Here is a 72089-nt window from a genome sequence, read left to right as displayed (position 1 = left end):
GATGATTATAGAACATGCTAATAATGATCATATTAAATATACTATTAATGAGAACTTTAAAGTGTACTATTAATGACAAGTTTAGAATATACTAATAATGAAATTTTAGAATATTTTATTAATGATAACTTTAAAGTGTACCAATAGTGGCAACCTTAGAATATGCAAGTACATGTTGAGAAAGTACTATTAATGATAACTCTAATATGTACTCATAATCACATGTTTAGAATATACTAATATCGATAAGTTTAGAAGGTACTATTAATGATAACTTTAATATGCACTAATAATGGCAATTGTAGAGGATACTGATAATAACAAATATTAGAAAATATTATGAAAGTTGAAAATATACTATTATGGGTAAGTTTATAATATACTAATAATGACAAGTTTAGAAATTACTATTAATGGTAAGTTTAATGAATAGTAATAATGATACGTTAAGAATATACTTATAAGAACAAGTTGAGAAAATACTAATAATGAGAAGTTTACAATATAAATAATGATCAGATTAAAGATTAATGATACCTTTAATGTGTACTATTCATGAAAATTTCAGAATATACTAATAAAGAAATTTTAGAACATTCTACTAATGATAACTTTAAAGTGTACCAATAGCTTATAATATTAAAGATAATTATATGTTTAGAAAGCACTATTAATGATAATTCTAATATGTACTCAAGTGTACTAATAATAACATAATTTGTACTAATAAGGGCAAGTTTAGAAGGTACTATTAATGATAACTTAAATATGCACTAATAATGGCAATTGTAGAGGATATTCTTAGTATATTCTAAACTTACTATCAGTGCATATTAAAGTTATCATTAAAAGTATATTCTAAACATGCCATTACTAGTAAGTTGTAAATTTTTCACTATTAGTACTCATTAAAGTACCTGCTAAACGCTATACGTTTTCTTTCTAAATTTCCCATTTTATTATAAATTAAATTATATTTTGTCATATTCTAAACTTTTCATTATCATTTCGCATAGATTTTATCTTTAATAGTGCTTTCCAAACTTGTCATTATTAGTATATTCTAAACTTCTCATTAATAGTATATACTAAACTTATCACTATTAATAGACATTAAAGTTATCCTTAATAGTACCTTCTAAACTTGGCATTATTAGTATATTCCAAGCTTCTCTTTATTAGTACAAGTTAACGTTATCAATTGTAGTACCTTCTAAACTTACCCTTATTAGTATATAGTGCTTTGTTTATATTAGTACACATTAAAGTTATCGTACCTTCTAAAAGTTGTCATTAAAACTTATCTTTACTTGTATATTACAAAAATACTACTTTTAATGTATTTTAAACTTGTCAATATTACCACATTACCACATATTAGCACCTTCTAAAATCGCCATTATTATTATATTAAACTTGTCATTATCAGTATATTCTAAATTTATCTTTTAAAGTTTTCTTCTAAATATGCCATTTATATATATATATATATATATATATATATATATATATATATATATTTATATATATATATATATATTTTTTACTGTACCTTTCAAATTTGTGATTATTAGCATTATTACTACACATTGAAGTTAGCATTAATAGTAGTTTCTTAAGCTTTCATTAGTATGTTCTAAATTTATCGTCATTTACCATTTGCCATGTAAGTTTTCATTAATAGTACCTTCTAAACATCTCATTTTTAGTATAATTTAAACTTCTCATCATTAGTGTTTTCTAGATTTGTCAATATTGGATTTTATTAAAGTTTACAGTAATAGAACTTTCTGAACTTGTCATTGTTACTGCATTTTAAACTTGTCATTATTAGTACACATTAAAGTTATCATTAATAGTACCTTATGAACTTGTCTTTGTAACTACACATTAAAATTATCATTAATAGTATCATTAGTATCATTGGTATAATTAGTATCATTAGTATCATTAGTATCATTAGTATCATTAGTATCATTAAATTATCATTAGTATCATTAGTATCATTAAAGTTATCATTAATAGTATCTTTCTAAATTTGTCATTTTAGTACACATTCAATTCATTATCAATAGTACCCTCTACACTTGTCAAAATTTGTATATTATAAACTTGTTATTATTAACACATATCTAAGTTATTATTAAAAGCTTCTCTTTATTAGTACACGTTAAAGTTATCATTAACAATACTTTCTAAAGTGTCATTGTTCGTATATTCGAAAAATATAAGTATTAGTAAATACTAACATATCTTCTTTATTATTCTAAACTTGTCATTATTAGTACACATTAAAGCTATCATTATTAGGACCATTATGAGTATATTCTAAACTTGGCAATACTAATATATTCCAAAGTTTATAATTATTTAAAACTTGTCATTATTAGTATATTCTAAAATTGTGAGTATTAGTACATGTTAAAGTTACCATTATTACTGGCTTTTTAATATGACATTGTTAGCTTTTTTCAAAACTAATCATTATTAGTACGTATTATAGTTGTCATTAATAGCAACTTATAAAATTATGTTATTATTAGTATTTACTAAACTTTACATTATCAATATAATTAAAACGTGTTATTATTGCTACACATTAACATTATTATTAATATAACCTTTTAAACTTTATTACAATATTGTAAACATGCGATTATGTGTACATAATACAGTACATATATTATAATAACGTGAATAATAACATATAATAACATGTGAATATGTGTACATCTTCAAGTTATCATTAATAGTGCCTTTAAAATTGTCATTATTAGTATATACCAAACATTAATTATCAGAAGACTTTAAAGTTTTTATCTATAATACATTCTAAGTTTGTCATTATTAGTACGTTCTAAACTTGTCATTATTAGTACAAATTATAGTTATCATATAGAACCTTTTAAAGTTGTCATTTTTAGTCATTTCTATACTTTCCATTATCAACTTATTCTAAACTTTTCCACATTAAAGTTATCAAGAATATTCTAAACTTATCATTAGTATACTCTAATTATGTCATTATTCTAAACTTGTGATTCTTAGTATATCTAAGCTCGTTATTATTGGTACATACTAAATTATTCATTAACAATACCTTCTAAATTTGTTAGTATTATTAGTGTATTCTAAACTTGTCATTACAAGTGTATTACCTGACATTATTAGCATATTCTAAAATTGTCATTATTGGTATATTCAACACTTGTCATTGTTAGTAAACATTAAAGCTTGTCAATTGTATATTCTAAACCCTCATTATTAGTACACATTAGTTATCACTAACAATACTTTCTCAAGTTGTCATTGTTCGTAAATTCGAAACATCACTATTAGTAAATACTAAACATATCTTCTTTGGTATTCTAAACTTTAGTATACATTGAAGTTATCATTACTAGGACCTTGTATCTTTACTATTATTAGCATACCCTACACTTTGTAATAATATATTCCGAGTTTATCATGATCCTAAACTTGTCATTATTACTATATTCTAAACTTTTGAGTATCAATACATATTAAAGTTATCATTAGTAGTGTCTTCTAAACATGTCATTGTCATATTCAAAACTAATGAAAAATTAAATTAATGATAATATGGAAAATTTATAAAAAAAAAAAAAGTATAGCGTTTAGCAGGTACTATGATCAAAATCTTTAATGTGTACTAATAATTTCTTTAATGAGTACCAATAGTAAAAAATTGACAAAATTCTTGTAATGACATTTTTAGAATATACTTTTAATGATAACTTTAATATGCACTGATAGCAACTATTGATGATAACTTTAATATCAAAAGTTGAGAATATATTAATAACGAATATTGTCGATATATACAACAATAATCAATAATCAAATTTTTAGAAAATGATATTTATAATAACTTTAATGTTTTAATAATGACAATTTTAGAAGATTCTATTAAATATCTTTGATATGTACTAATATTGAATAATTTGATCTGTATTAATGATGAAAAGGATATTCTAAATATAAGGTATATAAAAGTATATTCTAAATATAAATATATATATAAAGTATATTCTAAATATACTAACAATGACAACCATAGAATATCAGCATAATGTATATTAATAGGGACAAATTTATGATATTCTAATTATGACAAGTTTAGAAGGTATTATTAATGATAACTTTAATGTGTACTAGTAATAACAAGTTTAGAATATACTAATGACAAGTTTAGAAGGTACTATTGCATGATAACTTTAATGTGCACTAACAATGACAAATTTATAAATAGCAATTTTGTAATATACAAATAATGTCAAGGTATAGCTTTAATGTGAAAAGTTTACAATATACTTATAATGCAAGGTACAATTAATGATAACTTTTATGTGTACTAATAATGGAAAGACTAGAATATACCAATGTGTACCAATAATGAAAAATTAAGATATACTAATAATGGCAAGTTTGTAATATACTAATAATAACTAGTTTAAAAGATATATTAATAATGCATTTAACTTTCACAAGTTTAGAAGGTATTATTAATAACTTTCATGTTTACTAATAATCAGAAGTTTACAATACACAAATAAAAAGAGGTTTAGAAGGAACATGTATGAGTACTAATAATGGAAAGATATGCCAAAAATTACAAGTTTAAATTGTACTGTAATTATTAACTATATGTAATAATAATGACAAGTTTAGAAATTAGAATATACTAGTAATAATAAGTTTAGAAGGTACTAATAATGATAACGTTGATAAATATTAGAATATACTAATATTGACAAGTTTAGAATATAACAATAAAAACAAGATTAGAAGGTATTTTTAAAGATAACATTAATGTGTAGTAATCATGAGAATTTTAGAATATACTAATAATGAAGTGTGAAAATACAATTAATATATTTATTGTGTACTAACAATGACAAATAAGTAACGACAGGTTGAAAAGGAACTATTAATGATAACTTTAATGTGTACTAATAAAAACAAGTTTAGAATATATATTCTAAGCTTGTTTTTATTAGTACACATTAAAGTTTAGTAGTGATAAGTTTTTAACGATATTGATGGCATTAATGTGTAATAATATTGACAAGTTTAGAATATACCAATAATTACAAGTTACTATTAATAACTTTAATTTTCACTAATGATAAGTTTAGAACACACTAATAATGCCAGGTTTAGAAAATACTAATAAAAAAAGGATTAGTAAGTACTATTAATGATAGATTTAATGTGTACTAATAATGTCAAACTTGGAATATAGTAATAATGAAAAAAATAGATATTATTAATGATAAGTTTACTGATAATGACGAGTTTTGAATATACTAATAACGACATCTTTAGAATATACTAGTTTAAACTTTAATAATAATGACAAGGTTTAATGACAACTTTAACATATACTAATATTGCCAAGTTTAGAATATACTAATAATGATAGATTTATATGAGCTATTAATGACAAGTTTAGAACATACTAATAATGACAAGTTTAGAATATTCCAATGAGAAATTTGGAAAGTACAATTAATGATTAATTTAATGTGTACTAATAATGAAAAGTATAGAACATTCTAATGATGACAAGTTTAATTAATGATATCTTTGATGGGTACTAATAATGAAAAGTTTAGAATATTCCGATAATGAATATTAAAATATACTAATAATTACAAATTTATAGGGTACTGTTAATGATGAATTTTGAAGGTACTATTAATGACTTTATTAGTATGTTCTAAACTTATCATTAGTTTAGAATGTTTAGAATATTCTAGTTTAAATGGTAAAAATAAAGACATTTTTAACATTAAATTGTCAAGTTAAGAATATACAAATAAAGATAACGTCCTATTTATGATAAATTTAATATGAAGTATTAATGACAAGTTTAGATCATACTAATGGTGACAAGTTTAGAATATACCAATGAAGACATGTTTAGAATATACATGTTTAGAATATACTAGTAATGAAAAGTATAAAACATTCTAATGATGACAAGTTTAAGAAGTTTGATGTGTACTTATAATGACAAGTTTAGAATATTATAATAATGACAGGTTTAGAAGATACTATTTACTATACTATACTATTTAAATGGTACTGTTAATGACAAGTTATGAAGGTACTATTAATTACTTTAATTTTTACTAATGATAAGTTTAGAACATACTAATAATGCCAAGTTAGAATGTACTAATAAAACAAGATTATAAGGTACTTTTAATGATAAATTTAATGTGTACTAATTATGGCAAATTTGGAATATACCAAATATATAAAGAAATATAAGTGCTCGGGTGCATCTAATGACTATGAAAGTTATGTTTCAATACAGAGAGATTTAAAAAAGACAATAAGAAAAAGAAAACGACAATACGAAATGAACATCGCTGATAAATCCAAAGAGAATCCCAAAGAATTCTATAGTTACATTAGAGATAAAAAGGTTGTTAGGAATCACATTGGTCCACTATTATCTGCTGACGGTCAACTTGAATATTCAAATGAAGGAATGTGTAATATCTTAAACAATTATTTTAGTTCGGTATTCGTAAACGAAACACCTCAAAGTGAATTCCAAACTGAAACCTGTGAAAAGTCTGGGGTAAACTTACTCACTACGGTAAATATAACAAAAGAAAAAATTAAAAGGTGTATAGACAAACTCAAAGTTAATAAAACACCAGGGCCTGACGGTTGGCATCCAAGAATCTTAAAGGAAATGAAAAATGAGATTGTTGTTCCATTAGAAATTGTTTTCAAGAAATCCATCATATCCGGAGATGTCCCAAGAGAATGGAAGCTAGCTAACGTTACTCCCATATTCAAAAAAGGTGACAAAAAGAAACCAAATAACTATAGGCCTATAAGTTTGACTTCGATCGTAGGAAAAATAATGGAAACTATCATCAGAGATGCTATCGAATATCATTTAGAAAGTAACCGTTTGATAAATGATAGCCAGCATGTTTTCAGACGGAAACGTTCGTGCGTGACTAACTTACTCGAATTCTACAACACAGTTATCTCGAATTATGACAAAAGAAACAATATAGATTTAATATATCTAGACTTTGCAAAAGCTTTTGATACCGTCCCACACGAAAGACTACTTACTAAATTAGCTTTGCATGGAATAAGTGGTAGCCTATTAGGTTGGACTAGTAATTGGTTGAAAGGTCGAAAACAGAGAGTTGTTTTAAATGGAAAAACTTCTGGATGGAAAAGTGTTGCAAGTGGAGTTCCTCAGGGTTCCGTTCTTGGGCCACTTCTATTCATATAAATGATATAGACCATGGACTAAAATCTACTGTTTCCAAATTTGCTGATGATAATGATCACTCAAACCAATTAGATATTCAAGAAGATTTAGATCAATTACAGCAATGGTCTGAAAAGTGGCTAATGAAATTTAACACAAGTAAATGCAAGGTAATGCACATAGGTAAAATTACAGTAAGTACGATTACAAGTTATTTGGAAATTCGTTAACAAAAGTGGATAGTGAAAAAGATATCGGCGTAATTATCAGTAACGACCTCAAATCATCCAAGCAGTGTATTTCAGCCTCTGAGAAAGCAAATAAGATTCTGGGATTGATTGCGCGATCTTTTGATTTCAAAAGTCCATCACTCATTAACAAGCTATATAAATCGTTAGTTCGTCCACATTTGGAATATGCTGTTTCCGTATGGTCACCGAATCTCATTAAAGACATTGACAGACTGGAAAAAGTACAACGGCGAGCCACAAAACTGATTCCAAATATCAAAAATAAATCATACGAAAATCGACTTAAGCACATGAATCTGTTTTCCCTAAAAAAAGCGTAGACTCAGAGGTGACTTGATACATGTCTTTAAGATTTTAAAGGGAATTGACAACATCAAAAGTGACAAAATTTTCACATTGAATGAGAATCAGACAAGAAACAATGGTCTCAAACTGTCCGGAAATAGATTCAATTTGGAAGTAGGTAGAAACAAATTTGCCAACCGTGTAGTTAATTAATGGAATAAACTTCCTGCACAGGTAGTGCAATGTAGTTCAGTTCAAAGCTTTAAGAATCATTTAGATAAATACCTAAGTAAGATGCTGTAATGATTATAATTTATGTTATATTATTTGTTTTTGTTTTTGTCTGTCTGATTTTCATTTATTATTAGTTATATGTCAATTTATAATCATTTACTATTTACCTGTTTGTTTGTTTATTTATGTATTTTATTTGTTATTTTTACATTATTATAGTTTTAATCTATTATTAATACGATATATATATGTATGTATGTATATGTATATGTATATATATATATATGTGTGTGTGTGTGTGTGTGTGTGTGTGTGTGTGTGTGTGTGTGTGTGTGTGTGTGTGTGTGTGTGTGTGTGTGTGTGTGTGTGTGTGTGTGTGTGTGTGTGTGTGTGTGTGTGTGTATTTTTTTTTTTTTTTTTTGCATCCGACCTAGATATGGATCAAAAGGTCTCCTGTCGGCATGCTCCGCCTTTGTAATCCTTTGTAATAAAGATTAGAATATACTATTAATGATAAGTTAACTAATAATTACGAGTTTTGAATATACTAGTAATGACATGTTTAGTATATACTAGTTTAAATTATGATAATGAAAAAAGTTAGAATAATGACAACTTTAGCATATTGCCAGGCTTAGAATATACTAATGATAACGTCCTATTAATGATAAATTTCATATGCATTATGACAAGTTTAGAGCATACTAATAATGAAGATATATTTAGATATGAAGTTATATTTAGAATATACCAATATTGACATGTTTATAATATACGTATAATGAGAACTCTAGAAAGTACTATTGATGATAACTAATAATGGAAAGTATGGAACACTCTAATGGTGACAGGTTTAAAAGGTACTATTAATGATATCTTTGATGTGTACTAACAATGAAAAAATTAAAATATTCTAGTAATGACAGGTTTAGAAGATACTATTAATGATAACTAATATTGACGAATATACTAATATACTAAGAATTATTAGAATATACTAATAATGGCATGTTTAGATGACAAGTTTAGAAGGTAATATTTATGATAACTTCAATGTTTACTAATAATAACAAATTTAGAATATACTAATTGTAAGAAGTGTGCGATTAATGATAATTTTTATTTGCACAAATAATGACAAATTTAGAATGCGGTAATAATCGGTACTTTTAATAACTTTATTGTGTTGTCAAGATTAGAATATAATAGTAACAATAATTTTGATGTATATTGATATTGACAAGATTAGAAGATTCTCTTAGCAATATCTTTAACATGTACAATTAAAGACATTATGACAATTTTCATGTGTCATAATGTCATATTCAAAGGTACAACTAATTGAAACTTTAATGTGTACTAATAATGAAAAGGTTAGAGTTTTTGAATAGTGACTAACAATAACAGGTTTAGAATACACTAATAATGATTACTAATTAATGTTTGAATTATACAAATAATGACAAGTTGAAAAGAAATTATCAATGATAACTTTAATATGTTCTAGTAATGACAAGTTTAGAATATACGATTAATGACACTTTTTAGGTACAACTAATAAAAACTTTAATGTTAAACATGATATTGTTAGGCTATTCAAAACTAGTCATTATTAGTACGTATTATATTGATCATTAATAGTAACTTCTGATTTTGCTATTACTAATATATTCCAAAGTTTATCATTATTCTAAACTTGTCATTATTGATTACCATTAGTAGTGTCTTCTAAACATGATATTGTTAGGTTATTCAAAACTAATCATTATTAGTACGTATTATATTTATTATTAATAGCAACTTTTGATATTGCTATTACAAGAATTTTCTAAACTTTGCATTATTAATATGATTCAAACGTGTCATTATTACTACACATTAACGTTATCATTAATATAACCTCCAAAACTTGTCATTATTACAAAATTGTAAACTTGTGATTATTGGTACATATTAAAGTTATCATTAACAGTGCCTTTAAACTTTTCAATATTAGTATTTTTCAAACATTAATTATTAGAAGACATTAAAGTTTTCATTTATAGTACATTCTAAATTTGTCATTAGTACGTTGTGGTCATTATTAGTACAAATTAAAGTTATGATATTTATTACCTTCTAAAGTTGTCATTATTAGTAATTTCTAAACTATGTTCGAAACTTATATTTATTAATACACATTAAAGTTATCATTAATAGTACCTTGTAAACTTATATGCTAAACTTGTCATTATTAGTACAAAAAAGCTTTTATGCTCAACTTGTCATTATTAGTACAAAATAAAGTTATCCTTCTAAACTTATCATTATTAGTATATTCCACACTTGTCATTATTTCTACACATCAAAGTTATCTTGAGGAGTATATTCTGAACCTGTCAATCTTAGTAGACTCTAAACTTTTAATTGTATATACATTCTAAACCTGTGGTTATTAGTGCATTTCTTCTATACATGTCGTTATTAGTATATTCTAATTTTTTCATTATTAGAACACCTTAAAGTTATAGCTAATAGCACCTTGATTCGTTATTGTTGGTATATTATAAACTTTTCATTATTAGTACACATTAAACTTATCAATCATAACACCTTCCAAACTTGTCAGTATTAGTGTATTCTAAACTTTTCTTTATTTTCATATTATAAACTTGTCGTTATTGATACATATTAAAACTATTAGTATCTCCTAAACTTGTATTATTAGTACACGTTAACAGTACCTTCTAAACATCATTATTATTATAATCTAAACTTGTCATTATCAGTACACATTAATACAGATATTACCTTCTTAACTTGACATCATTAGTATAGTATAAACTTAACTTGACATCATTGGTATAGTATAAACTTGCCATATTTGTACACATTAGATTAATCATCAATAGTATATTCTAAAGTTGTTATTATTAGTATATTCTTAACTTGTCATTATTAGTACACATTAAAGTTGGCAAAACTTATATATTCCAAAGTTTATATTTTTTCTAAACTTGTCATTAATATGACTTGTGAGTATTGGTACATGTCAAAGTAGTAGTGTCTTCTAAACATGACATTGTTAGTTTATTCAAAACAAATCATTGATAGTATTAGTATTTTCTAAACTTTGCATTATTAATATAATTCAAACGTGTCATTACACATTAACGTTATCATTAATATAACCTTCTAAACATGTCATTATTGCTTTTTTTAAATTTTCTTTATTAGTATTCCATAAACTTGTCATTATTTGTATTTTCCAGTATTATTAGTACACGTTAACAGTACCTTCTACCTTAACAGTAACTTGACACCAATAGTATATTATACACATGTAAGTAATCATTAATAGTATATTCTAAATTTGTCATTATTACTATATACTAAACTTGTCATTGTGAGTAGACATTAAAGTTATTAAAAATACCTTCCTAATTTTTCATTGTTTGGATATTATAAACCTCTTCTTATTAGAACACATTAAAATGATCGTTCTTAAAATATTCTAACCTTGTCATCAATAGTACATTTTAAATTTGTGATTTGTGATTAAATTTGTGATTTGTACAAATTAAATATATCATTAGTAGATCCGTCTAAGCCTGTCATTTAGTACATTCTAAACTTCTCCTTATTAGTACATTAAAGTTATAATTGATCGCACCTTATCATTATTAATAGTAACTTCTCATTATTAGTATATTCTAAACATGTTATCCTTATTAGTACATTAAAGTTATAATTGATCGTACCTTATCATTATTAATAGTAACTTCTCATTATTAGTATATTCTAAACATGTTATCATCATTAATAGTGACTTCTAAACATGACATTATTTATTCATAGAACGGTCTAAATTTGTCATTATTAGTATGTTCTAAACTTGTCCTTATTTGTTCAAATTAAAGTTATATCTGATAGCACCTTCTAAATTTATAATTGTGAGTATATTCTTAATACACATTAAAGTTACTATTAGTAGTACCTTTTAAATTTGTCATTATTAGGACACATTAAAAATTTCCTTAAATTTCTCATTTTAATATTAGCAGTACTTGCCATTGTTAGTATATTCTAAACTTTTCATTATTATTACACATTAAAGTTTTCATTAATAGTACCTTCTAAATTTCTCAATGTAGGTATATTCTAAACATGCCATTATTAGAATATTATAACTTGTCATTTTTAGAATACCTTATAGCTATCAGTAATAGTTCCTTCTAAACCTGTTACTATTTGTATATTCTAAACTTATAATTAGTAGACAGGAAACTTTCATTTTTAAAAAGTTGCTATTATCGTTATATGATAAAGTTTTCATTAATAATACAAATTAAATATTTTTTTATTAGTACCTTCTAAACTCATCACTATTGGCATATTCTAAAATTCTCATTATTAGCACTCATTAACAGTGCCTTCAGAACCTATATATTAGTATATTCTAAGCTTGTCATTTTTAGAACACATTAGATTTATCACTAATAGTACCTTCTAAACTTGTCATTATTATATTATAGTTAACAGTTATAGTAACTTCTCAACTTGTTATTATTAGCATATTCTAAAATTGTCTTAGTTAGTATATTGTAAACTTTCATTATTAGTACACATGAAAGTTTTCATTAACAGTACTTTCTAAACTTCTCATTATTGGCATATTTAAGTTATCATTAATAGGATCCTTTAAATTTATCATTATTGCTATATCTTAAACATGTGAGTATTACATTCTTCTAAACTTGTCATTATCTTTTATTCTAAACGTTTTAATACTTATATTTCATTAACAGTACCTTCTAAACTTCCCATTAATAGTTATCATTAATAGTTATCATTAATAGGATCTTTTCAATTTATGATTATTGCTATATAATTCTCATGATTACTACACATTAATGTTATCTTAAAAATACCTTCTAATCTTGTTTTTATTGTGATATTCTAAACTTGTCAGTATTAGTATATTCTAATTTTTTTGTCAACGTTATCATTATTAGTACCTTCTAAACTTATTATTACTAGTATATTCTAAATTCTAAACTTGTCATTATTATTACATATAGTTAATAATTGCAGTACCCTTTAAACTTGTTATTATTGGCATATCTTTCCATTATTAGTATATTGTAAACTTCTGATTATTAGTAAACATTAAAGTTATTATTAATAATACCTTCTAAACTTGTGAAAGTTAAATGCATTATTAATATATCTTTTAAACTAGTTATTATTAGTATATTACAAACTTGCCATTATTAGTATATTTTAATTTTTCATTATTGGTACACATTGGTATATTCTAGCCTTTCCATTATTAGTACACATAAAAGTTATCATTAATTGTAACTTGCATTATATGTATATTGTAAACTTTTCACATTAAAGCTATACCTTCTAAACTTGACATTATTTGTATATTACAAAATTGCCATTACTAGCATATTCTAAATATTCATTATTAGTGCACATTAAAGTTATCATGCAATAGTACCTTCTAAACTTACTAGTACACATTAAAGTTATTATTAATAATACCTTCTAAACTTGTCATAATTAGAATATCATAAATTTGTTCCTATTAATATACATTATGCTGATATTCTATGGCTGTCATTGTTAGTATATTTAGAATATACTTTATATTTATATTTATATTTAGAATATACTTTTATATACCTTATATTTAGAATATACTTTTCATCATTAATACAGATCAAATTATTCAATATTAGTACATATCAAAGATATTTAATAGAACCTTCTAAAATTGTCATTATTAAAACATTAAAGTTATTATAAATATCATTTTCTAAAATTTTGATTATTGTATATATCATTAATAGTACCATCGACAATATTCATTATTAATATATTCTAAACTTTTGATATTAAAGTTATCATCAATAGTCACTATCAGTGCATATTAAAGTTATCATTAAAAGTACATTCTAAAAATGTCATTACAAGAATTTTGTCAATTTTTCACTATTAGTACTCATTAAAGAAATTATTAGTACACATTAAAGATTTTGATCATAGTACCTGCTAAACGCTATACTTTTTTTTATATAATTTTTCCATATCATTAATTTAATTTTTTATTAGTTTTGAATATACTAACAATGACATGTTTAGAAGACACTACTAATGATAACTCTAATATGTATTGATACTCAAAAGTTTAGAATATAGTAATAATGACAAGTTTAGGATAATGATTAACTCGGAATATATTATTACAAAGTGTAGGGTATGCTAATAATGGTAAGGATACAAGGTCCTAGTAATGATAACTTCAATGTATACTAAAGTTTAGAATACCAAAGAAGATATGTTTAGTATTTACTAATAGTGATGTTTCGAATTTACGAACAATGACAACTTGAGAAAGTATTGTTAGTGATAACTAATGTGTACTAATAATGAGGGTTTAGAATATACAATTGACAAGCAATTTTTACTAACAATGACAAGTGTTGAATATACCAATAATGACCATTATAGAATATGCTAATAATGTCAGGTTTAGAATACACTTGTAATGACAAGTTTAGAATACACTAATACTAACAAATTTAGAAGGTATTATTATAATGACATAATTAGAGTATACTAATGATAAGTTTAGAATATTCTTGATAACTTTAATGTGGAAAAGTTTAGAATAAGTTGATAATGGAAAGTATAGAAATAACTAAAAATGACAACTTTAAAAGGTTCTATATGATAACTATAATTTGTACTAATAATGACAAGTTAAGAACGTACTAATAATGACAAACTTAGAATGTATTATAAATAAAAACTTTAAAGTCTTCTGATAATTATCAGAAGACTTTAAAGTTTATAATTAATGTTTGGTATATACTAATAATGACAATTTTAGACACTATTAATGATAACTTGAATATGTACACATATTCACATGTTATTATATGTTATTATTCACGTTATTATAATATATGTACTGTATTATGTACACATAGTCGCATGTTTACAATATTGTAATAAAGTTTAAAAGGTTATATTAATAATAATGTTAATGTGTAGCAATAATAACACGTTTTAATTATATTGATAATGTAAAGTTTAGTAAATACTAATAATAACATAATTTTATAAGTTGCTATTAATGACAACTATAATACGTACTAATAATGATTAGTTTTGAAAAAAGCTAACAATGTCTTATGTAAAAGCCAGTAATAATGGTAACTTTAACAGCAACTAATACTCACAATTTTAGAATATACTAATAATGACAACTTTTAAATAATTATAAACTTTGGAATATATTAGTATTGCCAAGTTTAGAATATACTAATAATGGTCCTAATAATGATAGCTTTAATGTGTAAAAATAATGACAAGTTTAGAATAATAAAGAAGATATGTTAGTATTTACTAATACTTATATTTTTCGAATATACGAACAATGACAACTTTAGTAAGTATTGTTAATGATAACTTTAACGTGTACTAATAAAGAGAAGAACTTAGATATGTGTTTAATAATAACATGTTTATAATATACAAATTTTGACAAGTGTACTAAAATTACAAATTTAGAAAGATACTATTAATGATAACTTTAATGATACTAATGATAATTTAATGATACTAATGATACTAATGATACCAATGATACTAATGATAATATTAATGATAATTTTAATGTGTAGTTACAAAGACAAGCTCATAAGGTACTATTAATGATAACTTTAATGTGTACTAATAATAACAAGTTTAAAATGCAGTAACAATGACAAGTTCAGAAAGTTCTATTACTGTAAACTTTAATAAAATCCAATATTGACAAATCTAGAAAACACTAATGATGAGAAGTTTAAATTATACTAAAAATGAGATGTTTAGAAGGTACTATTAATGAAAACTTACATGGCAAATGGCAAATGACGATAAATTTAGAACATACTAATGAAAACTTAAGAAACTACTATTAATGATAACTTCAATGTGTAGTAATAATGCTAATAATCACAAATTTGAAAGGTACAGTAAAAATATATATATATAAAAAATGGCATGTTTAGAAGAAAACTTTAGAAGATAAATTTAGAATATACTGATAATGACAAGTTTAATATAATAATAATGGCGATTTTAGGTGCTAATATGTGGTAATGTGGTAATATTGACAAGTTTAGAATACATTAAAAGTAGCATTTTTGTAATATACAAGTAAAGATAAGTTTTAATGACAACTTTTGGAAGGTACGATAACTTTAATGTGTACTAATATAAACAAAGCACTATATACTAATAAGGGTAAGTTTAGAAGGTACTACAATTGATAACGTTAACTTGTACTAATAAAGAGAAGCTTGGAATATACTAATAATGCCAAGTTTAGGTACTATTAAGGATAACTTTAATGTCTATTAATAGTGATAAGTTTAGTATATACTATTAATGAGAAATTTAGAATATACTAATAATGACAAGTTTGGAAAGCACTATTAAAGATAACTATGCGAAATGATAATGAAAAGTTTAGAATATGACAAAGTATAATTAAATTTATAATAAAATGGGAAATTTAGAAAGAAAACGTATAGCGTTTAGCAGGTACTTTAATGACTACTAATAGTGAAATATTTACAAAATACTAGTAATGGCATGTTTAGAATATACTTTTAATGATAACTTTAATATGCACTGATAGTAACAAGTTTAGAATATACTAAGAATATCCTCTACAATTGCCATTATTAGTGCATATTAAAGTTATCATTAATAGTACCTTCTAAACTTGCCCTTATTAGTACAAATTATGTGATTATTAGTACACTTGAGTACATATTAGAATTATCATTAATAGTGCTTTCTAAACATATAATTATCTTTCATATTATAAGCTATTGGTACACTTTAAAGTTATCATTAGTAGAATGTTCTAAAATTTCTTTATTAGTATATTCTGAAATTGTCATTAATAGTACACATTAAAGGTATCATTAATAGTATCTTTAATCTGATCATTATTTATATTGTAAACTTCTCATTATTAGTATGTTCTCAACTTGTTCTTATAAGTATCATTATTACTATTCATAAAACTTACCATTAATAGTACTTTCTAAACTTGTCATTATTAGTATATCATAAACTTACCCATAATGGTATATTTTCAACTTTCATAATATTTCTAATATTTGTTATTATCAGTATCCTCTACAATTGCCAGTATTAGTGCATATCAAAGTTATCATTAATAGCACCTTCTAAACTTGTCGATATTAGTATATTCTAAACATGTGATTATGAGTACATATTAGAGTTATAATTAATAGTACTTTCTCAATATGTACTTGCATATTCTAAGGTTGCCACTATTGGTACACTTTAAAGTTATCATTAATAGAATATTCTAAAATTTCATTATTAGTTTATTCTAAACTTGTCATTAATAGTACACTTTAAAGTTCTCATTAATAGTATCTTTAATATGATCATTAGTAGCATGTTCTATAATCATCATTATTAGTATTAGTTATTATTAAGAGTATCTTGTAAAATTGTCATTATTAGTATCTTATATACTTGTCATTATAGGTATATTCTTAACGTATCATAATCACTATACATTAAACTTACCATTAATAGTACTTTCTAAACTTGTCATTGTTCTCAACTTTTATAATTAGTACACATTAATGTTATCATTAATAGGAGATTCCAAACTTGTATAACCTTGTATATTCTAAAGTTGTCATTCTTAGTACATATTTGAGTTATTATCAAAAGAATCTTCTGATTTTGTCGTTATTGGTATATCTTAAACTTGCACTCGTTAAAATTATTATTAATACCATAATCTTAATTTGTCATTATTAGTACACATTAAAGTTTGTTATTAGAAGTACCTAAAAATGTCATTAATCGTATATTCTAAACTTGTCATTACTAGGACATATTAAAGCTATCGATAATTCCTTTTCAACTTGTCATTATTAGTATAATTCAAACTTGTTATTATTAGTCATTATTCAAAAACTCTAAACTTTTCTTTATTAGTACACATTAAAGTTTCAATTAATTGTACCTTTTAAATATGACATTATGACACATTAAACTTGTCATTATTAGTATATTTTAAACTTTCTTTAATAGTACTTGTTAAAGATATTGCTAAGAGAATCTTAATCTTGTCAGTATCAATATACATTAGGTATCATTACTATTATATTCTAATCTTGACATTATTACAACACAACAAAATGATCAAAAGTACCGATTATTACTACATTATAAATTTGACATTTTTGTGCAAATAAAATTTATCATTAATCGCACACTTCTTATTATCAGTATATTCTAAATTTGTTATTATTAGTAAACATTGAAGTTATCTTCTAAACTTGTCATTATTAGTATATTCTAAACATGGCATTATTAGTATATTCTAATAATTATTCTAAATATTATCTATTTAGTAGCATTATTAGTATAGTAGCATTATTAGTATATTCTAATAATTATTCTAAATAGTATCTTCTAAATCTGTCATTATTAGAATGTTCTTAACTTGTCATTGTAAGATATCATTAATAGTACCTTTTAAACCTGTCACCATTAGAGTGTTCTATACTTTTCATTATTAGTACACATTAAAGTTATTAATAGTACTTTCTAGACTTCTCATTATACGTATATTCTAAACATGTTAATATTGGTATGTTCCAAATGTGTCTTCAACTTGTCATTATTAGTATGTTCTAAACTTGTCATTAAATTTATCATTAATAGGACGTTATCATTAGTATATTCTAAGTCTGGCAATTTTAGTATACGTTAAAGTTGTCATTATTCTAACCTTGTCATTATTATTATAATTCAAACTAGTGTATTCTGAACATATCATTATTAGTATATTCAAAATTCGTTATTATTAGTAAACTTATCATTAATAGTATATCCTAATTATTATTATTAGTATATTCCAAGTTTGACATTAATAGTAATAGAATTTATCATTAGTACCTTCTAATCTTGTTTTTTAGTACATTCTAAAATTGACATTATTAGTATGTTCTAAACTTATCATTAGTAAAAAATAAAGTAATTAATAGTACCTTCTAAACTTATCATTAACAGCACCCTTTAAACTTGTAATGATTAGTATATTCTAAACTCCTCATCATTAGTTATTTTTGTAGTATCTTCTAAACCTCTCATTATTGGAATATTGTAAACTTGTCATTGTAAGTACACATCAAAGATATCATTAATAGTACCTTTTAAACTTGTCATCATTAGAATGTTTTATACTTTTCATTATTAGTACACATTAAAGTTATCATTAATAGTACTTTCTAAACTTCTGTATATACTAAACATGTCTTCATTGGTATATTCTAAACTTGTCATTAATACTTCATATCAATTTTATCATTATTAGTATGTTCTAAACTTATCACTGGTAAAAATTAAAGTCATTAATAGTACCTTCAAAACATCATTAACAGTACCCTTTGTCATATTCTAAACTTTCATTATCATTTTGCATAGATTTTATCTTTAATAGTGCTTTCCAAACTTGTTATTATTATAAGATTCTAAACTTCTCATTAATAGTCACTATTAATAGACATTAATTTTATCCTTAATAGTACCTTCTAAACTTGGCATTATTAGTATATTCCAAGCTTGTCGTTATTAGTACAAGTTAACGTTATCAATTATAGTACCTTCTAAACTTACCCTTATTAGTATATAGTGCTTTGTTTATATTAGTACACATTAAAGTTATCATTAATAGTACCTTCTAAAAGTTGTCATTAAGATACAGTCTGAACTTATCTTTACTTGTATATTACAAAAATGCTATTTTCAATGTATTCTAAACTTGTCAATATTACCACATTACCACATATTAGCACCTAAAATCGCCTTTATCATTATATTAAACTTGTTATTATCAGTATATTCTAAATTTATCTTCTAAAGTTTTCTTCTAAACATGCCATTTTTTATATATTTTTACTGTATTTTTCAAATTTGTGATTACTAGCATCTTGACAGTGTTAGTACACATTGAAGTTATCATTAACTTTTTTAACTTTTCATTAGTATGTTCTAAACTTGTCGTCATTTGCCATTTGCCATATAAGTTATCATTAATAGTACCTTCTAAACATCTCATTCTCATTATTGGTGTTTTTTAAATTTGTCAGTAATGGAATTTATTAAAGTTTATATTAATAGAACTTTCTGAACTTGTCATTGTTCCTGCATTTAAACTTGTCATTATTAGTACACATTAAAGTTATCATTAATAGTACCTTATAAACTTGTCTTTGTAACTACACATTAAAGTTATCATTAATAGTATATTTCTGAATTTGTCATTTTAGTACACATTCAATTCATTATCAATAGTCACAATAGTCACAATAGTCACTTGTCAATTTTTGTATATTATAAACTTGTTATTATTAACATATATCTGAGTTATCATTAAAAGCTTCTCTTTATTAGTACACGTTAAAGTTATCATTAACAATACTTTCTAAAGTTGTCATTGTTCGTATATTCGAAAAATATAAGTATTATTACTGGCTTTTTAATATGACATTGTTAGCTTTTTTCAAAACTAATCATTATTAGTACGTATTATAGTTGTCATTAATAGTAACTTATAAAATTGTTATTATTAGTATTTACTAAACTTTACATTATCAATATAATTAAAACGTGTTATTATTGCTACACATTAACATTATTATTAACATAACCTTTATTACAATATTGTAAACATGCGACTGTGTGTACATAATACAGTACATATATTATAATAACGTGAATAATAACATATAATAACATGTGAATATGTGTACGTATTCAAGTTATCATTAATAGTGCCTTTAAAATTTTCATTATTAGTATATACCAAACATTAATTATCAGAAGACTAGTTTTTATTTATAATACATTCTAAGTTTGTCATTATTAGTACATTCTAAACTTGTCATTATTAGTACAAATTATAGTTATCATATAGAACCTTTTAAAGTTGTCATTTTTAGTCATTCTATACTTTCCATTATCAACTTATTCTAAACTTTTCCACATTAAAGTTATCAAGAATATTCTAAACTTATTAGTATACTCTAATTATGTCATTATTGTTATTGTTATTGTGATTTTTAGTATATTCTAAGCTCGTTATTATTGGTACATAATAATAATAATACCTTCTAAATGTGTTAGTATTAGTGTATTCTAAACTTGTCATTACAAGTATATTCTAAACCTGACATTATTAGCATATTCTAAAATGGTCATTATTGGTATATTCAACACTTGTCATTGTTAGTAAACATTGCTTGTCAATTGTATATTCTAAACCCTCATTATTAGTACACATTAGTTATCACTAACAATACTTTCTCAAGTTGTCATTGTTCGTAAATTCGAAACATCACTATTAGTAAATACTAAACATATCGTCTTTGGTATTCTAAACTTTAGTATACATTGAAGTTATCATTACTAGGACCTTGTATCCTTACCATTATTAGCATACCCTACACTTTGTAATAATATATTCCGAGTTAATCATTATCCTAAACTTGTCATTATTACTATATTCTAAACTTTTGAGTATCAATACATATTAAAGTTATCATTAGTAGTGTTATTGTTAGTATATTCAAAACTAATGAAAAATTAAATTAATGATAATATGGAAAATTTATAAAAAAAAAAAGTATAGTGTTTAGCAGGTACTATGATCAAAATCTTTAATGTGTACTAATAATTTCTTTAATGAGTACTAATAGTGAAAAATTGACAAAATTCTTGTAATGACATTTTTAGAATATACTTTTAATGATAAGTTTAATATGCACTGATAGTAACTATTGATGATAACTTTAATATCAAAAGTTTAGAATATATTAATAATGAATATTGTCGATAGTACTATTAATGATATATACAATAATCAATAATCAAAATTTTAGAAAATGATATTTATTATAACTTTAATGTTTAATAATGACAATTTTAGAAGGTTCTATTAAATATCTTTGATATATTGAATAATTTGATCTGTATTAATGATGAAAAGTATATTCTAAATATAAGGTATATAAAAGTATGTTCTAAATATAAATATAAATATAAAGTATATTCTAAATATACTAACAATGACAACCATAGAATATCAGCATAATGTATATTAATAGGGACAAATTTATGATATTCTAATTATGACAAGTTTAGAATATACTAATGACAAGTTTAGAAGCAATTTTGTAATATACAAATAATGTCAAGTTTAGAAGGTATAGCTTTAATTTGACAAGATTTACAATATACTATAATGCAAGGTACACGTAATGATAACTTTTATGTGTACTAATAACAGAAAGACTAGAATATACCAACAATAATGAAAAAAATTAAAATATACTAATAATGGCAAGTTTGTAATATACTATTAATAACTAGTTTAAAAGATATATTAATAATGCATTTAACTTTCACAAGTTTAGAAGGTATTATTAATAATAACTTTAATGTTTACTAATAATCACAAGTTTACAATATACAAATAAAAAGAGGTTTAGAAGGAACATGTATGAGTACTAATAATGGAAAGATATGCCAATAATTACAAGTTTAAAGGGTACTGTAATTATTAACTATATGTAAAAATGACAAGTTTAGAATTTAGAATATACTAGTAATAATAAGTTTAGATGGTACTAATTATAACGTTGATAAAAAAATTAGAATATACTAATACTGACAAGTTTAGAATATAATAAAAACAAGATTAGAAGATATTTTTAAAGATAACATTAATATGTAGTAATCATGAGAATTTTAGAATATACTAATAATGAAGAGTCTGAAAATACAATTAATATATTTATTGTGTACTAACAATGACATATAGAATATTTGTAACGACATGTTGAAAAGGAACTATTAAGGATAACTTTTATGTGTACTAATAAACCAAGTTTAGAATATATATTCTAAGCTTGTTTTTATTAGTACACATTAAAGTTTAGTAGTGATAAATTTCTAACGATAATGACAACTTTAATGTGTAATAATATTGACAAGTTTAGAATATACTAATAATTAATTAGTGTATAAGGTACTATTAATAAATTTATTTTTCACTCATGATAAGTTTAGGACACACTAATAATGCCAAGTTTAGAAAATACTAATAAAAACAGGATTAGTAGGTACTATTAATGATAGATTTAATGTGTACTAATAATGTCAAACTTGGAATATAGTAATAATGAAAATATTAGAAGATACTATTAATGATAAGTTAACTGATAATGACGAGTTTTGAATATACTAATAACAACATCTTTAGAATATACTAGTTTAAACTATAATAATATACTAATAATATACAACTTTAACATATACTAATATTGCCAAGTTTAGAATATACTAATAATGATAGATTTTATGAGCTATTAATGACAAGTTTAGAACATACTAATAATGACAAGTTTAGAATATTCCAATGTAGACATGTTTAGAATATACGCATAATGAGAAATTTGGAAAGTACAATTAATGATAACTTTAATGTGTACTAATAATGAAAAGTATAGAACATTCTAATGATGACAAGTTTAATTAATGATGTCTTTGATGGGTACTAATAATGAAAAAAAATTAATATTCCGATAATGACAAGTTTAGAAGATACTAATAATAATTACAAATTTAGAGGGTAATGATGAATTTCGAAGGTACTATTAATGACTTTATTAGTATGTTCTAAACCTATCATTAGTTTAGAATGTTTAGAATATTCTAGTTTAAATGGTAAAAATAAAGACATTTTTAACATTAAATTGTCAAGTTTAGAATATACAAATAATGATAAGTTTAGAACGTCCTATTAATGATGAATTTAATATGAAGTATTAATGACAAGTTTAGATCATACTAATGGTGACAAGTTTAGAATATACCAATGAAGACATGTTTAGAATATACATGTTTAGAATATACTGAAGTTTAGATAGTACTATCAATGATAACTTTAATGTTAAAACATTCTAATGATGACAAGTTTAAGAAGTTTGATGTGTACTTATATTTACAAGTTTAGAATATTCTAATAATGACAGGTTTAGAAGATACTATTTACTATACTATACTATTTAAATGGTACTGTTAATGACAAGTTATGAAGGTACTATTAATTACTTTAATTTTTACTAATGATAAGTTTAGAACATACTAATAATGCCAAGTTAGAATGTACTAAACAAATAAGATTAGAAGGTACTTTTAATGATAAATTTAATGTGTACTAATAATGGCAAATTTGGAATATACCAATAATAAAGATTAGGATATACTATTAATGATAAGTTAACTAATAATTACGAGTTTTGAATATACTATTAATGACATGTTTAGATTATACTAGTTTAAATTATGATAATGAAAAAGTTAGAATAATGACAACTTTAGCATATTGCCAGGCTTAGAATATATACTAATGATAAAGTTCATATGCATTATGACAAGTTAAGAACATACTAATAATGAAGATATATTTAGATATGAAGATACATTTAGAATATACCAATATTGACATGTTTATAATACACGTATAATGAGAAGTCTAGAAAGTACTATTAATGATAACTTTAATGTGTACTAATAACGGAAAGTATAGAACACTCTAATGGTGACAGGTTTAAAAGTTACTATTAATGATATATTTGATGTGTACTAATAATGAAAAAATTAAAATGTTCTAGTAATGACAGGTTTAGAAGATACTATTAATGATAACTAATATTGACGAGTTTAGAATATACTAAGAATTATTAGAATATACTAATAATTGCATGTTTAGATGACAAGTTTAGAAGGTAATATTTATGATAACTTCAATGTTTACTAATAATAACAAATTTAGAATATACTAATTGTATGAAGTGTGAGAATAATGATAAATTTTATTTGCACAAATAATGACAAATTTAGAATGCGGTAATAATCGGTAATTTTAATAACTTTATTGTGTTGTCAAGATTAGAATATAATAGTAACAATAATTTTAATGTATATTGATATTGACAAGATTAGAAGAATCTCTTAGCAATATCTTTAACATGTACGATTAAAGACATTATGACATTATGACAAGTTTCATGTCATATTCAAAAGGTACAACTAATTGAAACTTTAATGTGTACTAATAATGAAAAGGTTAGAGTTTTTGAATAGTGACTAACAATAACAGGTTTAGAATACACTAATAATGATTACTAATTAATGTTTGAATTATACTAATAATGACAAGGAATTGAAAAGATATTGTTAGGTTATTCAAAACTAATCATTATTAGTACGTATTATATTGATCATTAATAGCAACTTCTGATTTTGCTATTACTAATATATTCAAAAGTTGATCATTATTCTAAACTTATCATTATTGGTATATTCATTAGTAGTGTCTTCTAAACATGATATTGTTAGGTTATTCAAAACTAATCATTATTAGTACGTATTATATTCATTATTAATAGTAACTTTTGATTTTGCTAATACAAGAATTTTCTAAACTTTGCATTATCAATATGATTCAAACGTGTCATTATTACTACACATTAACGTTATCATTAATATAACCTCCAAAACTTGTCAATATTACAAAATTGTAAACTTGTGATTATTGGTACATATTAAAGTTATCATTAACAGTGCCTTTAAACTTTTCAATATTAGTATTTTTCAAACATTAATTATTAGAAGACATTAAAGTTTTCATTTATAAATTTGTCATTAGTACGTTCTGGTCATTATTAGTACAAATTAAAGTTATGATATATATTACCTTCTAAAGTTGTCATTATTAGTAATTTCTAAACTTAATCAATATGTTCGAAACTTGTATTTATTAATACACATTAAAGTTATCATTAATAGTACCTTGTAAACTTATATGCTAAACTTGTCATTATTAGTACAAAATAAAGTTATCCTTCTAAACTTATATGCTAAACTTGTCATTATTAGTACAAAATAAAGTTATCCTTCTAAACTTATCATTATTAGTATATTCCACACTTGTCATTATTTCTACACATCAAAGTTATCTTGAGGAGTATATTAAACCTGTCAATCTTAGTAGACTCTAAACTTTTAATTGTTATTTCTTCTATGCATGTTGTTATTAGTATATTCTAATTTTGTCATTATTAGAACACCTTAAAGTTATAGCTAATATCACCTTCTTGATTCGTTATTGTTGGTATATTATAAACTTTTCATTATTAGTACACATTAAACTTATCAATCATAACACCTTCCAAACTTGTCAGTATTAGTGTATTCTAAACTTTTCTTTATTTTTATATTATAAACTTGTCGTTATTGATACATATTAAAACTATTAGTAGTAGTATCTCCTAAACTTGTAGTACACGTTAACGGTACCTTCTAAACATCATTATTATTATAATCTAAACTTGTCATTATCAGTACACATTAACGTTATTATCAATATTACCTTCTTAACTTGACATCATTAGTATAGTATAAACTTGCCATATTTGTACACATTAAATTAATCATTAATAGTATATTCTAAAGTTGTCATTATTAGTATATTCTTAACTTGTCATTATTAGTATACATTAAAGTTGGCAAAACTTATATATTCCAAAGTTTATATTTTTTGTAAACTTGTCATTATTTCTATATTCTAAACTTGTGAGTATTAGTACATGTTAAAGTAGTAGTGTCTTCTAAACATGACATTGTTAGTTTATTCAAAACAAATCATTGATAGTATTATTAATATAATTCAAACGTGTCATTACACATTAACGTTATCATTAATATAACCTTCTAAACATGTCATTATTGCTGTTTTTTAACTTTTCTTTATTAGTATTTTATAAACTTGTCATTATCCATACATATTAAAGCTATTAGTAGTAGTATCTTCTAAACTTGTCATTATTTGTATATTCCAGTATTGTTAGTAAATGTTAACAGTACCTTCTACCTTAACAGTAACTTGACATCATTAGTATATTATACACATGTAAGTAATCATTAATAGTATATTCTAAATTTGTCATTATTACTATATTCTAAACTTGTCATTGTTAGTAGACATTAAAGTTATCGTTAAAAATACCTTCCTAATTTTTCGTTATTTGGATATTATAAACCTCTTCTTATTAGAACACATTAAAATGATCGTTCTTAAAATATTCTAACCTTGTCATCAATAGTACATTTTAAATTTGTGATTTGTGATTAAATTTGTGATTTGTACAAATTAAATATATCATTAGTAGATCCGTCTAAGCCTGTCATTTAGTACATCCTAATCTTCTTCTTATTAGTACATTAAAGTTATAATTATCATTATTAATAGTAACTTCTCATTATTAGTATATTCTAAACATGTTATCCTTATTAGTACATTTAAGTTATAATTGATCGTACCTTATCATTATTAATAGAAACTTCTCATTATTAGTATATTCTAAACATGTTAATAGTGACTTCTAAACATGACATTATTTATTCATAGAACGGTCTAAATTTGTCATTATTAGTATGTTCTAAACTTGTCCTTATTTCTTCAAATTAAAGTTATATCTGATAGCACCTTCTAAACTTATAATTGTGAGTACACATTAAAGTTACTATTAGTAGTACCTTTTAAATTTGTCATTATTAGGACACATTAAATTTTTCCGTAATGATACATTGTAAGCTTGTCATTATTAGTATATTCTAAACATGTAGACACTAAAGTATCAATACTGCATTCTAAATTTCTCATTTTAATATTAGCAGTACTTGCCATTGTTAGTATATTCTAAACTTTTCATTATTATTACACATTAAAGTTTTCATTAATAGTACCTTCTAAATTTCTCAATGTAGGTATATTCTAAACATGCCATTATTAGCATATTATAACTTGTCATTTTTAGAATACCTTATAGCTATCAGTAATAGTTCCTTCTAAACCTGTTACTTTTTGTATATTCTAAACTTATAATTAGAAGACAGGAAACTTTCATTTTTTAAAAGTTGCTATTATCGTTATATGATAAAGTTTTCATTAATAATACAATTTTTTTTATTAGTACCTTCTAAACTTTCTTCTAGATTCTTCTAGAGTTGTCATTACCTTTTATTCTAAAATTTTTATTACTTGTGTATAAACCTTTCAGTATTAGTATATTCTAAATTATTAGTATTTTTTTCAACTTGTCATTATTAGTATATTGAAAAGTTATCATTGATAGTATTTTCTAAACTTGTCATTATTAGTATATTCAAAACTTGTTATTATTACTAAACTAGGTTATCATTAATAATTCCTTTTAAACTGTCATTTTTAATATATTCTAAGCATCTCATCGTTGGTATATAATGAAGTTGTCATCAATAGTGCCCCTGTCTTTATTTGTATATTCTAAACTTATTATTAGTATACTCTAAATATGTCATTATTAATTCACTTTAAGGTGTACACATTCACATTCAAGTTATCATTAAAAGTACATTCTAAAGTTGTCATTATTAAATTATTCTAAACTTCTCATTATCAGTAAATTCCAAACTTTTTATTTTGATAACACATTAAAGTTATTATTATTAGATTCCAAATTTGTATTTATTAGTACACATTAACGTTATTATTAATAATATCTTCCAAACTTTTCATTGTTAGTGCATTATGAAATTGTCAATAACTTCTCATTATCACATTAAAGTTATCTTTAATAGTACCTTCTATACTTATTACCATATTCTAAACTTTTTACTATTAGTATTTTACCATTAGTATATACTGAATTTATTATTTATCTTCTAAACTTGTCTTCATTAGTATAAACTTGCTTATTATCAGTACAAATTAAAGTTATCTTGAACAGTACCTTTTAAATACACATAAAAGTTATTATTAACAATAACTTGTCAAAGTTTAGAAGTTAATATTAGTAGAACCTTCTAAACTTATCGTTATTAGTATATTACACACTTGTCATTATTTCTAAACATTAAAGTTACCATTAACAGTATCTTCTGAACTTGTCAATCTTAGCATATTCTAAATATCATTGTAAGTATATTCTAAACCTGTGATTATTAGTATATATTAAAATTTTGTCATTATTAGGACTCATTAAATTTATAGTTAATAGCACCTTCTTAATTTGTCGTTGTTAGTACATTATAAACTTGTCATTATTAGTACACATTAAACTTATCCAAACTTGCTAGTATTAGTGTATTCAAAATTTTTCTTTATTAGTATATTATAAACCTGTTATTATTGCTACATATTAAAGTTATTATCAGTAGTATCTTCTAAACTTTTCATTACTTGTATATTCTAGTAAAAATAGTACACATTAGGAGTTTTTTCTAAACATTAGTATATTCTAAACTTGTCGTTATTAGTACACATTAACGTTGTTATCAATATTACCTTCTTAACTTGACATCATTAGTATATTGTAAACTTGTTTGATCAAAAATACATTTTAATTTTTTTTATTAGTACATGTTAAAACTATCATTAAAGGACTTTTCCAAATGTTTATTTGAACACATTAGAATACATTAAAATTACCATTCAAAACTTGTAATTAATAGTACACATTAAAGTTATCATTAATAATATCTTTAATCTGATCATTATTAGTATATTCTATAATTATCCTTATTAGTACACATTAAAGTTATCATTAAAATCACTTTCTAACCATTAGATTATTCTAACATCTTAATTGGAATGTTCTAAATTTTTTATTTATAGTGTTCATTAAACATATTCAAAACATGGCAATATTAGTGTATTCTAAAGTTGCCATTATTCTAAACTTGTCATTATTATTATATTCTAAACTTGTTAGTATTAATACACATGATTGGTAGCACTTTCCAAAGCTGCCATTATTCGTATATTCTAACTTTGTCATTATTAGTACACATTACAGCTATCATTGATATTACCTTCTAATATTTGTAATTATCAGTATCGTCCATAACTGCCATTGTTAGTGCATATTAAAGTTATCATTAATAGTACCTTCTAAGCTTGTCCTTATTAGTATATTCTAAACATGTGATTATGAGTTATTATTAATAGTACACTATTAGTACACTTAAAAGTTATCATTAATAGAATATTCTAAAATTTCATTATTAGTATATTCTAAACGTCATTAATAGTATATCATATACAGTTATATATATAGTTATATATACAGTTATATATACAGTTATACATTAATAGTATATCATATACAGTTATCATTAATAGTATCTTTATTCTGATCATTAGTATGTTCTATAATTATCATTATTAGTATTAGTTATCATTAATAGTATCTTGTAAACTTACCATTATTAGTATGCTCTAAACTCGTCATTATAAGTATATTCTTAACGTATCATCATTAATATACATTAAACTTTCAAAACTTGTCATTGTTAGTATATTATAAACTTACCCATAATAGTATATTCTCAACTTTCATAATATTTGTTATTATCAGTATCCTCTACGATTGCCATTATTAGTGAATATTAAAGTTATAGTACCTTCTAAACTTGTCCTTATTAGTATATTCTAAACATGTGAATATGAGTACATATTAGAGTTATCATTAATAGTACTTTCTAAACATATAATTTTCTTTCATATTCTAAGCTTTAAAGTTATCATTAATAGAATATTCTTTAAATTTCATTATTAGTATATTTTAAACTTGTCATTAATAGTAAAATTAAAGTTATCATTAATAGTGTCCTTAATCTGATCATTATTAGTATGTTCTATAATTATCATTATTAGTATTAGTTATCATCAACAGTATCTTGTAAACTTATTATTAGTATGTTCCATATACATTAAACTTACCCTTAACAGTACTTTCTAAACTTGTCATTATTAGTATATTACAAACTTACCCATAATAGTATATTCTCAACTTTCATAATTAATACACATTATAAGTAGCTTCCAAACTTGTATAAACTTGCATAATCTATAGTTGTCACTCTTACTACATATTTAAGTTATTATTAAAAGAATCTTCTGATCTTGTCATTAATAGCATTCGTTAACATGATAACTTGTCATTATTAGTACACATTAAATTTTTTATTAGTTGTACCTAAAAAGTGTCATTAATCGTATATCTTAAACTTATCATTACTAAAACATATTAAAGTTATCATTGATAATTCCTTTTCAACTTGTTATTATTAGTATAATTCAAATATTAATTAGTTATCATTATTAGTCTATTCTAAACCTGTTATTGTTAGTCACTATTCAAAACCTCTAAACTTTTCATTATTAGTACACATTAAAGTTTCAATTAATTGTACCTTTTGAATATGACATTATGACACATTAAACTTGTCATAATGTCATTATTCTAAACTTTCTTTAATCGTACATGTTAAAGATATTGCTAAAAGAATCTTTTAATCTTGTCAATATCAATATACATTAAAATTATTATTGCTATTATATTGTAACCTTGACAACACAATAAAGTACCGATTATTACCACATTCTAAATTTGTCATTATTTGTGCAAATAAAATTTATCATTAATCGCACACTTCTTACTATTAGTATATTCTAAATTTGTTGTTATAAGTAAACTTTGAGGTTATCACAAATATTACCTTCTAAACTTGTAATCATTAGTATATTCTAAACATGCCATTATTAGTATATTCTAATAATTCTTAGTTTATTCTAAACTCGTCAATATTAGTTAACATTAATAGTATCTTCTAAACCTGTCATTACTAGAATATTCTATTTTTTCATTATTAGTACACATCAAAGATATCATTAATAGTACCTTTTAAACCTGTCATCATTAGAGTTGCCATTATTCTAACTTTGTCATTATCATAATTTAAACTAGTATATTCTAAACATGTCATTAATAGTATATTCAAAACTCGTAATTATTAGTTTAGTATATCCTAATCTTTATTATTGGTATATTCCAAATTTGCCATTATTAGTACACATTAAATTTATAATTAAAAGTACCTTCTAATCTTGTTTTATTAGTACATTCTAACTTGGCATTATTAGTATGTTCTAAACTTATCATTAGTAAAGATTAAGGAATTAATAGTACCTTCTAAACTTATCATTAACAGTACCTTTTAATAGTATAGTATAGTAAATAGGATCTTCTAAACCTATCATTATTAAAATGTTCTAAACTTCTCATTATAAGTACACATCAACCTTTTTAAACTTGTCATCATTAGAATGTTTTATATTTTTCATTAAAGTTATCATTAATAGTACTATCTAAACTTCAGTATATTCTAAACATGTCTTCATTTGTATATTCTAAACTTGTCATCATTAGTATGTTCTAAACTTGTCATTAATACTTCATCTTAAATTCATCATTAATAGGACGTTCTAAACTTATCTTTATTAGTATATTCTAAACTTGGCAATATTATGTTAAAGTTGTCTTTATTATTATCATTTAAACTAGAATATTCTAAACATTCTAAACTAATGATAAGTTTAGAACATACTAATAAAAACATTAATAGTACCCTTTAAATACTCGTCATTATTAGTAGTATCTTCTAAACTTGTCATTATCGGAATATTCTAAACTTTTCATTATTAGTACCCATCAAAGATATCATTAACCCATTAAATCCCAAGTTTTTTTGGTCAGGAATTTCCACGGTTTTCTGTAATCTAAGTAATGTGAAGGGTTATGAGAGACAATATATAGTGGTTTTAATGCTTTATTTCCTGCAGTAAGCTTATAAGAAGCTGTCCTCAAATGAGGACACTGGGATAATATAATAGCTTTGTATAGTGATAATCTGTTAGCAAAGGATACTATAAAGAAAATCATATTCTTCTCTTTTTGTGTGTTTGATGCTGAAAACTTGTAAAAATAAATCTTATATTCTAAAAAAACATGATATAAAGTAACCCTATACAAATAAACTGAATCATGAAAGCCAATATATCATTTTGCATTCACTTTTTGTGATAAGGGGCAAAACATTCTATACAGAGTGTTACATTGCATTTAGCACAAAATGTTCTTGGTTTCTTGGAGCAAGGTTTCCTTTGGCACCGTCTTTGTTGTTCCCGTTTTGCAACAACATGGTCCTTTCCGTCATACCGAACATCAGCGAGTTTCGTAGATGGGCTTGGTGCGTTACTTTTTCTCCCCAGTTTTCTGCCTGCATCTCCCAACTTCAAATAAGGCACACATACTGCTCTTTTGAAGCTTACTAAGTCAAGGTGTTCCTTTCCTTGATGTAGGAATTTATGGATGATCCACGCATTTACAATCATCATGTCTAATACACGTGTGAAGAGCGGCCAATACCACTTCTTTCCCCGTAGAGAAGTTGCGTATTTCCCAGTCAACCAGTCATGGTGATCTACACCTCCCATATAAGCATTGTAGTTGTTCAGAACATTTGGCTGAGGAACATCACCTTTTGCTTTGATATCACTTTGCCATCTCTTAACCTTTTTGACAGGTTCAATGGTATCATAATTTGTTCCAACACACACACACTTGTTGTCAGACCACCTGACAAAAAGAATTTCTTCATTTGTGTCAAACATATAATCATAGGGGCCTCGTTTCTCTTTTTTCATGATATTTGTTGGCCGTAAAGGACATTTGCTCAATCTGCTTTCCCTGACTGTGCCTGTGGCCTGATAACCGAGATTCCTAAGACGAACTAACAAATCATACCCAGTGAAAAAGTTGTCAAAGAAAACAGAATGAGAATTTGGTACTTTCACTGCCTCTAACATTCTCAAAACAACCTTTGTTCCGAGTAGCAGGCCATCATTATCATCATTCCTAGAACTCTTGCCACAATACAAGTCAAAATTATAGCAGTAACCTGAGGCTCCACATACAGCCCAGAATTTGTACCCAAATCTAATGGGTTTACCTCTCATAAACTGCTTCAATGAATTACGTCCATAGTACTTCACCATCATTTCATCTACAGATATGAATTCCTCAAATATAGCCAAACTGCTGAAATAACTCTTTGGCTAGTGACAATAGAGACCTAATTTTGAACCCTTTGTCATGCGTATTGTCCTTGGCATCTTCATTATTGCAAAAATGTATAAGACTTTTCACAAGCTGATAACGATTTCTTGACATTGCCCTTTGAATGATTGGGACCCCGAGATCTTCCTCACTTGACCAGTAATCTCTCTCAGAAAGAACTTTGTGATATCCAGAAAATAGTAATATTCCAATGAATGTTTTCAACTCATCAACACTGAATGTAAAATCACACATATACAGGTCAGTCACAAACTACGAGTCCCTTGTACTTCCTTGCTCCACACCAAGAAAAGTGGAAACTCTGCTCTTCCGTCTGCGGCAGGAGGACCGTTGTTTCTGGCAAATAAAGACCTCTACGGCAGGAGAAGAAGATGCCAGCACTTCAGCCACCCAGAAGCCACCCTTGACCACTACCTCAAGAACTGCCCCGCAACTGCTTTTCTGAGAAGAGGGCCTCCGACAACATCTGAGGGTCTTGTGCGCCGCCTATGCAGCCACTTAAGTAATTACGAACTGCGTCGGCTGGTGGAGTGCCAGCCCCCCTATAAATTTAAATATATATATATATATATATATATATATATATATATATATATATATATATATATGTATATATATATATATATATATATATATATATATATATATATATATATATATATATATATATATATATATATCACTTCTGTACACAACCATTACTTGAAACACCAAACACCGTTCACGTTATGAAGGGTGCATTCGCCGGGATGTGCAAACGTATATCACATGCGTATGCACATCTTGTGAATGTATGAGTGGGTGTGGTTAAACCCGCACACACTCATAATCCAAACGGGCTCACCTAAAAGCCCGTGGGAACATTTTTTCCAAATTTCACACACACACAAACACACACACACACACACACACACACACACACACACACACACACACACACACACACACACACACACACACACGCACACACACACACACACACACGCACACACACACACACACACACACACACACACACACACACACACACACACACACACACACACACACACACACACACACACACACACACACACACACACACACACACACACACACACACACCAGTATGTTCATTCCTTTGAGAAAGTCAACAGGAATAAACGCTTCACTTCCAGTCCATGTTTCCTTTGCCGTGTTTATGTAATAATGATAGCTTTACTAGGTATTAATAACAATAACTTTAGATGGTACTAATTACGATAACTATGGAAGTAGTTACTAATAATGATAACTTCATAAGATGATATTAATGATAACGTTAGAAGTTACTGATAATGATAACTTTAGAATTTACTATTAATAAAATATTAATGATAACATTAGAAAGTACTAATAACGAAAAATTTAGATGATACTATTAATGATAACTTTAGGGGCTGATAATGATAGCAATAGTAGGTACTAATAATGATAAATTTAGAATACAAATAATGATAACTTCTTTAGAAGATATTAATAATGAAGCCTTTAGAAGGATCTAATAATGAGAAATTTAGAAGTCATTAATAATGATAATTTTACAAGGTATCAATAATAACTTTGGTAGGTAATAACAATTGTAACTTGAGAATGTGCTAATATTTATAACTTTAGAAGGTACAAATCATGATAATTGAGGAAGGTTCTAATAATTACAGTTTTAGAATGTGATGTTAATGTTAGTAGGTAAAATATAATGGTAATTTTAGGTACTAATAAAGATAATTTTAGAGGTGAAATTAATAACTTTAGAAAATACTAATAATGAAGGAACTAATAATGATAAATTTATGCAAAAATCATTACTTTAGGATGTACAAATAACAATAAAAGTGAATATCCCAGTACTGGAAGCTTTAGAAGGTACTAATAATGATAACTTTAGATTCTAATAAAGATAAGTTTAAAAGGTGCTAATAATGACATCTTTAGAAGTTACTGATAACGGATGGATGTGGCAAAGCAGTAATTCGGAAAGAGGGGAATATATGTTGAGGGAGGAAGGGAAAAGAAAAAAAGATAGTGGTGAGTGGACAATGGTTGCGTAGAGATGATGCTGTAATGCATGAAATGGAGTGGGTGAGGGATAGGGATGAGGGAGTATGTGTGAATGATATTTTGATGTAGCACTTTTAAAGGTACTGATGATATCTTTAGAAGGGACCAGCATGGATAAGTTTAGAGAAATAGTAAAAATGAGTATTAATAACTCGAGAATGTAATAATAATGATACATTTAGAAGATACTAATAATGATTACTTTAGTAAATAATAATCGTAAGATGAGAGGGTATTAAAAATGATGATTATAGAAAGTAATAATAGTGATAAATTTAGACAGTACTAGTAATGATAACTTTAGAAGGCACTTTATAACAAGGCTACTAGATGTTAATAATGATAATTTTAGAAAGTTCTACTTATGACAACTTTAGAATGTGCTAATAATGATAACTAGAGTGAAGTAATACTGGTAATTTTGTTCTAATAAATAACTTTAGAAGGTACTAATAATGATAAATGGGAAATGTACTCATAACTTTAAAATAAAAATATTAATAATGATAACTTTAGAAGGTATTAATAATAATAAGTTTAGAAAATATGTTTAGATGGTACTAATAAAGATAAGAAGTTACTGGTATTGATAACTAATAATTATACTAATAATTATAACTTTAGAAAATACTAATAATGATAACTTTTAAGAGTACTATTATTGAAAATAGTGGACGGTACTAATAATGGTAAGGTTAGAATTGTAACTAGAAGTTACAAATAATGATAACTTTAGAGGGTACTTATAATAACTTTAGAATTAAAAACCATGACTTTATAAGGAAGTAATAATGATAAATTTAGAATGAACTAATGTAAATAGCTTTAGAAGGTAGTACTAATGATTTTATAAGGTACTAAGAAGGACAATATCAGAAGGAGCCAATAAAAACTATAGAGGGTACTAATAACATTTTAGGATATTCTATCCATTGTTATCATTATTCTTACTTCGGCTCCCAATAGTAGTCGTTATAGACAGCTGAAAGGCATAACGCCTACTACTGGGAGCTGAAGTAACAAGTAAGAATAATGATAACACTGTATAGTACTAATAATGATCACTTTAGATGGTACTAATAATGGTAACTTTAGAAATTACTAATAATGAGATCTTTATAAGGTAATGATAATGATAATTCTAGAAGGCAGTAATAATAAATTATGGTGGTAATAATGATAACTTTAGAAGGTACTTATAATGATAACTTAAGAAAGTACTAACAATGAGAAATTATTAAAATTTTGAAATGATAAACCTATAGGTTACTTGTAATGATAGCTTAGGAGGTACTAATAATGATAAATGGGATAACTTTAGAAGGTACCTTTAGAATAATGAATTTAGAAGGTACTAATAATAATAACTATTAAAGCCATAACTTTAATAATAACTTTAGAAGGTACTAGTGAAGGTAAAAATAATGATCATTTTAGTAGGTACTAATGATTATATCTTAGAAAATATGTTTAGATGGTACTAATAAAGATAAATGGAGAACTTACTAATATTGATAACTTTAAAAGGTACTAATCATTATAACATTAGAAAATACTAATAATGATAACAGTCGGCAGTAATATTAATGATAACTTTAGAATGTAATGATATTTATAATTGTGGAGAGTACTAATAATGGTAAGGTTACAATAGTAACTTTGTTACAAATAATGATAACTTTAGAGAGTACTCTTAGTATCTTTTGAAGTAACTAATAACCACAGCTAGAGAAGGAATTAATAATGATAACTTTAGAATGAACTATTGTAAATAACTTTAGACGGTACCACTAATAATCGTTTTATAAAGTATTAACTAGGACAACTTTAGAAGTACCAATAATAACTATAGAGGGTACTAATAATATTTTTAGGAAGTACTAAAAATTATACCCCGTCTGGGGTATTGGCTGCATGTTATTGTGGCAAAGTAGCATGTAGGGTCTATACGGGGCGCCCCTACGGACCAGAGTCACACATAGTTTTGTCTGTGATAGAGGAAAACTCTGTTCATAGAGAAATGATGACACTTTTATACTACGACTGTCCCTCCGTTATGCTGTCCCCCAACCCCTTGTTACTGTCCTGTACAATTTCTCTGAATATTCATTTCCTTTTTCGCCTACATTCTCTGTGGTGGGGGAAAAGAATACTCCCACCAAGTATTTCCACTTGGATCGTAAGAGCCGAGAAGAAAGGGACGGGGATTGGGACTAGGCATCCTTCTCCTTGTAGCCCCACAGGGGACATTCCTAAAAAAAAGTAAAGGCATAAGAGGGTCTAGGAGTGTTCCGACCAGCACCCTAAGGTTTGGGTCTTTTAATGTGCGTGGATGTGGTACAGATGAGAGTACAAGGGAAGAGATAGGTAGTATGTTTATGAGAAGAAAGATGGATGTGTTGGCTTTGAGTGAAACTAAGTTGAAAGGGAAGGACGAGTGTAAGTTCGGGAGTGTAAGTGGGAGGTTATCAGGAGTGAAGAGAGGGCGAGGGAGGGAAGGGGTGGCTATATTAGTAAGTGAAGAGATAGGTAAACGTATAGTGGAGTGGAAGGAGGTTTCCTCAAGGATAATGTGGATGAAGGTGAAACTGGGAAAGGAGATGTGGGTTTTTGTAAGTGCATATGGGCCTGGCAGTGAGAAGAGTGTAGAAGAAAGGGAGGCCTTTTGGATAGATTTAAATGAATGCATAGAGGATTTAGGGAGAAATGTCAATGTGATAGTACTGGGAGACCTTAATGCTAGGGTAGGAAATGATCCAATTGATGGAGTGGTTGGGAAATGTGGAATTCCAGGAAAGAATCGTAGTGGAGAGTTGATGGTGGAAATGTGTCTAGAAAGAGAGTCGATGATAGCAAATACAGTGTTTTGGAAGAAAGTCAAGCATAAGTACACATGGGAGAGGGTGGTGGATGGAAGGGTGGTAGATAGAGCGTTAATGGATTATGTAGTGGTAAATAGGATTATGATAGGAAGAGTTAAGGATGTACATGTGCTAGGGGGAGAGGGTGGGGGAATATCAGATCATTTTTTGGTGGAAGGTAAGTTGAGAGTGGAGGATAGATGGAGAAAGAGGAAAGGGACAAAAGGTAGGGAGGTGCTTAGAGTGAACTCTTTAAATGAAAAGAAAAAGGCGAAGGAGTACAAGAAGAAGCTGAAGGAGGAGTGGGAGGGAGTGAAGGATAGAGTAGAGCTAGGTGTGGAGGAGGAATGGGAATGGTTCAAGGAGGGAGTCACAAAGTGTGCAAAGATGGTGTGTGGAACAAGAAGGACAGGAGGAAATAGAAGGAAGGGTAGTGAATGGTGGGATGAGGAAACAAAGAAGGTTATAGAAGAGAAGAAGCGAGCTTTCACAGATTGGTTACAAAATAGGACGAGGGAGTCATATGAGAGGTACAAAGAACATAAAAGAGAAGTAAAGCAAAAGGTAAAGGAGGCAAAGAGGAGAACAGATGTGAAATGGGGTAAGAGTATGACAGAAAATTTTGAAAGTGATAAAAAGATGTTTTGGAAAGAAATTAAGAGAGGAAGAGGAGGCGAATCAAGTAGAGAAGAAAAGGTAAAAGGTGCAGATGGAGAGATGATAATGGAAGAGAAGGCAGTAAGGGGAAGATGAGCAGAATATTTTAGGGAGTTGCTAAATGTGAAGGAGGATAGGGAGGGAAAGATAGCTGCAGTGGGAAATGCTAAGAAAATGACCGTGATGAGTGAGGAACATGGATGAGAAATAAGGAAGGATGAAGTGAAGGCAGTTGTTAAGATGATAAAAGCAGGTAAGGCACCTGGTCTGGATGGATGCCATGCAGATTGTCTGAAAAAGGGAGGTACAGTGATGGTGGACTGGCTGGTGAGGTTATTTAATGTTTGCTGGAGAGAGGGTAGAGTGCCGAAGGAGTGGAGGAGTGCCTGTATAGTTCCACTTTACAAGGGAAAAGGGGACAAGTGTAAATGTAGTAGTTTCAGAGGGATTAGCTTGTTAAGTGTAGTTGGGAAGGCTTATGGGAGGATCTTGATTGAGAGGATTAGGAGAGGAACAGAAGGAGTAATTGGTGAGGAACAGTGTGTATTTAGGACGGGTAAAGGTTGTGTAGATCAGATTTTTGTGGTAAGACAGATATGTGAGAAAGCTATAGGAAAGGGGGAAGGATGTTTTTTTGGGTTTTTATGGATCTAGAAAAGGCTTACGACAGGGTAGACTGAAAGGCACTGTGGGAGGTTTTGCGGATTTACGGGATAGGGTTAAAGCTTCTAGGAGCTGTCAAGAGTTTTTATAAGAGTAGTAGAGCTTGTGTCAGGATTAGAAATGGAGAGAGTGAGTGGTTCGAGGTAAAGGTGGGACTTCGTCAAGGATGCGTTATGTCACCCTGGCTGTTGAACCTATACATGGATGGGGTAGTGCGAGAGGTAAATGGAAGGGTAGTGGGTCAGGGATTGGAGATGGTTAAAGAAAATGGAGAGAAGTGGGAGGTGAGCCAGCTGTTGTTTGCGGACGATACTGCGCTTTTGGCAGGATCGGAGGAGGGATTGAGTAAGTTGGTGACAGAGTTTGGGAGAGTGTGTGATAGAAGAAAGCTGAAGATAAATGTGGGTAAAAGTAAGGTGATGAGATGTACAAGGGGTGCAAGTGGCAGTAGACTGGAAGTGAGCATTAAGGGAGAGCGACTGGAGGAAGTGGATAGTTTTAGATACTTGGGTGCGAATGTGGCAGGAAAAGGTGGAGTGAAGGTGGAGGTAGAATGTAGATTGAGAGAAGCGAATAAATGCCTCCTGGATGACCCGTCATCCAGGAGGTGCTAAGATAAGAGGGTGGAGGGGTGTGGAGTGTATTCAGGGATGGAATGGGTGGGAATGATTTTATGCCTTTTCCTTTTTGGCTACCTCCCTTGAAAGGGGAAAAAAGCCTTGGTATATGTATGTATGTACTAAAAATTATTGTTTTAGAGAAGTTTTAATAGAGATAGCTTTATAAGGTACTTCGTTGACCAATATAGAAAGTATGAATAATAAAAACACTTTAGAAGGTACTAGTAATGGTAACTTTAGAAATTACTAATAATGAGATCATTATATGCTAATAATAATGATAATTTTCTAAGGTAGTACATCATGGTCATAATAATGATAACTTTAGAAGGTACTAAAAATGATAACTTAAGAAAGTACTAACAGTGAGATATTTTGAAAGTTCTAAAATGATACTCAACTTTAGAAGTCACTAATGATAATGAAAATAATGAATTAGAAGGTACCAATAATAATAAATAATAAAGTCATAACTTTAATGACAATTTTAAAAGGTACTAATAATCATATTGACGTCGTCAGTTCACCACCGGTGAAAGATAAGTGTGCAGCCCTCAAGACTGCCTTGAGGAAACACTACGCCAGGCCCGATAACGAGCTGTACAAGGAAATCCAGTACAGCGAAATCAGAAACGACCGACCATCACAACTCTTCAGGAGAATTGCCACCCTTAACGCACGGGCAAAGGTGCAATTGCCCAAGGAACTCCTCCGGTCATTACACCTCGCTAAGATGCCGGAGGCCCTGCAGTTAAATCTGGAAGCCCTAGCCGCCGACAAGGACGACGACGCCTACTGCTCCATCGCCACAGGATGTACCAGCCCTATAGGTCCTTACAGGCTACGACACACGCCACGCTCTCTGTGAGGAGTATCATTTACAGTGACGATGCGATACATAATATAAGTGAAGTGCGCAGTGAGAAACCAGATGCTAGTGATCGCGGGATTCACGGTTACAACCCTCCAAACAGCTGTCCCTCAGACATTAGTGCAGTGAGAAAAAACACGCTTACATCGTACAATGCCGAGGATCAAAGTGGGGAGCAGCTACGGCGGGATATCCCCGACATGAAGAAATTGCTGAGTCTGTTTTTGGACGAAAAGGAATGCCATCAAACACCACGAACCACCGTCCCGGGACAGGATAGTGGCCCCTGCTGGTACCATACCCGTTTCGGCAACAAGGCGCTCAAGTGTACACAACCTTGTAGCTGATCGGGAAACTCCAGACGCGGGGGTCGGTAAGCACTCCCTCCCCCGCTAACCATGCCCACACCCTCCTCTCAGTGCGCGATAGTCAAACTGGCCTATCGTTCCTGGTGGACACTGGCTCAGCCGTCAGCATCATGCCTCCGACGGGGGACCTAAGCCAAGGTACAAGCCTTCCGTCGTACGACCTGCTTGCAGCTAACGGTACACCCATCGCCACGTACGGCAGCCACTACAGCGTCTTGGACCTCCAGAATGGCAAGTCCTCTTGGACCTTCGTTATCACAGATGTCCGCCAACCCATTCTTGGCTACGACTTCCTACAATACTACAAAATGGCAGTCGGCGCCAAGGATAACTGCTTGTACCATGCAACAAGACGCATACCAGGAACTACCACCAACGCCTCTTCTCCTAAAGTATCTTCCTTTCAACCAGCTGGCGAATACACACGCATCCTGCAAGATTTTCCTCAGCTGACGTCTCCACGCAAGGTCACCACTACCCGCCCCCACAACATTGTGCATCACATTCAAACAATCGGCCCGCCGGTCTACAGCAAGCCTCGACGCCTCTCCCCAGAGAAGTTGGTCACCGCCAAACAAGAATTCCAAGACCTCCTTGACCAAGGCATCATCCGCCTATCGGAGAGTGCGTGGTCATCGCCACTCCACATGGTCCCCATGACACCTCCACCACCCAACCAGTGGCTGGTCTGCGGTGACTATCGCCAACTTAACCGCATCACAAAGGCCGACCGCTATCCCATCCCGCACTACCAAGATTTCCATTTCAAGCTCTCCGGGAAGCAAGTCTTCTCCAAGATCAACCTGGTTAGGGCGGCGTTCCACCAGATTCCTGTGGTACCAGAGGACATCCAGAAGACAGCAATCGCCACGCCGTTCGTTTGGCCTGCATAATGCTGCCCAGACGTTCCAGCGGTTTATGGACCACGCCCTCAGAGACTTCAACCTAGTCACCGTCTACATCGACGATATATTGGTGGCCTCGGACAATCACGACCACCACCGCCAACACCCCCGCCTTCTCTTCCACCGACTGCAAGAGTATGGCCTCCGTACCCACCTGTCTAAATGCCTCGTAGGAGTGTCATCGCTCGATTTTTTGGACATCGCATCTCAACAGCAGGCCTGTACCCTCTCCCTCAGAAGGCCACTGGCCACCATCATAGACTTCCCACAGCCAACATCCGTCAAGATAATGCGCCAATTCCTAGGGATTGTCAACTACTATCAGATTCATCCCCGATGCAGCCGCCAAACTCGCACTACTGAACGACCTCACCAAGAACCGTTCCAAGCGGTCAGTCGGACCCGTGAAATGGTCTCCTGAAGTTACCCAAGCATTTGGGCAGATCAAGGCTGCTATTGTACAGGCTGCCCGCCTGTCCTACCCAGTGGCCCACGCCCCCACCGTCCTTACCACCGATGCCTCCTTCACAGCGATAGGCGCAGTCCTCCAGCAGAGGGTCAACATACAGCTCCAGCCGATTGCATTCTTCTCCAAACGACTGGATCCTTCCCAAATGCGCTATAGTGCATTCGACAGCGAGCTTCTGGCCATATTTTCAGCCGTGAAACACTTCCTCTATTTCTTAGAAGGCCGGACATTTACCATCCTTACCGACCACAAACTGCTCACCCATGCACTGGACAGGATCTCCGACCACCACTGACCACGTCTCTCGGCAACTGTCATTCCTATCCCAATTTGAATCTCACATTGAGTACATCAAGGGAGAGGGCAACCAAGTGGCCGACGCCTTACCTCCAGCATCCTCCCTGATCACCACCACGTCGACTACGCCCGCATCGCTGCCTCCCAGGGTAACGACGAGGAACTCCGTCTCCTACCCCTTCATGGCTCCGACAGCTCCCCAATACTCCTGTACCATTGTGGTGTGACGTCTCTACAGGCAAACCCCAGCCGTACATCCCCGCCTATCATCGCAAGGATGTGTTCTCGGCATTCCACGACCGCAGTCATCCTGGTATCCGGGCAACACAACGTCCCCTTACGGATCGGGTCGTCTGGCCAGGCATCAACAAAGACGTCAGAGAATGGACCCGCACCTGTCTTCCCTGCCAGTCTTCAAAGGTCACGCGCCACGTCCACGCCCCACTCCAACGTTTCCCTACACCCACAGCACGCTTCCAATCAGTCCATGTGGATATTGTGGGCCCCCTTCCACCGTCGCATGGCATGCGTTAACTGCTCACGTGCGTCGACAGGTAAACCAGGTGGCCAGAGGCGATCCCTCTCCCGGATATATCTGCCGAGACAACAGCCCGTGCTTTCCTCTCCGGTTGGGTATCCAGATTTGGTGCCCCCCGCACCATTGCCACCGACAGGGGCTCCCAGATCAAATCTGATCTTTAGTCCAGAATACTTCAGCAAGGACGTCCTAGCGCAAGATAACTGACCAAACTGGAGCTCGGAAAACTCGCAGGAGACCGGTCGGCATACGGCTCGACCTAGGCCTATGTACCGCTAGCTATAGTTGGTAAGCATAGCAAAGACGCCCGCACCAAAACTAAGTAGACCAATCAGGAGCCCGGAAAGTTCGCCTGGTTCCGCACCAGCCTCCTTTATAAGGAGGGGGACCAAGCCGAGACGAGCAGTTCACTCCAGGACACGACATCTTCAAGCAGCTCTCCTCTCTAAGCGGTACTCCTCTTCAGGCAGCTCTCCTCTCCAAGCGGTACTCCTCTCCAAGCAGCTCTCCTCTTCAAGCGGTACTCCTCTTCAGGCAGCTCTCCTCTCCAAGCGGTACACCTCTTCAAGCAGCTCTCCTGTCCAAGCTTCAAGTTCCCCTTTGCTCTTAGGTTTTCCCTTTACGACTTTAGAGTTAATTAAAAGCCGAGTGCGTAGTGTTATTGTGAGTTTCATTTCCCTGGCTTGTCCAAACCATATCACAATATATCTAGAAATTATGTTTAGATGTTATCATAAAGATAAATTGAGAACTTACTAATATTAAGTTTAGAAGGTACTAATAATTACAGATTTAGAAAATACGAATAATGATAACAGTCGACAGTACTAAGAACGATAATTGTGGACAGTACTAATAATAGTAAGAATAGTTTGGTAACTTTAGAAGTTACAGATAATGATTACTTTAGAGGGTACTTATAATAACTTTAGAAGTAGCTAATAATCATAGTTTTAAAAGGTAGTAATACTGATGAATTTAGAATGAACTAATGTAAATAACTTTAGAAGGTACTACTAATGATTGTTTTATAAGGTACTGACAAGGACAACTTTAGAAGGTACCAATAAGAACTATAGAAGGTACTAATAATATTTTAGGAGTTACTAAAAATTACAATTTTAGAGAAGTTTTAATAAAGATAACTTTAGAAGGTACTAACATTGACCAATTTAGAAGCTATGAATAATGATAACACTGGATAGTACTAATAATGATCCCTTTTGAAGTTATTAATAATGGTAACTTTAGACATCACTATTATTGAGATCTTCACAATGTAATAATAATGATAATTTTAGAAGGTAGTAATAATGATGACTCTATAGGTTACTTGTAATGATAGCTCATGAAAGTATTAATAATGATAACTTTAGAAGTCACTAATAATAATGAATTGATAATGTCCTAATAATAATAACTAGTGAAGCGTCCTAGTACAAAAACGTTGTGATCATAGGAAATTTTAATTATAGAAACATTGACTGGGAAAGTTTAATAGATCATGAAGCGAAGAAATTCCTAGATGTGGTGAAGGATAATTTCCTAAAACAAGTGATTACCGATCCTACGAGGGGACAAAATACCCTGGACTTAACTTTAACAAATAATGAGCACCAAATTAGCAGCGTAATACAATAATACATTAACTGTATAATCAACAATTCGATTAAGGAAGAGGACTGTACGGAACCTATTTGGGTAGAGGTTATAGGCAAGAATAAGAAAGTTATTATTGACATCTTGTATAGACTTCCTAACCTCAGCCTTGAGCAGACTGATCGCCTGATTCATGAAATTCACAGAGCGTCCCAGTGCAAAAACGTTATGATCATGGAAGATTTTAATTATAGAAACATTGACTGGAAAACTTTAATAGGAGATCATGAAGCGAAGAAATTCCTAGATGTGATGCAGGATAATTTCCTAAAACAAGTGATTATCGATCCTACGAGGGGACAAAATACCTTGGACTTAATTTTAACTAATAATGAGCACCAAATTAGCAGCGTAATAGTGGGAGATAGTCTAGGCTCTAGCAATCATCAAGAAATAGGATTTAATGTTATTTGGGAAAAATAAAAAGTACAAATAACGTCCTAGTACCAAACTTTAGGAAAGCAAAATCTGACAATATAAAAACCTATTTGAAATTGAATACGAAATGTCATGCGGACGTTTCGAACATTGTCAGGTCTCGGTGCGTGACTGGGGGTCAAGTCATGACTAGAGGTCGGGTCACGGAGGGTAATATGCATACCTTGGGCCATGTCATTTGGGGGCGAGGGCTCAACAGATAGGTCAGCGATTTGGATGAATGTATAGCAATCTAACTGATTTAATTATTAATGCACAAAATACATTTATCCCCCTGAAGTCAATGCGGAAAAATAGTAATACTCCCAAATGTACGACGGACAGATTGAAACATGAGATCGGAATGAAAAGGACTTTACGTAAAAAACAAAACAAAAAAAAAACGGGGAAGCACAACTTAGATCAAGATATAACGAAATGGCAAAGCTGGTTAAAATAATACACGTACAGGAAAACGTAACTATGAAATTAAGGTTGCTAGTTATGCAAGATCCAACCCAAAGGGTTTCTTTTATCTCTACAGAACAAAAAATAAAGAAAGAATAGGACAAATTAAAAACGATGAAAATGTCATGATAGAATCGGTTAGATAAAGTACCTGACTGCAATCCGATTTTCAGAGGGGATGAAGAAAGTAGTCTATCTAATATCAACATTAGTAAAGAAGAAGTAGTCAAGTAGATTGAAAGACTTAAAGCTACAAAATCTCCGGGTCAAGACGAAATTTTCCAAGAATGCTTAAGGAGTGTAAATATGAAATCTGTGACCAGTTAACTGAAATATTCAATAAATCGGTAGACACTGGTTTTGTGCCAACTGCTTGGAGGCAAGCAAACGTTGTTCCTGTTTTTAAGAAGGGAGATAGATCATCTATATGCAACTACAGGCCAATCAGTTTGACATCGGTTATAGGAAAAATGCTTGAATCAATAATAGTAAATAGACTCAGAGAACACATCGAAGGACATAATTTCATTCGTGATTCACAACATCGTTTCTCCAAGGGTAAGTCATGTATGACTAATCTTCTATCCTTTTACAATAAAATATATAAGGCGTCAGATAACAATGATAATTACGATGTTATTTACCTTGACTTTAGCAAAGCGTTCGACAAGGTACCACACCAGAGACTACTAAATAAAATCAAAGCCCATGGCACAGGAGGAAAAGTGTTAGAATGGATTAGAGCTTGGATTAGTAACAGAAAACAGTGGGTCACCATAAATGGAATAAACTCTAGGTGGGGCAACGTTACTAGCGGGGTCCCCCATGGCTCGGTTTTGGGTCCCTTGTTGTTCATTATGTACATAAACGACTTAGACGATGGGATAAATAGTGATGTTAGTAAGTTTGTGGACGACACTAAAATAGGACGCCTAATTAGGTCAGGAGATGACGCAGAGATTCTGCAGGATGATCTTAATAAATTGTTAACATGGTCGGTGAAATGGCAAATGAACTTCAATATCTCTAAGTGTAGCGTGTTAAACGTGGGGCTACACAACCCCGAAAATAGATACAGCTTAGATAACACGTTTTTAGAAAAATCTGAGTGCGAGAGGGACTTGGCAGTGCATTAGCGCCAGAAATAAAGCTAACAGTGCATTAGGTTTCATTGCTAGGACGGTAACGAATAGAAGTTAGATTCAAACTCCTAAACAATTTTAGAATAGATACTTGTGATTCTAAAATACCCGATTTCAGTAAAGCTCAGTTCATAGGACTACGTCAGGAGCTTCAGCTTACAGATTGGGAGGCAAAATTAAACGAAAGGCCTGTAGATCAGATGTGGGAAATATTTCAAAATACGCTCACTAAGATGATTCAAACTTACATTCCTTTTAAGGACAGACGTCCCCCAAATCAGGCTCGCCCAAATTGGCGCGACAAAGAAACTGAAAAAAGTATTGCTAAAAAGAGACAGGCTTATAAGAAATAAAAGTGCTCGGGTGCATCTAATGACTATGAAAATTATGTATCAATACAGAGAGATTTAAAAAAGACAATAAGGAAAAGAAAACGACAATACGAAATGAACATCGCTGATAAATCCAAAGAGAACCCCAAAGAATTCTATAGTTACATTAGAGATAAGAAGGTTGTTAGGAATCACATTGGTCCACTATTATCTGCTGACGGTCAACTTGAATATTCAAATGAAGGAATGTGTAATATCTTAAACAATTATTTATGCTCGGTATTCGTAAACGAAACACCTCAAAGTGAATTCCAAACTGAAACCTGTGAAAAGTCTGGGGTAAACTTACTCACTACGGTAAATATAACAAAAGAAAAAATTAAAAGGTGTATAGACAAACTCAAAGTTAATAAAACACCAGGGCCTGACGGTTGGCATCCAAGAATCTTAAAGGAAATGAAAAATGAGATTGTTGTTCCATTAGAAATTATTTTCAAGAAATCCATCATATCCGGAGATGTCCCAAGAGAATGGAAGCTAGCTAACGTTACTCCCATATTCAAAAAAGGTGACAAAAAGAAACCAAATAACTATAGGCCTATAAGTTTGACTTCAATAGTAGGAAAAATAATGGAAACTATCATCAGAGATGCTATCGAACATCATTTAGAAAGTAACCGTTTGATAAATGATAGCCAGCATGGTTTCAGACGGAAACGTTCTTGCGTGACTAACTTACTCGAATTCTACAACACAGTTATCTCGAATTATGACAAAAGAAACAATATATATTTGATATATCTAGACTTTGCAAAAGCTTTTGATACCGTCCCACACGAAAGACTACTTACTAAATTAGCTTTGCATGGAATAAGTGGTAGCCTATTAGGTTGGACTAGTAATTGGTTGAATGGTCGAAAACAGAGAGTTGTTTTAAATGGAAAAACTTCTGGATGGAAAAGTGTTGCAAGTGGAGTTCCTCAGGGTTCCGTTCTTGGGCCACTTCTATTCATAGTATATATAAATGATATAGACCATGGACTAAAATCTACTGTTTCCAAATTTGCTGATGATACAAAACTGTGCGGAGTGGCAAATGATCACTCCAACCAATTAGATATTCAAGTAGATTTAGATAAATTACAGCAATGGTCTGAAAAGTGGCTAATGAAATTTAACACAAGTAAATGCAAGGTAATGCACATAGGTAAAAATAACAGTAAGTACGATTACAAGTTATTTGGTAATTCGTTAACAAAAGTGGATAGTGAAAAAGATATCGGCGTAATTATCAGTAACGACCTCAAATCATCCGAGCAGTGTATTTCAGCCTCTGAGAAAGCAAATAAGATTCTGGGACTGATTGCGTGATCTTTTGATTTCAAAAGTCCATCACTCATTAACAAGCTATATAAATCGTTAGTTCGTCCACATTTGGAATATGCTGTTTCTGTATGGTCACCGAATCTCATTAAAGACATTGACAGACTGGAAAAAGTACAACGGCGAGCCACAAAACTGATTCCAAATATCAAAAATAAATCATACGAAAATCGACTAAACCACATGAATCTGTTTTCCCTAAAAAAGCGTAGACTCAGAGGTGACTTGATACAGGTCTTTAAGATTTTAAAGGGAATTGACAACATCAAAAGTGACAAAAATTTCACATTGAATGAGAATCAGACAAGAAACAATGGTCTCAAACTGTCCGGAAATAGATTCAATTTGGAAGTAGGTAGAAACAACTTTGCCAACCGTGTAGTAAATGAATGGAATAAACTTCCTGCACAGGTAGTGCAATGTAGTTCAGTTCGAAGCTTTAAGAATCAGTTAGATAAATACCTAAGTAAGATGCTGTAATGATTATAATTTATCTTATATTATTTGTTTTTGTTTTGTTATAATTTGTCTGTCTGATTTTCATTTATTATTAGTTATATGTCAATTTATTATTATTTACTATTTACCTGTTTGTTTATTATGTAACTATACCTATGCATTTATTTATGTATTTTATTTGTTATCTACATTATTATAGTTTTTATTTATTATTTTATTATTAATATGATTTTTTTTCGCATCCGACCTAGATATGGATCAAAAGGTCTCCTGTCGGCATACTCCGCCTTTGTAATCCTTTGTAAGTGCAGAGGTAATTATCAAACTATATTTAGCGATAGTTAGACCCATCCTTGACTATGCGGTACAGTTTTGGTCTCCGTCCTACAGAGTGGATATAAATTCACTAGAATCAGTACAGAGAAGAATGACCAAAATGATGCATGAACTCAGAAATTTGCCTTACGAAGAGAGGCTTAGCCACCTTAACTCTCTGGAAAGACGCAGAGTGCGGGGTGATCTAATAGAAGCGTTCAAGTGGATCAAAGGTTATAACAAGGGTGATGCAAATAAGGTCATCATAATAAAACAATAGGGCAGGACTCGCTGTAATGGGTATAAACTGGACAAATTTAGATTTAAGAAGGAAATAGGAAGAATTGGTTTACTAATAGAGTGGTCGACGAATAGAATAAACCATGTAGTAAGCGCTGAAACTATCAGTTGTTTTAAAAAGCGATTAGACAACTTTATGGATGGGGATGATAGGTGGTGATGGATACGGAGCTGCGTAGTGTAGGCCTTATGGTCTCTTGCAGTCTCCTTTATTCTTATGTTCTTATTTAAGCCATAACTTTAATTATAATCTTAGAAGGTACTAATAATGATAACTATTAAGGGTACAAATAATTACCATTTTAGTGGGTACTAATAATTATATCTTTTCAATGCATAAACTTAAGAAAGAACTAATAATATTTTTAAAATGTTATAATCATGACAAATTCATAAGGTACTAATAATAAATTTAGGAAGGTTGTCATAGATATAAATTTAGACATTATTTTCTTACTTTTTTCACCAGACGCCAGGTAGTTCATTTCAACTAATAGAAATAACTTTAGTGCGTACTAAAATTTATATCTTTAGAAGGTACCAATAATGACAACTTTTCAATGTACTAATAATGTTATTTGTAGAAGGTATTAATGATAACTTGAGAAGGATCTAGTAAATATAACTTTAGAATATACTAGTTTAAGAACTTAAAAAGGTACTAATAATGATTTTAGAATGTACGTACTAATAATGATAATGTAGACAGTACTAATAATGATAAGTTTAGCAGGCACTTAAAAGGATAACATTAGAAGGTACTAATAATGATAATTTTACCAGTTGTATAATTGTATCTGTCGAAGGTACTAATAATAGATTTAGAAGAAAATGATAACTTACGATGGTATCAAAAATGGAATCCTTAAAAGGTACTGATAAAGGAATATAGTTATAATGATAACTTTAGAAGGAAATATTAATATTTGTAGTAGGAACTAACAATAACTTTAGAAGATACTAATAAATATAACTTTAGTAATATTAATAAAAATGTCAAAAGTACTAATAATGATAACTTAAGAATTATAATAATATACAAGATACTAATATTGATAATAAATACAGAAGGTAGTAATAATAAGTTTGAAATGTACTAATAATGATAATTTACGTGTCATCATTTGCTTATAAATTTTTTAATATAGATTTAAAAGGTGCTAATAATAATTTTTCATGGTGCTAATAGTGATAGCTTTAGAATATACAATTAATAAATTTAGGAGGTAATTATAATAAAGATAATTTCAGTATGTACTAATTATGATAATTTTAGAAGTTGGTAATAATATCTTTAGAAGATAGTAATATCGATAACAGTAAAAATTAAGTTATTGTTATTGTTATTGTTATTGTTATTGTTTTTGTTTTTGTTATTGTTAGCGTTGTTGTTTGAGTTAGCATTACCGTTATTTTTAGTGTTAGCGTTATTGTTTGCGTTGTTGTTGGCGTTGTTTTTGGCGTTGTTGTTGGCGTTGTTTGTTGGCGTCGTTGTTGGCGTTGCTGATGGCGTTGGCGTTATTTTTATCACTATTATTATTACTATTAGTATTATTTCTAGTATGATGATGATCGTCGTTTATATTATTTTATTCTATTATCATTATCTTTACTATTATTAACATTATAGTTATCATTATCCTTATCATTATTTCATTGTTATCATTACAATCATTGTTACTGTTCTTATGATTATTACTATTATTATCTCTTCATTTATTCATTTGTGGGAGAGCGTTGTCGTTAATTTGTTCTATCTGCTACTGCTATTTCTACTGTTGATCTTCCTTTCCCTCTTCCTTTTCTTCCTCCTCTTCTTCCTTTTCTTCCTCCTCTTCCTGCTTGTCCACCTCTTCCAGTTCTTCCTCTCCCTCCAGCCTTATGTACATCGTCGTCATTTTACGTTGCAAGTGCGTTATGGTCACCATGTGGTCTACTTGGACCGGATGACTCGCCTGAGGGGGACCAAGGGGACCCTGGAAACGGACCGGGATGACTCCGGGTGGAGGGGGGAAAGGGGTAGCAAGCGATGATTCTTCCATGTGGTTGTCGAACAGCACGACCCGATGCGAATGGACCTCCTCATCTACCTCTTCCTCTTCCTCCTCCTTCTCCTCCTCTTCCTCTTCCTCTTCCTCCTCCTCTTCCTCTTCCTCCTTCTCCACCCTCTCCACTTTCTCCTCCCCATATTCCACCCCTCCATCTCCTCCTACCTATGCTCTACCCCTACGAAGGTCTCTCTTTCGGAGGGCACCCACCTCCCCCTGGCAACCGACAACAGCCACTGGGTAGGCCCATAAGTCACACAGGAAGGACATTTTGTGTTGTCTAGGGATTGGTAGTGTGTGGGGTTGTATAGAATCTGTCCGGTGTTTTTTTTTTTTTTTTTTTGTGTAGTGGTTCTATCTTGGGCAACTTGGTCCTATGGCCAGGTCTATTCTGTGTTTGTACTGTCTTAGAACTGGATGATGTCCTGAATGCAGGTGGGAAAAATGATTTAACTAAATAAAAAGAAAAGTAAGTAGAATATACATATATATTATACTTTATGCAATTACCCGAAACAATTATGTGCTTACATTGCTTACTTGCCGCAGTGGGAGACTGGCCAGCCAAGACCATAACCATCTTCCTCACTCCCCATATCTATTCTCTTTCCTTCTTCTTCTTGTTCCCCTTTTCCCTTCAAATTTTCTTCTCCTTCTTTCCCTTCCCGGTTTCCCCCACTTCGTACCACTTTTCCAATTCCATTTTTCCTTCCCTTCTGTCCCTCTTGCTTATGTTTTCAGTAACCTTCATCATCCTATCTCTTGTTTTTCCTCACCCCTTTCTCCCTATCTCTCCCTTTCTCCTCCCATCCCCTATACTCGTCCATTCCGTTATCCACATCTTTTTCACCCTTCCGTATATTTCTCCCTCTTCCGTCCTCCTTCTCCCCACACTTCTCGATATCTCCCTCCCACCTTATTCTACATTTCAATACCTTCTATATTATCCTCCCTATTCCTCTTTAGCCTCATTTCTTTCCCTAACCTCCTCTCATTCTCTTGTGAGAATTTGAAAATTTGATCGAGAGTTTTTGTCAAATCTCCTACTTGAGCTTTAACTATATATGCTATTTCAATCAGACATTGGTTATATTTAAGTTGTATTTTAGGAAAAAGCTCGTATATCCCAACCCCCACCCTCACCCCTCTAGCTGTAGAAGAAATGGAGATACGCAGAAATGTCAAATAGTATAGTTACCCCTACAATATGAAGTTTTCTAAGATTCTATAAATCCAAAGAAAGCAAAATATGATAGGAATAACTTTAGTAAAATGTCCACCTCGGGTGCTATGAAAGGGCAAATGTCAAATATGAGAATCAATATTATTGGTCCGGATAGGAATAAAAGCTTGTGATTTGTCAGCTTCCAACTTTGCGTTTTCCAAATACTCCTTTCGTCGCCATGATAAAAACCCATTTAATCATTAGTTAGAAATGTTTGGAGTAATGATACTTATTTTTCACTCTCTCTGCCTATCTTCTAGCTTGAACATACTTTTCTCAACTTTCTATTCTCTTCGTGCTTATCCATTTTCAGATTATTCATTTTATATTTTTCATTTATTTATTTATTTTTTATCTATTTACCTATTTATTTTGTCAGCATCTTTATAATTAATAGTATATGCTAAATTTATTATTATGAGTATATTCTAAACTTCTCATTATTAGTATATTCGAAACATGCCATTATTAGTACCTTCCAAACTTGTTATTACTACATACTAAATTTATCATTAATAGTATCATCTAAACTTATCCTTATTTAATTTGTCATGAAGAGTACCTTCGAAACTGGTCATTATTAACACCTGCTAAACTTTTCATCCTTAGTCTACATTAAAGTTATCATTAACAGTGAATTTGATGTTATTAGCACCTTTAAAAACTTGTCATTTGTAGTACATGTTCAAATTATCATGAATAGAGCCTTCGAAACTTATAATTTTAGTAGGCATTACAGTTATCATTAATAGTACCTTCTAAACTTTTCAATAGTAGTACCTTTTAAACATTATATTAGTACACGTTAAAGTTATCATTAAACTTGTCATTATTAGTGGCTTCTAAACACTCTCTTCCGGGAGGTAAATAGCTGTCGATCACGAGAACAACACGTCATCCAAGACCATGGCGAAAAACCATGATTCACACACACACACACACACACACACACACACACACACACACACACACACACACACACACACACACACACACACACACACACACACACACACACACACACACACACACACACACACACACACACACACACACACACACACACACACACACACAAACACACAAACACACGCCCCCCAACACACACACACACACACACACACACACACACACACACACACACACACACACACACACACACACACACAAACACACGCCGCCAAACACACACACACACACACACACACACACACACACACACACACACACACACACACACACACACACACACATACACACACACACAGTATTGTTAATACTACATTCAAAGTTTTTTTACTATTGTTATATTCTGAAGTGGTCATTATTAGTATATTCTAAACATATCATTATTAGTTCGCATTAAATTTATCATTAATAGTACCCTCTAAACTTGTCATTTTAGTATATTCCTAACTTGTTATTATAAGTATATTCTAAACTTGTCTTTATTAGAACATTCTAAACTCTTTATCCTAAATATGCCATTGTTTAGTATATTCTGAATTTGTCATTATTAATTTATTGCTATTTTATCATTTTTGTATATTTTAAACTTGTCATTATTAGTATACTCTAAAATTATCATTATTAGTATATTTTAAACTTGTCATTATTATTAAACTTTAATTTCATTTCTAAATTTGTCAATGATAGTATATTCTTAATTTCTTATCATTAGTACACATTAAAATTGTAATTAATAGAACCTAATAAATTTGTCATTACTATTAAGTTCTTATATTTAGGCCATTATAAACTTGTCATTACTAGTACACATTTAGCATTAATAGTTACTTGTCATTATTAGTATATTCTAAAGTTGTCATTGTAAGTATATCCTAAACTTGTTATTATTAGTACTCATTAAAGTTTTCAATAATACATTCTAAACTTCTCATTGTTTGTATTTTCTATCATTAATGGTATTTTCTATCATTAATGGTACTTTAAAAAACTTGTCATTAGCAGTAATTTCTAAACTAGTCGTCATTAGAAAAAGTTAAAATTATCATTATTAGTACCTTCTAAACTTGTCATTATTAGAATATTCTAAACTTGTCATTATATCCTAAACTTCTCTTTGTTAGTATATTCTAATTTTGTCATTATTAGTGTATTTCTGTTATCATTAATAGTACTTTCTAAACTTATCATTATTAGAATATGTCATTATTAGAACGTCATTTTTTGTATATTCTAACCGTGTCATTATTAGTATTTTCTAAACTTGTTATTTTAGTATAATATGAACATGTCATTATTAGTATATTATAAATTATCATTATTAGTATGTACTAAATTTAACATTATTGGTTTATTCTAAAGTTGGAATTATGAGTATACATTAAAGTTATTATTAATATATCTTCTATACTTATCATTATTAGTATATTTTAAAAATATAATGATCAGTATATTCTAAACTTTTCATTATAGGCATATTTTAAATTTCTCATTATTAGCATATTCTAAACTTGCATTGTTAGTATATTATAAACTTGTCTTTATTAGTGTATTCTGGTATATTCATTATAAGTACAAATTAAAGTTATCTTTAATAGTATACTCTAAACTTGCCATTATTAGTATATTCTAAAAAATTTATTAGTTGTATATTCTAAACTTGTTATTTTAGTACATTCTAACCGTGTAATTATTTGTATTTTCTAAATTTTCGTTATTAGTATGTTCTAAACTTTGCATTATTGGAATATTCTAAACTTTTATCATTAGTACACATTAAGGTTATATCTAATATATCCTCTAAACTAAACTTGTCATTATTAGTTTATTCCATATATGTAAATGTTAGCATATTCTAAACTTGTCTTCTTAGTATATGCTAACTGTGTCATTATTACTATATTCTGAACTTGTTACATTTCATCATCACTATATTCTAAATTTTCATTATTAGTGTGTTCTAAATTTAACATTATTGGTATATCCTAACTATTAGTAAACATTATAATAACCATTAATATATTTTCTAAAAAAGATTATTATTAGTATATTTTAACCACACACACACACACACACACACACACATACACAATGACATTGTATGTGTGTGTGCGTGTTTGTGTGTGTGTGTGTGTGTGTGTGTGTGTGTGTGTGTGTGTGTGTGTGTGTGTGTGTGTATGTGTGTGTGTAAGTGTAAGTGTCATTATGTGCGTGTGTGTATGTCCCAATTTCTTCGTGTGTGTCTTCGTGCGTGTGTATGTGTGTGTATACATGAACTTTATAAATTGCAAATTAGAAGACAGGGTCCTAGAAGCATTGTCCCTTTCCTGTATATTACAATTAGGTAAATGCAATTAGGTAAATGAGTGTTTGTGTGCGTGTGCATTTTTGTGTGCGTTTGTGTGTGTGTATTCACTTGGTCTTTGGATCACGTGTTGGACTCGTGATCGACAGCTATTTCGTTCCTGGAAGAGAGCTCAGAGCTCGTAGGTCCGATCTATGGGTAATGCTATGACCTTGCACACACACACACACCCAACTCTCCGCCCACGAGAGTCAGAGTAACGACCCGAGGCACAGTGATACCGAAATAATTTCGGCCCTGGGCAGGATTCGAACTGGGTACTGGGAGCACTTCTACTTCCCAGTTCAGCGCTCTACCAACAGTACCACCGAGTCGGTGTGTGTGTGTGTGTGTGTGTGTGTGTGTGTGTGTGTGTGTGTGTGTGTGTGTGTGTGTGTGTGTGTGTGTGTGTGTGTGTGTGTGTGTGTGTGTGTGTGTGTACTCATAGATCAATGAATATACTCATATGAATTCTAACCTCTCATTCGAGAGGGTGATTGCTGTCCATCACGAGGTCAACATGTGATCAAGGAATATGCTTGAAATAGAACGAATTCATAACAAGATTAAAATTGCAGGATTTAAAAAAAAATCCCAAATAATATACAGAAAGTCCCCATGGATCCCCAATTCCCTATATCTTAGGTGTCAGAAATTATAGATATCCAAACAGGGTGTCAAAACAGATTTTGAGGCCTGTGGTTTTCTATTGAGTCCTTATTTAAGAGCAAAGATGAAAATCTGATATAATAATATATCTAAGACTAATGTAGTACAGAGGAAATGCGGTTTTTTTTTTTATCAGTTCCCACCCCCAAATCTATGTTTCATTTTGGAGGTGACATCGTGTGTAATATGTGAAGAATATTTGGTAAGAAATTATGTCTGCATTGGAGAGATGGGACGGAAGACTGGTGGAAGAAAGTCTGAAAAGACAATATGGGTGATTTGTTCCAGGGATCATGTTTTCCATAATAGTACCTTCAAAATTGTCATTTTTAGTATATTCTAAACTTGTCATTATTAGTTATTCTAAATTTTTCATTAGTAGTATATTCTAATTTTGTCTCTATTGTTGTATTACAAACATGCCATTATTAGTATATTCTAAATTTGTCATTATGTGCTATTTCTAATTTTGTAATTTTAGTAATTGTTAAACTTGTCATTATGAGTTTACTCTATAATTGTAATTATGAGTACATTCTAATCTTGTCATTATTAAAGATTCAAAAGTTGTCATTATCAATAACCATTAAAGTTACCATTAACCTTATAAACTTATCAATGCTAGTATATTCTTAAAATTTTATTATTGGTGCACAGAAATTGTCATTAATAGTAACTAATAAACTTGTCATTATTAGTACACATTTATGTTATAATTAATAATACTTTAGAAACTCATTATTAGTATATTCTAAAGTTGTCATTGTAAGTATATTCTAAACTTGTCATTATTAATACTCATACAGGGTATCATCAATAGTATCTTCTAAACTTGTACACATTAAAATTATCATTAATAGTACTTCTGAACTTTTCATAATTAGTATATTCTAAATTCATAATTATTACTATATTCTTAGATTGTCGTCATAAGTACAAGTTAAAGTACATTCTAAACTTGTTATTATTAGAAATAAAGTTTATTCTAAACTTGTCATTATTAGAATATTCTAAATTTGTCATTATTAGTATATTCTAAACGTCTTTATTGGTACACATTAGAGCTATCATTAAATGTAATTTGTCTTTATTATATGCTAAGTTTGCTACTCCTTGTGTATTCTAAAATTATCATTATTAGTATGTTCGAAATTTGTCATTAGTACATATGAAGTAATACACATTATTAGTTCCTTCTTAACATGTTATTATTAGAATATTCTAAACATTTAGAAGGTACTATTAGTACTATTAGTACTATTAGTACATTTAATACTATTAGTATCATTTTTAGAAGGTACTATTAGTACCTTCTAAAAATATCATTGTTAATATATTAAAAAATATATCATTAGCGTATTCTAAACTTCATTATTTGTACACATTAAAGTTATTATTACATAGTACCTACTAGATTTGTAATTCTACTATATTCTAAACTTTTCATTATTAGAATCCTTTAGATTTATCATTAATAGTACATAACTTGTCTTTTTTAGTATATTCTAAACTTGTCATAAATAGTTATTATTAACAGTACCTTCTAAGCATGTCTTTATTGATATATAATAAACTTTACATTATTTGCATTATTATTATTATTTGCATTACACAATAATGTTATGATTAATAGCGACTTTTCAACTTATAATGTTTATTATTTCACTATTATTTCACTATTATTTCTACTATTGTACTTTCTAAACTGAATATTATCATATTTATATTAGTATATTCTAATTTGGTCAGTATTAAAATTATCATTAATAGTACCTTCCAATTTTTACATTATTAATATATTCTTAACTTTTCAGTAATAGTAGATTGAACTTATCATTAACATTACCTTCTAAACTTGTCATTATTAGTACACATTAGTGGCACAATCTAAACCTGTAAACATGAGATTTATTACACATTAATAGTGCCCTGCAAACTTGTCCTTATTAATATATTGTAACTTGAAATTATTAGTATACATAGAAGTTATCAATTTCATTTTATTAGTACCCTCTAAACATGTTATTTTTACTACACAATCATGTAGTACCCTCTAAACATTTCATAATTTGTATCTTCTAAACTTGCCATTATTATTATACATTAAAGAAAACATTAATACTATATTCTGACCTTGTCTTTATTAATACACATAATATTTATCATAAGTAGTATCATCTAATCTTGTCATTATTAGTGCACATTAAAGTCATCATTAATAGTACCTTCTAAACTTATTATTAGTATATTCTAATATTTTTATTGTTATACATATTGAAATTACAGTTAATGCCACATTACTTTTATTTTATTATTGATATATATATAGAAGTGGTCATTATTAGTACATTCTAAACATTATTAGTTCACATTAAAGTTATTCTTAATAGTACCTTCTAAACTTGTTTTTTAGTATATTCTAAATTTATTATAAGTATATTCTAAACTTGTAATTATTAGAATATTCCAAACTTCTTATTTTATATATGACATTGTTTAGTATATTCTGACTTTTTCATTATTAAATTATTGTAACTTTGTCATTTTTGTATATTTTATACTTGCCATTATTACCGTAGTATATTCTAAAATTGCCATTACTAATATATTTTAATCTTGTCATTATTATTAAACTTTAACTTCATTATTAGTAGTACCTTCTAAACTTGTCAATAATAGCATATTCTTAAATTTTCATAATTAGTACAAATTAAAAGATGTCATTAATAGTAACTGATAAACTTTAGGTTCAAATTTTGTTATATTTAGCATATTATGAACTTGTCACTATTAGTACACATTTATCATTAATAGTTATTAAAATTGGCATTATTAGTACACATTTATCATTATTAGTATATTCTAAAGTTGTCATTGTAAATATATCCTACACTTGTTATTATTAGTACTCATTAAAGTTATCAATCCTTCTAAACTTGTCATTATTTGTATTTTTTAGACTTGTCTTTTATAAGTACACATTGAAGTTAACATTAATGATACTTTGTAAACTTGTCATTGGTAGTAATTTCCAAACTAGTCGTTATTAGTAAAATTCAAATAGTACCATCTAAACTTGTCATTATTATAATATTCCAAACTTGTCATTATTAGTATGCCTATATCCTAAACTTCTCATTATTAGTATATTCTAAACTTGTCATTATTAGTACATAATAGTTATCATTAACTTGTCATTAGTAGTAATTTCCAAACTAGTCGTTATTAGTAAAAGTTATAGCTATCATTATTTATACCTTCTAAACTTATCATTAATAGAATATTCAAAACTTGTCATTTTTTTGTATATTCTAACCATGTAATTATTAGAATATTCTAAACTTGTTATTTTAGTATATTATGAACATGTTATTATTATTATTCCAAATTTTCTCTATTAGTATGTACTAAACTTAACATTATTGGTGTATCCTATCATTATTAGTATATTCTAAAATGTAATTATTAGTATATTATAAACTTTTCATTATAAGTATATTCTAAATTTCTCATTATCAGTTGTATATTCTAAACTTATCATTTTAGTATATTCTAACCGTCTTCTAAACTTGTCATTTTAGTATATTCTAACCGTCTTCTAAACTTGTCATTTTAGTATATTCTAAACGTGTGATTATTAGCATTTTTAAAATTTTCATTATCACTATGTTCTAAACTTTACATTATTGGAATATTCTAAAATTTAGTATTAATGTATCAAATAATGACAAGTTTAGTGTATCATTATCGTAGTGTATCATATCATGCGTCAAGCTTTCAAGTTCTACTAATGGTAACTTTAATATGTACTAATAATGGCAAGTTTAGAAATTCCTATTAATGATAACTTTAATGTGTACTAGTAATAAACATTTTAAAAGATACTAATAATGTCAAGTTGAAAAGGTACTATAAAGTTTAAAAGGTACTAATAATGACAAGTTTCGAAGCAACTACTAATGATAACTTCAAAATGTACGTTAAAACAAGTTTAGAGGATTATAATAATATCAAATTTAGAAGGCACCATTAATGATAGTATTAATATGTATGAATAATGACAGGTTTCGAAGGTACTATTAATAAAAAAATTAATCTGTACTAATCAAGTCAAGTTTAGAATACATAATTTACAACAAATTTTCTATGTAGTAACAATGAAAATTTTGGAATATACATGTTTAGAAAGTACTACTAATGGAAACTTTAATGTGCACAAATAATGTCAAGTTTCGAATATACTAATAAGAAGTAATAGCAAATAAATTTCTAGAATATACTAATATGACAAATTTAGAGGATAATAATAATGATAAGTTTAGAATATACACATAATAATATTAGAATATACAAATAAGATCAACTTAGGATATACTAATAATGACAAGTTTGAAATATTGTAATAATGTAATGTCTACTTGTATAAGGAAGTTTAGAATATTGACAAGTTTAATGTATACAAATAATGAAAAGTTTAGAATATACTAATAAAGACAAATTTAGAACATAATAATAATGACAATTTTACATGGCAAATTTAGAATACAATAATATTGATGTTTAGAATATACAAATGATAATAATGACAAGTTTACTTTAATGTCTATTTGTATAAGGAAGTTTAAAATATACTAATAATGACAAGTTCAGGAGGTACTAATAATAACAAGTTTAGAATATTCTAGTATTGAAAAGTATCGAATGATAACTTTAATTTGTACTAATATTGAAAAGTTTAAAATATACTACTAATGACAAGTTTAGAATATTCTAGTAATGACAAGTTTAGAGAATGCTATTAATATTAACCTCAATGTGTACTAGTAATGACAAGTTTAGAATATACCAATAAAGATATATTTAGAATATACTAATAATGACAAGTTTAGAATATACTAATAATGAGAAATTTAGAATAGACTTATAATGACAAGTTTCGAATATACTAATAATAAAAAATTTAGAAGATATATTAATAATAATCTAATTAGAATATACCAATAATGTTTAGTAAGAACACCCTAATAATGAAAATTTAGAATATAATACACACGTTTAGTAAAGTAACAAGTTCAGAATATACTAATAATGACACGGTTAGAATATATTAGAAATTAAAAGTTATATACTAATAATTACACGTATAAAATACACTAATAATGACAACTTTAATGTGTCCTAATGATTTCAAGCTTAGAATATTCTAATAATGTTGATTTTAGAACATAATAATAATGAAAATTTAGAAAATACTAACAATTACAATAATGACACGGTTAGAATATACTAAAAATAACAAATTTAGAATATACAAATAATAAAAAGTTTAGAATATACTAATAATGACAAGATTACATTAATAATGATAACTTTAATGCAAATTTAGAATATGCTAATAATAAGATATGTGAAATATACATACAATGAAAGCTTAGAATATACTAATAGTTACATCTTTAAAATAAAATAATAATGACATGTTTAGAAGATATATAAATAATAATTTTGATATATACTCATAATTGCTACTTTAGAACCAATAATACCAAGTATAAAACATACTAATAATGAAAATTTTGAATATTCTAATAATGACACGTTCATAATATACTAAAATAACAAGTTTAGAATATACTAACAATGACATGGTTAGAGTATACAAAAATGATAAGTTTAGAATACCTACTAATAGTTATTATTAGTACCTTCTAAACTTGTTATTATTAGTATATGTAAACTTTCCTTTATTAGTACACAATAAAGTCATGACTAATAGTTCCTTTTCAACTTGTGATCATTTTCATCATTAGTAGACATTAATAGTACCTTCTAAATCTATATATTCTAAACTTCTCATTATTAGTATATTCTAAATTTCCCATTATTATTATATTCTAAACTTCTCTTTATTAATACACATTAAACTTATCATTAATAATACGTTCTAAACTTGTCATTATTAGATTATTCCAAAGTAATTATTTTAGTTATAATTATCATTAATAGTACCTTCTAAACTTGTCATTATTACCATTTTCTAAACTTGTCATTATTTGTGCAATTTTAAGTTATCACTAATAATACTTTCTAAACTTGTTAATATTACAATATTCTAAAAAAAAAATATTATTAGTATCTAAACTTATCAATCTAGACTTGTTATTATTAATAGTACATTCTAAACTTGTCATTGTTAGGTTATTGTAAACTTCTCTTTATTACTATATGCTAAAGTTGTTGTTATAAGCTTGTCTAAAGTTTGTCATTTGTCGTACATTCTAAACTTGTCATTATTCAACATTAAAATTATCATTAATAGCACCTTCTGAGCTTATCGTTATTAGCATATTTTGAAATTTACACATTAAATTTATCATTAATAGTACCTTCTCAACTTTTCATTGTTTTTCCCAAAACTAATTATCTAAAACTCCCCTTGACCCGACTTCAGATAAGGTAGGGGGTAGTGACATTTTTTCTTTTCCAAGTTCTCTCTCTTTTCTATGAGGTTGCTTTTTAAGGTAGCATGCGCCTTACTCTTTGTACTACTGAAGAGGGCTGCAGTTAGCAATCGAAATTGATTTCCTTACACTCTTTCTTCAGTCCGACTGTGGTGTGTTGTCATTATTAATAAATTGTAAATTTTCATTATTAGTACACATTAAAGTTACCATTAAAAGTAAGATCTAAAATTGTTGTTATTTGTATGTTCTAAACTTGTAATTAATAGAATACATTCAAATTATCATTATTCTAAACGTGTCATCTATAGTATATTCTAAATTTTCATTAATAGCATTATTGGTATATCCTAAACTTGTAATTATTAGTACACATTAAAGTTATCATTAATATATCTTCTAAACTTGTCATTATTAGTATATTTTAAACTTGTAATTATAATGTCATTAAAAGTATAGTTTCTCATTATTAGTATATTCTAAATTTGTCATTATCATATAGTATTTGTCATTATTATAGTTTTTTAAACTCGTATATTAACGTGTATTTGATAAAACACATTAATAGTACCTTCTAATCATGTCATTATAAGTATATTCAAAAGTTCTCATGATTAGTATATTCTAAACATATCATTATTAGTATAATGAACGTGCCATTATTAGTACATATGAGAATTATCATTAATAGTACCTTCTAACTTGTCATTATTAGATTATTGTAAATTTGTCATTATTTGTACACATTAAAGTTATCATTAATTGTACCTTCCAAATTTGTCATTATTAATGTATCATTATTATTTTATTGTTATTATTAGTAACATTGAAGTTATCATTAATAGTACTTCTAAACTAGTCATTATTAGTATATTCTAAACTTGGCATTATTAGTATATTCCAACCGTGTCATTATTAGTATATTCTAATCTTCTCATTATTAGAATATTCTAAACTAGTTATTTTAGTGTATTCTAAATGTGTCATTATTAGTATATTCTAAATTTCCATTATTAGCATGTCATTATAATGCCATAAGTATATTTAAATTTCTCATTCTAAATGTATCATTGCTATATAGTATTTGTCATTAATATTTGTACACATTAAAGTTTACATTACATTAATAGTAATTTCAAACTTGCCATTATTAGAACACATTAAAGTTAGCATTGGAAACTTGCCGTTATTAAGTACACATTTAGATTATTATTAATAGGATCTTCTAAAGGACCTTCTAAAGTTTTCATTATGAGTACATTCTAAACTTGTCATTGCTAATACCCATTTAAGTTATAATTAATAGTCAATGCATTAAAGTTATCATTACAACACATTCAATAGTAGTATATTAAAAAACTGTATATTCTAAAGGTTTCTTTATAAGAATAATTTACACTTTTCATGATTGATATATTCTAAACTTGTCATTATCATTTTTTTAATTTGTCATTACTACTATATTTTAAATTTAATTATCATTAGTACACATTAGAGTTTATCATTAGTACACAAACTTTTCGTTATTAGTATATTTTAAACTTGTCATTATCAGTGGGCATTATCAACATTTCCCAAATATAGTTCACCTTAAAGTTTTTATTAATAGCATATTCTAAACGCCGTTATTAGTATATTCAGATTATACTAATATACAAGTTTAGAATATACTATAAATAAAATCTTTAAGGTGAACATGTCATTATTAGAACCTTATAAACTTGTCATTATTGGTATATTTTAAACTTTTTATTATTGCTACACATTAATACTAGCTTCTAAACTTCTCAATATTAGTAAAAATATATATTTTTCATTATTAGTACATCCTAACTGTCATCATTAGTAGACATTAATATTACCTCCTGAACTTGTCATTATTAGTACATTCTAAACTTCTCATTATTAGTATATTCTAAACTTCATTACTACACGTTAATGTTATCATTAATAAAACGTTCTAAACTTGTCATTAGTAGATTATTCCCAAGTACTCATTAATAGTGCAAATTAAAGTTATCATTAATAATACCTACATTCGATTTTCTTGCAGTCTTGAGGATGTAGATTTTCTACACTTTATTGGGAGACTAAATGATAAGCCTTTTTGCTTCACTACTAAAGAGAAGGATATTTTTTTCTTGAAATTCATGAAAATAAGGTATATACCAATAGCGCAAAAACGTGATGTGATAGAGAAAATCTGCGATCCGATTTGAATTCAACATCCTCAAATTAGTCTAAAACTGTTCTAACATTCCATGCCAGAATTTTTTTCTTCTGTATACCAGTGTAATGTAAAGTTTAGAAGGTACTCATAATGAAAAATTTAGAATGTTCTATTATATATATATTTAATGTGTATTAAAACTGACAAGTTTAGAATATACTAATAATGACAAGTTTACAAGGTACTTTTAATGACAACTTTAATAAGTACTGATAATGAGGGTACTATTAAGGATACCTTTAATATGTATCAATAAGAATAGCTTAAAAGGTACTGATAATGACAATTTGAGAAGGTAATATTTATGAGAACATTAATGGGTACTAATAATAACAAATTTAGAAGGTACTTGTAATGATAAGTTTAGAAAAAACTATATGTGATAACTTCAATGTGTACTAATAATGACAAGTTTAGAATATACTAAAATTACCAAATTTAGAAGATACTATTAATTTGTACTCTAAATGTGTACTAATTATGGCAAGTCTAAAGCTATATGATAACATGGCAAGTCTAAAACTAAATGATAACTTTAATGTGTAATAACTTTAATGTGTACTTATAATGAGAAGTTTACAAGGTACAAATAATGACAAGGTACTAATAATAACTTTCATGTATACTAAAAAGACAACTAATAACAAGTAATAACAAGTAATAACAAGTTTAGAATCTGTAATTATTGATAAATATAATGTGTAGTAATAATAAAAAGTCTAGAAGGAAATATTAACGATAACTCAAAAATGTACTAATAATTACAAGTTATTATGTACTAAGTTAATTTGTACTAACTTTAGAAGGTACTGATAGCTATAATGACAACTACAAACTGTATTAATAATGACAAGTTTAGAAAATACCAATAATGTCAAGTTTAGAAGGTACTATTAAGGATATTTTTAACTTGTATTAATAATAAGTTAAAGGTACTATAATTGACAAGTTTTTAAGGTAGTATTAATGACAAATTGGATATGTAGTAATTATAAAAAGTTTCGAAGATACTAGTAATGACAACATTAGAAGCCACTATTAATGATAACCTCATTTTTCCTAGTAATGACAAGTTTAGAATATACTTAAAATATCATGTTTAGAGGACACTATTAATGATAACTTTATAATGACAAGTTTAGAAGGTACTAATGATAACTTTAATGTGCACTAATAACGACAAGTTTAGAAGGCACTAATTGGTACTATTAATGTGTACTGTGACAAGTTTAGAATATACTTATAATGAGAAGTATAGAAGGTAAATTTAATGTGCTAATGATGCCAAGCTTAGAAGGCACCATTAATGAAAACTTTAATGTGTGCTAATAATGACAAGTTTATTAATGGCAAGTTTTATTAATGTGTGTTACTAATGACAAATTCGTAATATACTTATAATGACAATTTTATAATGTACAACTAATGATAACTTGAATGAGTGCTAACAATGACATATTTACAATATATTAATAATGAAATTTTTCGAATAAAGTAATAATGACAAATTTAGAATATACTATTTTGCCAATTTTGAATGACAAGTTTAGCATGTACTAATAATACTAAAAATGACAAATTTAGAAGGTATCTTTAATGCTAATTTTATGAAACATTTCTATATACTAATTATGACAAATTGAGAATATATAAATACGATTTTATAATATACTAATAATGACTAATAATCAACTAAAATGACAAGTTTAGACTATAGTAATAAGGACAACTTTAGAATATACTAATAATGACAAGAAACTTGTTAACCCACTGTCGGAGAAAAGAAATCAGAAATACTAATTATCTGTATATTTCGACCACTGACTCTGGTCCTCTTCAGCAGAAGAGGACCACAGTCAGTGGTCGAAATATACAGATAATTAGTATTTCTGATTTCTTTTCTCCGACAGTGGGTTAACAAGTTTCATTTTACCAATGTGCTATTACATTACGCTGTGCTAATAATGACAAGTTTAGAAAACACTAATAATTACAAAATTAGAATATATTGATATTGACAAGTTTAGAATATACTACTAATTACAAAATTAGAATATATTGATATTGACAAGTTTAGAATATACTACTAATGACAATTTTTTGAATATAATAATAATGACGCACACACACACACACACACACACACACACACACACACACACACACACACACACACACACACACACACACACACACACACACACACACACACACACACACACACACACACACACACACACACACACACACACACATAAACACACGAAGACCAAGTGAATACATACACACACACACACGCACAAACACATACAATGTCATTGTGTGTGTGTGTGTGTGTGTGTGTGTGTGTGTGTGTGTGTGTGTGTGTGTGTGTGTGTGTGTGTGTGTGTGTGTGTGTGTGTGTGTGTGTGTGTGTGTGTGTGTGTGTGTGTGTGCATTAGCATATTCTAAACTTGCATTGTTAGTATATTATAAACTTGTCAAATTTAAAATATGCCTATAATGAAAAGTTTAGAATATACTGATCATTACATTTTTGAAATATACTAATAATGATAAGTATAGAAGATATATTAATAATAACTTTAATGTATACTCATAATTCCAACTTTAGAATAAACCAATAATGTTAAGTTTAGTACATACTAATAATGAAAATTTATAATATACTAATAATGACATGTTCATATTATACTAAAATAACAAGTTTAGAAAATACTAATAATGACACGGTTAGAATATACAAAAAATGACATGTTTAGCATATTCTAATAATGATAAGTTTAGAAGGTACTATTAATGATAACAGAAATATACTAATAATGACAAAATTAGAATATACTAACAAAGAGAAGTTTAGGATATAATGACAAGTTTAGAATATTCTAATAATGACAGTTTTAGAAGGTACTAATAATGATCATTTTAACTTTTACTAATAACGACTAGTTTAGAAATTACTGCTAATGACAAGTTTTTTAAAGTACCATTAATGATAGAAAATACCATTAATGATAGAAAATACAAACAATGAGAAGTTTAGAATGTATTATTGAAAATTTGAATGAGTACTAATAATAACAAGTTTAGGATATACTTACAATGACAACTTTAGAATATACTAATAATGACAAGTAACTATTAATGCTAAATGTGTACTAGTAATGACAAGTTTATAATGGCCTAAATATAAGAACTTAATAGTAATGACAAATTGATTAGGTTCTATTAATTACCATTTTAATGTGTACTAATGATAAGAAATTAAGAATATACTATTATTGACAAATTTAGAAATTAAATTAAATTTTAATAATAATGACGTTTAAAATATACTAATAATAATAATTTTAGAATATACTAATAATGACAAGTTTAAAATATACAAAAATGATAAAATTGCAATAAATTAATAATGACAAATTCAGAATATACTAAACAATGGCATATTTAGGATAAAGAGTTTAGAATGTTCTAATAAAGACAAGTTTGGAATATACCTATAATAACAAGTTAGGAATATACTAAAACTTGCATTGTTAGTATATTATAAACTTGTCAAATTTAAAATATGCCTATAATGAAAAGTTTAGAAAAATACTGATCATTACATTTTTGAAATATACTAATAATGATAAGTATAGAAGATATATTAATAATAACTTTAATGTATACTCATAATTCCAACTTTAGAATAAACCAATAATGTTAAGTTTAGTACATACTAATAATGAAAATTTATAATATACTAATAATGACATGTTCATATTTTACTAAAATAACAAGTTTAGAAAATACTAATGATGACACGGTTAGAATATACAAAAAATGACATGTTTAGCATATTCTAATAATGATAAGTTTAGAAGGTACTATTAATGATAACAGAAATATACTAATAATGACAAAATTAGAATATACTAACAAAGAGAAGTTTAGGATATAATGACAAGTTTAGAATATTCTAATAATGACAAGTTTAGAAGGTACTAATAATGATCATTTTAACTTTTACTAATAACGACTAGTTTAGAAATTACTGCTAATGACAAGTTTTTTAAAGTACCATTAATGATAGAAAATACCATTAATGATAGAAAATACAAACAATGAGAAGTTTAGAATTTATTATTGAAAACTTTAATGAGTAATAATAATAACAAGTTTAGGATATACTTACAATGACAACTTTAGAATATACTAATAATGACAAGTAACTATTAATGCTAAATGTGTACTAGTAATGACAAGTTTATAATGGCCTAAATATAAGAACTTAATAGTAATGACAAATTGATTAGGTTCTATTAATTACCATTTTAATGTGCACTAATGATAAGAAATTAAGAATATACTATTATTGACAAATTTAGAAATGAAATTAAAGTTTAATAATAATGACAAGTTTAAAATATAATAATAATAACGATAATTTTAGAATATACTAATAATGACAAGTTTAAAATATAGAAAAATGATAACATTGCAATAAATTAATAATGACAAATTCAGAATATACTAAACAATGGCATATTTAGATAAAGAGTTTAGAATGTTCTAATAAAGACAAGTTTGGAATAACAAGTTAGGAATAACAAGTTAGGAATATACTAAAATGACAAGTTTAGAGGGTACTATTATTGATAACTTTAATGCGAATTAATAATGATATGTTTAGAATATACTAATAATGACCACTTCAGAATATAACAATATTATCATTATCCCACATTAATTATCATGATACATGGAGGATATAAAAAGATAGTGGGTAATTTTCTCTATACCTATATTGAATAAGCCTAATAGTACAGAACTAAATGAACATTTATCTTTGCATCTCAAATCAAGTCCATTCTTATCATATGAGGTAATTATTCAATGTTTCCACTGCTACTCAGTTGAGGTACTGCCTCTACATCAACATAGTCATCATATTACATTCCATGCAACTAAAACACCAATTCCTATTATCATCACAGTCCTACAAACACACACAAATTATATTATCTCTATCTAACCACCTCAACAAGTTCTGCTCCTATAAACACATGAAAATTGGATCCTTACTAATCATCTTAAATAACATACATCCTACCAAGATATGCAGTCATAACTCACCAGAAATCATTGCTCTTTCCCTCCTGCGTGTCTTCCATTATATCTAT

This window comes from Oratosquilla oratoria, chromosome 26 (assembly GCF_046742065.1).
Source record: "Oratosquilla oratoria isolate Oo_2021 chromosome 26, ASM4674206v1, whole genome shotgun sequence".
Lineage (NCBI taxonomy): Eukaryota > Metazoa > Arthropoda > Malacostraca > Stomatopoda > Squillidae > Oratosquilla > Oratosquilla oratoria.
This window is presented reverse-complemented; position numbering follows the sequence as displayed.